This window comes from Miscanthus floridulus, chromosome 13 (genome assembly GCF_019320115.1).
Source record: "Miscanthus floridulus cultivar M001 chromosome 13, ASM1932011v1, whole genome shotgun sequence".
Classification (NCBI taxonomy): domain Eukaryota; kingdom Viridiplantae; phylum Streptophyta; class Magnoliopsida; order Poales; family Poaceae; genus Miscanthus; species Miscanthus floridulus.
Genome location: NC_089592.1, coordinates 25,257,019 through 25,329,107, shown reverse-complemented (window position 1 = coordinate 25,329,107; position 72,089 = coordinate 25,257,019). Strand labels below are relative to the sequence as shown.

General features: G+C 43.4%; 2 protein-coding genes and 2 pseudogenes across 2 annotated transcripts; 1 reads left to right on the top strand and 3 right to left on the bottom strand.

Moving 5' to 3' along the window:
• Window positions 1-29,129: 29,129 nt before the first annotated feature.
• On the bottom strand, window positions 29,130-30,071 carry LOC136501687 (putative germin-like protein 12-4). Its single transcript, XM_066497210.1, has 2 exons — window positions 29,881-30,071; window positions 29,130-29,714 (listed from the first exon to the last, which is right to left on the bottom strand). The coding sequence occupies exons 1-2, from the start codon at window positions 29,996-29,998 to the stop codon at window positions 29,152-29,154; spliced, it is 681 nt and encodes a 226-aa protein (XP_066353307.1). The 5' UTR covers window positions 29,999-30,071; the 3' UTR covers window positions 29,130-29,151.
• A 7,692-nt stretch (window positions 30,072-37,763) lies between these two features.
• LOC136499606 (germin-like protein 12-2) lies at window positions 37,764-38,843 on the top strand (annotated as a pseudogene).
• A 6,864-nt stretch (window positions 38,844-45,707) lies between these two features.
• Window positions 45,708-46,726, bottom strand: LOC136501640 (putative germin-like protein 12-4). The gene is made up of 2 exons (XM_066497154.1): window positions 46,536-46,726; window positions 45,708-46,369 (listed from the first exon to the last, which is right to left on the bottom strand). The coding sequence occupies exons 1-2, from the start codon at window positions 46,651-46,653 to the stop codon at window positions 45,807-45,809; spliced, it is 681 nt and encodes a 226-aa protein (XP_066353251.1). The 5' UTR covers window positions 46,654-46,726; the 3' UTR covers window positions 45,708-45,806.
• Window positions 46,727-67,957: 21,231 nt separating this feature from the next.
• On the bottom strand, window positions 67,958-68,912 carry LOC136501985 (putative germin-like protein 12-4; annotated as a pseudogene).
• Window positions 68,913-72,089: the final 3,177 nt, after the last annotated feature.

The following is a 72,089-nucleotide window of genomic DNA, read 5'->3' as shown; positions in this document are numbered from 1 at the left end:
TTCATCTAAAATTTGATTTCTAAGCTCACGGTCTTTCGGTACCACAAGTTGGTCCTCAAACCATAGTACCCCCTTTTCGTCTAATCTAAAATGCTTGGTTTCTTGCTCTTGCATTTTTCTCTTGATGTGACTTATACCTACATCTGTCTGTTGTAGTTCTATGATTTTGCTCTCAAGTGAACAACTAATAGTGATATTATGCAGTACAACAGGATGTAACAAATTGAATCCATCTTCTAACAATGCTTCCATAGTGTTACAATGAGACTTTCGACTGAGTGCATCAGCTACTACATTGGCTTTCCCCGGATGGTAATGCACTTCCAAATTGTAGTCCTCAATCAATTCTAACCATCTTCACTGCCTCATGTTAAGCTCTGGTTGGGTAAAGATATACTTGAGACTTTTATGGTCAGTATATATATGACATATATTGCCCAACAAATAATGTCTCCATATCTTTAATGCATGAACAACTGCTGTGAGTTCTAAATCATGTGTAGGGTAGTTGACATCATGTTTTCTCAACTGCTGAGAAGCATATGCAATAACTCTTCTTTCTTGCATAAGCACACACCCCAAACCTATACCTAATGCATCACAAAATACATCGAAAGGCTTCTCAATGTCGGGTTGTGCTAAGACAGGCACTGTAGTTAACAGAGTTCTAAGGGTGTGAAAAGCTGCTTCACATTCTGGTGTCCATTTATACTTCTCATCTTTCTGAAGCAGTCTGGTCATGGGCTTAGATGTCTTTGAGAAATCTGGAATGAAACGATGATAATATCCTGCTAACCCTAGAAAACTCCAAACTTCATGAACCGAAGTCGGGGCCTTCCAATCCATGACCTCTTGTACTTTTGATGGGTCTACTGAGATTCCATCTCTTGATAAGATATGACCTAAGAAAGGTACTTTGCTCAACCAAAATTCACACTTGCTAAATTTCTCATATAGCTTATGCTCCCTCAATCTGGATAGAACAATCCTCAGATGCTCTTCATGATCTGCCTCATTTTCTGAATAAATCAATATATCATCGATAAACATGACCACGAACTTGTCAAGCTCGGGCATGAATACCGAATTCATTAGGTACATGAAGTAGGTAGGAGCATTTGTTAGTCCAAAAGACATAACCAAATACTCATATAAGCCATACCTAGTGGAGAAAGCAGTTTTAGGTATGTCCTCTGGCCTGATCTTTATCTGATGATAGCCTGATCTCAAGTCAATCTTGGAGAATACCTTTGCCTTTGCCAACTGATCAAACAAGATGTCGATGCGAGGCAATGGGTATTTGTTCTTGATGGTTACAGCATTGAGTGGTCTATAATCTACAAACATTCTTAGTGACTTGTCCTTCTTTTTCACAAACAATGCTGGACAGCCCTAGGGAGATGAACTAGGTTGAATAAGACCCTTGTCCAACAGATCCTGTAACTGAATCTTAAGTTCTGCTAACTCATTTGGTGGCATTCTATACGGCCTTCTTGAGATAGGTGCCATACCTGGCACTAACTCAATCTTAAATTCCACATCCCTATCAGGTGGTAAACCTGGTAACTCTTCTAGAAATACATTTAGAAACTCACAAACTACAGGGATATCAAAAAGAGTAGTGGTTTGGATAGCACAAGCTAAATGTTGGAGTTCAAAATTTTGGGAGAGTGGTACTAGAAAAGCATTCCCTCCCTTGGGTTCTCTCAACATAATAGTACGAGTGCTAGTGTTAATGAGGACACCATGATCCTTCATCCAATTCATGCCTAAGATTACACTTATTGATAACCCGGGCAATATTATCAAATCCGTTGTATACTCCCTCTCTAATATAGAGATGAGCACGTTTTTGACTATCTTATTTGTAGAAATAGTAGCCCCTGCTGAACTTATATTGTAACCACCCTTGCTTACTTCAATTATTTTCTAATCATGTCTAGATGCAAATGCTTGACTTATAAATGAATGAGAAGCTCCCGAATCAAATAAAACAATAGCGGGATGCTTGTTGACAAGAAACATACCAGCTGTGACAACTTCTCCTGCGGGCACTTCCTCAACAGCTGTATAATGCATGTATCCAGGACGTGCCCTTGTGTTCGCCTGCCTCTGATTGTTCTGATTCTGGTTGCCATTCTTCTTTGGGTGGGGGCATTCCTTGGCCCAATGACCCACTTGATTGCAGTTGAAACAGGGTTGATTACTCCTAGGTCCTATGGAGCTTCCCTGACCGCCATTTCCTTTGGGTAAGGCAATAGTGAATGCCTTACGAAATGCTTTCTAAGGCCTGCCGTTCTGAGCTTTTGGGGGTGGAGGCCTAAACTTGGGTGCAGGTGGATGAAACTGTGGCCTAGCTGTTATAGGAGCTCTAGACTATGAAGATCCGGAGGCACCTACCTCAAATGCCCTCTTGCGACCCTTAGCGGCTGCATGCATGTTATTGTGGTTTTCCTAGGTCAAAGCATCGCTAATAAACTAATTGTAAGTGGTGCACTTGGAATTGGCCATGGTCTTCATCAGTTTGGTGCCCAGACCCCGCTTGAAGCTCTTTATCTTCTTCTCCTTGGTATCCACAAAACCTGGAGCATACCTAGACAGGTTGTTGAATGTGTGCATATATTCTGTGAGGGCCTTTGTCCCCTGTGTGAGCCTCATGAATTCAGCCGCTTTCATGTGCATTAGGCCTGGGGGAATATGATGTCCTTGAAAAGCCAACTTGAACTGCTCCCATGTTACTCGCGCATTAGCAGGTAGATAGGAAAAGAAATGTGTCGACCAGATCCCTGCTGGTCCTTACAACTGGTGGGAAGCATACTCAGCCTTCAGATGCTCGGTGACCCTTAGCAGATGAAACTTTTGCTCAATGGTGTTGAGCCACTCGTCCGCCTGTAGTGGTTCCTCTACCACCTTGAAGATAGGAGGCTTTGTATCCAGAAATTCCTTAAAGGTACTATGCTGATTTGGATCAGGCCCTTGTTGCTGTGGGTGGCTACAAGCGGTGTTCTGCGCGATGAGGCGCAGAGCTTCCTCCATTGTCCTTTGGCTCCCCAAGAATTGGGCAAAGAACTCTTGAGCAGATGGCGGTGGCGGTGGTGGTAAGTCATCGTCGTTGCCATCTTGGCTACTACTTGCTCCTGCACGGGTGCGAGTCATCTGCGAGGTTGCAACAATAAGCGATTATTGGTTGATGTCTAAAGATTGCAGATGAATTTATAATCATGCCAAACTGAAATTACTAGAGACAATCTCAAATTCATAAAATAAAAATAGAGGCATAATAATTCATTCTCGCAATATGACACCACCAATTTGATCACTCATCAGACTCATAGCACGTTAATATTCAAATCATGATCTCAGATAAATCAACTGGAATTTGCATTAGCGTTTAACCAAACATGCAATAGTCATGCAAATAACAATATTACATGATAGTTCAATTCACCAACACCAGATTCAAACTATAGGTCCATTACATAACCAATGATGATACATTAAGCCCTTCTACTAAGTACTAAGCAATCTAATCCTCATCATGATCACTATCGAGGTCAGAGATAGGATCATCTCCTTCCTCAGGATCCACCTCTTCCTCTTCCTCGTCCTCATCTTCATCTTCCTCCATATTTGGACCATCTTCTTCCCATCAAGGATTGGGTTCAGCTGGTTGTTCAAATAGTGCACTTCATGCTGAAGGTTCATCACTTGAAGTTGAGGCTATGCAAGCTGCTGATGTAAGCCCCTTTTGGCATGGTTCTAGGCATTACTCATGTCGCGGTGCCTATCTCGTTCTATCCTTATTGTAGCAACACGGTTTTCTGCTGCATCTCGCTGGCGTCTAGCTGTGGACACCTCAGCACGGGCGGTCTCCAACTGCTCCCATAGTCCTGCAAGCAATGCTGGATCATTAGCTCTTGCTTCTTGGGCTGCTGCTCTCTGTTGATCCACTTGCTCCATTTGGGCATGGAGAGTGCCCAAAGCTGCATAGGCTTGGTCAGATTCCCATCGGTCTTTACTTGCGGCTTTGTTTTGCTTGCGCACACACTTCTTGAGCTTATGTTGTGCGGCTTCAACTCTCATGAGCTTGTCCATGCAAGTAGTGTATGATTCCTGCCAGAAATCCCTAGTGTCCTGGCGTGCACAAAACATCTTCATCACCGCAAACATGGCACTCATAGCGGGACTAGAGCTGTTTGCTCGCTCATCCCGATCTCTGATCAATGCATTTTGGTTGCATTGTTCCCATATTGTTGTGGACGGGTCCACCCAAGGAAACATACTCGTTGCACTGTCGATAAGTGCATCTCCATGCTGCTGGCAGATTTGACTCAAAACCTCAAAGGCCACAACTTGGGCAGCCTCCCAAGGAGTTTTCCCTTCCGATTCTGCCTTCCACTCCTGCCAGAAGGGCGATTATGTGCGGGCTGGTATAGTTAGCCACACCTCGTACCATGGATGTTCTTCCAAGTACTCTTCATTCCAATAATAAAGGGGCGGTTCATGGTACCCCGCAAAGTGCAAAACTCTCCACAGTAGTGTAGGCATTCCAAAAACCATCAGAAAATTCTCACATCCAACTGGTGCTGCCATCTGTACCATCAACATGTACAACTTTGTGTGAGACAAGGCCATAATGGATAAGAGTTACATAACCAAGTAAGAAATTTATAAGGGGAGGAACAATGTAATTTTTTGAATGATAATTATCATGATGCATGCTCGTTCCATACGTCCTCACAAGCTTAGGAAAAATTATCTCTAATGACATATACGGTGGCATACATACGTTCTCTCATATATAGCGTAACTAGTCGAGCTACATGTTTTGTTGTTAGTGTACCTACATAAAAGTTTCATTTCAGCCCATCTCGTAATTAAATATGCAGAATGTAAATCTAAATACTTCCATATATGTATACCCATACATATACTTTTGTATCAAAGCTACCCAATAAAAGGTTATACCCACAATTAAATACGCACCACATACACATGCAAGCATGCATACATAGTCGTACCAAAGCTAACTCTCCTCGACCGCATGCTCACATCTTGCGGTCATGTCACTTATCATCTTACCTTGGCGTAGAGGCATTTGATCCATACATTACCATTCAAATGAATGGCATCCATACAATAGCACGCCATATGGACAACGAAAGTAAAACCCCCATGTTAGTACTTAAATAGCCACCTAATAGTCCTTAATTTGGGCATAAGGAAAGTGATCACCGGCACACTTTAGATTTCAAATACCTATTTAAATAGCTATCAGTTGCTAGAAAGAGTTTTGGAAAACAAAACTTTTGTTTTAAATACACATGTGACAATTAACGTTGAATCTTGCTCTGATGCCAGCTGTCGTAGAACCGACCAATTTATAAGAGTACAAGTACAATGGCAGCCTGCAAGCGGTCGCACTGTCATACTTGAACCCATATAAACCCGGTAGTCCGTCGAGTACCACGACGGGTCTCGATAAACGATTTACAACAACCAAGATCATACATGATTCAACATACATGTCACATATTACATAACGTTTACAGATACATTTTCATCATCAGAGTATGAAATAAAGTTATTACAAACCAAGTTTAATAAACAAAAGCGGAAGCAAATTAAGTTTGAAAGTAGCATTTGCCAACATAGTTTGATACAGTGCCAACATACGATCATAGTCCACAAAAGCATGTAGATGGATTAATAAAGAAGCCTGCCCAAGGCTTACTCCTCATCCACAGCAGGATAGAAGCAACTCTTGCAATAACCATGATAAACAGTGCCATCTACAAACAATGGGAAATAAACCCTGAGTACGAGAAGGTACTCAGCTAGCCTTACCCGTCATAAACCAGAAATAAAATGACTCCAAGGATCATGCAAAGCTGTATAAGTGGATGTAGCTTGACAACATTTTGCATAAAAAGCAATTAACTAAATTATACAATTATAACTCTGTTATCAAGTTAATTATGACTATCCATCTCTAAATTAGCAACTATCCTATGCCAAACATGTGGTATATCATTTTAAGAGCATACACTAGTAACCATAGCAGGTATTGTAATTCCATGTTCATTCGAACCATCATGTTCCATAACATAGTTACTACGATGCCGGAGCTAGCCAAGTTTCTCACTATCCGGGAGAGACGGCGATTCGAATCGATTTCAACCAGTTGGGAATTTATTCCTAACACAAACCCAGGCAGACCCGATCAATGGTCACCTTTGGTACAACTCAGGTCCACATTTCGCAGGTTCATACCGCGCCACACAATCGGGGACACCAAATGTTAGGATGTTCAGGCCTAGCCTACCCTTGGGCTCAGTCTGGCTCCTTGCAAGGAGCGCACAACATAATGGGGCCTGACCTGAGTTGAGCTACTCGGGTTCACGGTCGGAACGAGTTATTCAGCCAGCTAAGTTATAGGCATGAGTTCAATCTTGTTAGAAGTTCCAACAATGGTACGGTCCTTGATCGGCACAGACGGAATCACATGAGTCAACCTACACATAGACTCTGCCTGGCCTCGATTTATATTACCCCATGGTTCTTTTCCATGATAGCAAATATAGCCAACCATGCTTCAGTATCCACCTATATCTCGCAGGTGACAGGAAATCACCCGACTTCTACCGGTCTAAGCATGACTAAGCATATATTTGATCCTAGACCTACATAGGGTTAAAGGTGTATATATTTGGACAAGGAATTTATATGCATCAAGTGGTTCCAATCAACTCTTATAACCTAATGCATCAATCATAAGGACTTGAGTAATATTTTGTAAAATACTAGGAGACTTAGAATGCTTCGGGGCTTGCCTTTCAGAAAGGAAGTGGGGCGGTGATCGGGCACTCCAGAAGCTCTTCTGGGTTCTGCTCCTCGCCTTTGGGAGCTGTGGCTTGAGGAATCTCCTGCTGGTCGCCTTCCTCTCCTTCGTCGAACTCCAGCAACGTTATCTCTTCCGTCGATCCTAGATGCATGAATATGGCATAAGATATTGCGAATGCATACATGCCGACAAGTATAGTATGATGCTACATGAAGAATGCATTCTTGTAAGTATTCTTAACAGCATGTTGTTAAAGTAATAATAAGTGTTTCACATTTTACTGAGTATGTGCATATCTCTTCTTAATTACTAAATCAAACACTTCAACAATTCATTTACTACACTACAAAACAACAGCTACTTGTTTTACTCATAACTGAAGTTCTACTTATCCAAATGTGGTGATCTTGGACTTTCTAGAAAGCTTATAAATTTATCTACAAACTTTCCTTTTAACAAGTTTTACAGTAGAGACCATTATCTATATGAAATCATCCATGCGATCACAACTATATATGCAGTCTTGTATTTGAATGATAAAGCGATAATTAGTCATTTGTATACAATCTATGGCTTCTAAGCCTTACCATTGACATCAACAGTTACTATGCAACATAGGAGCCATAGAAAACATTATGCTTAATCATAATCTAAGTATTTAATTGCCTTTCTTAATTTAATTAAATAATTAGGGTAAATAATAAACATATACTAAAGGTGCATCATAAATTCTAAAAAATTTACAGTGGCTTACTAGTGCTACCAATAGACTACTATAAAAGTTTCATGCCATTTTACCAAGTAAAACATCCTATGCAAAAATGACAAGGCAGAAAGGCTTGAAATAGCATAAATAGAAAACCCTAGTGAAAAGTGTCAAGCAACAGATTTTATATCTTTCATAAATACTGTACTTCCTAAGGAACACTATAAAATTTGGTTCACAATATTTGGATCTCTACAACCCTACTTATCATTTTTTCAAAGTTTGCAACAAAACTGAAAACAGATGAACTAGCATTCTCCATCGAGTCACAGACAGCTGGAGCCCTCGGTTCAGTCAATCCCACACGTCAATACAGAGCTCTGCATGGGACAACCGAAGTTCACCGATGGTGACCCTCTCCGATGACGGCAGAGCAGGACGACGGCGCTACATCAGCGGTGACTGCTACGACTGGATCTAATGAGTCTACGAGCTGCTGCACGCGATGGCGGTTCTAGAGTACCAACCACTATGGCGAAAGGCGGTCAGAGGCGGTGCGGCCATGACGACTTACCGGGCATGGTTAGTAAGCAAATGTGGGCACGGTGAGACTCTGGGATGACGGTGGAGTGGCTGCGGTGCTCGGTGGAGTTGGCGCGGTGCTCGGTAGAGGTGGCATGGTGCTCGGCAGAGGTGGCGCAGTGCTCGGCGGAGGTGGCGCGGTGCTCGACGGAGTTGGCGTGGTGCTCGGCAGAGGTGGCGTGGTGCTGTGGTGGAGTTGCAACGGCACTGCTACGGTGGCGGAGGAGCGACATGACGTGGCGCAAGGCGAGCGGGGTGGCCGGCAATGGTGACGGCGGCGCTGTCCGCTACTGCGGGTGCTGCGGGTGGGCGAAGGAAAAAGGTAGAGAGCAAAATGAGAGCACGGGGATGGAGTGGGCGAGTGCGGGGCGCGATATAGTGCGCTCTGGCCCAACACAACCGCGCTGTGGCTCAACGTGGCCTGGCTGCTCATACTGGTGGTGACGCGCGGCTTCGTTCCCTCCACACGGCGGCCATGCTCTATTACTGGTCAGCTACTGAAGACCGAACGGGTTGGCCATCAGAGCCTCGAACCGAGCCTGACGACACGATTTGAAGGAATTAAATCTCCTAATCCGTAGCTTGTTAGTGCAAACAACCTAAACAGAACTCGTAGCCCTAAGTACCAGCTCCGATTTCTATTTAGAACCCATGCCCTAATTCTCAACCAAACTCGATTTATTTCCTCCCAAAGTCGAGCTTGTCAAACTGTCAGTGCAGTTTACTTAGAAAAATTTGCTAAGTGTTGAAAACAGTGGATTGATGACTTTTGAGGGCCTAATTCAAGCATGTTAGGAGCTAAACCAATCTATGACCCAAACATAAAAGTTGTTGCCCTTATCAAATACTACAACTTTGCTTTAGTGCACACATCCATGCAAAGTCTCTATCATATAGTTCAAACTTGGTCAAACACATTACATTCACAAGATGACTTATACATGAACTATGACTTAGTGACCAATTTAGCACTAACCATGAATACCAAAGTTGTTCATAATGATCTTCTAAACATGTTTAAGCTATTTGTAAGGTCACACACTCATTTCATGCATTGATCACACATAGGGCTATCCAGGTCAACACATATAACGTCACTTAAGTACTTGATCATGAAAGGTGACTTTCATGAACAATGTTCCATTTGTTAACCTAAGTGTAGCTAATATGTTTTAGTGACTCACATAAACCATTTACATGTATTCACTTATGATCATATGCATAGATACAAGGAGACATGAAATAACAAGCATGTTTCATAGTTTCAATCAAATGTTTCAATTGTAAAAGCTTAATATGAATGCTTGATGCTCATGCTCATGCAATGCAAGTCAATTTATGCAAGGCTAACACCTTGGGTGTTACAAAATACATCCAAGACCCGGGGGGGGGCAATAAACGTCGAGTTGACAATCGGGAATAAAACTCTGCTCACCACGTTCTTTGTCATCGATGGAAAAGGCTCATACAGTTTACTCGTCGGTCATGACTGGATTCATGCCAATTGCTGTGTGCCATCAACCATGCATCAATGTTTGATCCAATGGCATGGGGATGATGTCGAGGTGGTTCGCGCTGATGAGTCTGTGAATCTCGCAACAACTGATCCAATGTTTTGGGAGCTAGGAGACTTCGAATGCCTTTCTATCAAAACATGGGAAGGAGGCTTCATCAGGATTAATAATGAAGGCCAACAGTCGGTTCAAGCAATCGGCTCTGAGAGTTTGTTTTGATCAATAGTCATGGCATTGCGTCTGTCATTGAGTTAAGGAAAAATAATCATTGAGTCTTGGAGATGGGTTTAGGCCGACGCACGTGAATGTTGAGTTAAAGTGTAAGTGCGATTCAAAGTTAATGGATTTCTTAAGAGAAGTTCTATTTCACTTAATAAGATGCTTGACTTGGATTGATCGATCATTTGATCTTTTGGAATGAAAAATGCATGAAGAAATGTTATCCTAACATTTGGATCTGATAGCCGATTCGTTCTTGGCTCCAATAGCCGATACCAAGAGTATCGCCTCTAGTTTAAAAAGTGAAAATCTTCAAAGATAGCGAAAGCCAATACGATATGTATTGCCTACAGACCAAAAACAATAGGAAACATTCATAGTCACGCGCGAAGGCACCGCATTGGAACATATTCATGGAAAGAACAGGAGTCTTTTGTGCATCAGATTACCCTAAGTACAAACTAATCAAAGACCTTGTTCACTACATCTTGAGCAGATGTGATATCCATTATGGCCTTCGCTGCCATGACTAACTCTTCCAGCAGATCCTCATGTTCTTTAGGACTATTACCCGATGGGAAACCAGTCTCCATGGCGTGGAGTTCGTACCTAGTCTGAACTTGTGCCACGGTCAGCGCCACCGCCGCACCGTGACGGACACCGTGGAGGGTGATCTCCCAAACGCGGGCTAGAACGTCATGGAGACAAGCATTGGTAAGGGAGCCGTGGGCATTGATGGCATCAACAGCCACGTTCGCCGCCAGTTGGAGAGACTCCAACTACATCGTCAGGGCTGATGATCACAGAAAAGGGGGGATTATCAAGATAAAGGCAGTGAGAAATTAGAATGGAGACATCCCTAGAGATCATCTTACCTGTTACCACAACATTAGACCTGACTAGCTGCGCTCAGATGGTGCTGGCCTCCTCCTCAGCCGCATGAAGACTGGCCTGAGAAGCCCCGAGACAAATCTTGAGCTGGCCATTTTCTTGAGTCACCTTGGAGTAGCGGTTTTGAGCTGCCCTCCACTCTTAGAGGAAACGTCGAGCATCGTCGCTATTGTATGAATCGGAGGAATCTGACGATGAGGTCAGCGCGGAGGACACGGCATCAGAGGATTCACTAGCCCTCGGAGGAGGACGAAGCTTGTCGTTCAAAACAAACCTAGAAACAAGTGTTCACCCCTATGAATAGAAAGTTACAAATCATTGCTATAAGCAGAAGGCACCAATCTCACCTCATGCGTCAGAGGCGCTGGCTCACCGGCATGTTCTCCTCTAGAGTCTCCTCCGCCGCGTGCTTCTCGCGGTTATCCTCCTTGGCCATGAAGCTGCTTTGATCTATTGGAAAGGGAGAAAACTGCTACAAGGTTGCGAAGGTAGAGAAGTACAAAGGAATAGGAGCGGTTGCAAGCATAGATGTGTTTGAGGCTAGAGCCCTTGACTGGTATTTGAAGCCATGGAGTGAAGAGACAGATGCCTCGGGGGAGTACAAAAGGCAACCACAATTAATAGAAGGCAAAGCGACGCCTCACTAAAACCGAGAAAGATGTGGCGTCAGGCAACTGAAGGCAGAAGCTCGAGAGGTTCTCTTAATAAAAGCCACGTTTCCAGATTCAATTAAGATCAAGATCATAAATCTGGAATCGGCTATTTCCAATTGGCTCTTCGGCCAAAGAAGGAAATACAACAATACAAATATAGTTATCGTACACAAAATATATATGTTGACCTACAGATTACATGTTCAGAACATCCTGAATGATTTTCAATATTGCAAGCCAGACAGCATTAGCCTCTGCAACCTTGCGCTCGCGTTCTTCAGCTATTCCAAGGGCGTTCTCAAGGCTGCTTTGGATGGTTCTACTTTCTTTCACTTTGGCCAACAGTTCATGTTTCTTCTATTTGATGGCATAGGGTATTTCAGCCAGAGTAGACTTGCGATGATCAATGGCGGCCTTCATGTTTTCCAACTCCCTCTCAAGCTCTGCATGTTTGGCTTCCAATTGGGACAAATCTAGATCAGTCCCGAGGGAAGAGTTCTTTAGAGCATCAATCGATTGTGTTAGTTCTTTGACCTCTTGCCTGTTGGAGTCCCTTTTAGCCAGCAAGGCTTCACTGTTGGACAAGTTCCTCTGGATTGTTTTCACCTTCAAGGCCTGATCTTCAAAGATAGGCAAATATGATAAGACCTTGGAGAGAGCTAGGGATGGATCACCCTAAATAGCCAAGAAGATTCACTGCATTGATTCAGTATCCTAGACCAGATCGACTATGTTCTTCTCAAATACAGGCAGTATATCTTTTAGCCGATTTCTGGTCTCCTCTGGCAAGGATTCAGCAGAGGAGGTGGCTGACGATCTGATTTCATCGTCATCAAAATACTCCTCAAGATTGAAAGAACAACTTTATGCTGGAGGATCGAGTGCCTATATATAGGGGAAATCTTGATTAAGAGGTTTGAATCAGTTTGTTGCAAAATGGATGGTGAAAAAGATGCAGTACCTTCTCTAGAGTAGCCTCTATCAGAAGAGGGGGAACAGCCGGTGATGCACCAATAGCATCTAGTTGAACCAGCTCTAGATTTTCCGGCGCTGATATCTGCAATGGCAAGAGGAGATTTTTATTCATGTTTATTGTAGAGGAATAGGCCAAGCACATGATTTCCTTACCATCAGGTGTGTGCCGAATTGGGGAATCGGCGGTATGAGTATCAACAATGGGACTGTTCCCAGCGTCAACGGGATCGTTGTCAATAGGTCAACTGCCAGACCCCTGCTCTTGCACGGGTATTTCCTTAGAAGATGTGTAGCGTGACAAATGATTAAACAAAGGTTGGAAAGCCGGGCAAATCAAGAAGTTAAAAGGAAAGTACTCCAACGAATATCAAGGATAAAACTCACATTTTCTGCCATCGTGAAAGCATCAGTTTCCTCTATTGAAATTGGCTTCTCCTGAGATGAAGGTTCGGTTGGTGATGAATCAAGTGCCTGAGATAGCTGTCTTGCGCCCAAAGTAGACTGAGACGCGATGCTCGATAACTGTGAAGAAAATGGGATCAAAAAATTGAACATCAGTTTGAGGAAAGTGTGAATCGTTCACCTGAGCAGCTGATGGTCTCGTCCTACGGAGTCTTTTCTAGCTTTCTGAATTGACCCTGGAACCAATTTGCGCTTAGGAGATTGACATGTCATGATCATGGGAACAACATGGGTTCTCATCAGCTTCTTCAAAGAAGGTGCAGTTGATCCCATCCTTGAAACTGGGCATGACGGCTGGTAATCTATCGGACGCCCTCTCCTATCCTGGCTTGGAGGATTGAATTCAATATCCTAAAAGGGTCAGTTAGGACAATTGGCAAGAATATTTGCCAAGTAATTTTTTTTCTGAAAACGGAATAAAGGGATTACCTCACTATCAGAAGCAAATTCCCCATCCAAAGCTATGCACAGAGGATATACCAGCCCACAGAAGAGATGGGAATGTCATTCTTGCCACCAGGAGTCAAAGAGGTTGGAAGAAAAGATGGCCCTGACCCAGTCATGCAAGGAAAAAGGGGGAAGGTCTAATCCCAATTGAAAGACTCTGGAAGTTTCTAGCATGTCACTGATGTCTTCCCTTGGCTTCAGGGTGTTCTTGAAGAATAGACAAGGGGGGAGTTGACCGAAGCCGAACTGATGGGCCACAAATGAAGGATTGTAAAACTCATAAGTTGGAGGATTGCCTAAGATGGAGGATTCTTTAATCATTTTACCACGACCATGATGAAATTTGGCTAGAAGAACACAAGGCTTAATAAAAGAATTGAAGATCACAACCGTTGTTTCATCCGAACAGCCGGATTCAAATCAGAATCTGAAAGGAAAAGTCAGTTCATCCTCCTCATTATAAGGTAGCCAAGTCAGGATGGCCACATCAAACCCTCTGTAAATTTTTTTGAAGAGGTGGCCAGCATCGAAGTTAATTATTATGACTGATGCAGCCTCGCCATAGTTCGTACACCGTCGGGTTCTTCCTTCTTTGCCTCTATATTCTTCACCAAAATTAGAGGAGGGAAAGCTCAAGTCTCTGAGGTCAGGCTTTATAGTCTTGTGCATGTACAAATTGAGCCACAATTGTATCAGCCACCAAGGACCGCTGATAGTCTATATCGGCTCATTCTTCAGTAATTGGGCAGCCACCTGGTACATCAGATGATAAGCAACTCCTAGCAGATATTTTCTGAGGGGGATATTCTTGCCAAATGCTAGGTGCTCCGCCATGAGTTTGTGATTATAGGTTGGACCACAAGATGACCCGTAGAAAATAAATCTCTCCAGCCACATGTTCAGGAAGGCCATGTATTCCCTTTCACTGATGGCTGATCCATCTTCAATATGATTTAGAATGTAACTTGCCCATCTGGTACAGTCTGCAATCTTGGCCAATCTCTTGGAACCGGCACTCAAATACTCATAAGGTTGCACCGATCTAGTAATCCTAAGGCTGGTCAACATGTATACGTCGACCAGAGTGATGGTCATTGGGCCGTGAAAAAAAATGACAGCGTTCAGGGCATTAGACCAGAAGTAAGAAGCGGAGATCAAAAGTGAATCATTCCTCTCCATTTCGAACAACAAAAGTGTTAAGCATTGGTTCTGATCATAAAGCTCGCAGTCTCCGCCCTTTTTCACAGATACCCTATAGAACAAATCTCTCCATCCCTTAGGTACGTTAGGCCAGTTTCTAAAGAAAGTTTTGTTCCAGGAGGATGAATCCACTACAGACTGTTTAAAGGGGGTCAGGTTGGTTTCTTGGCGAATAAAATCGGATGGATCAGAATCACCCATAGGCCTGAGAAAGTAAGCATTAGGGACGGCAGCTAATGGAATCAAGATCTCGTTCCTCATTTCCTAGAAATTGGATAAAATAAATTCAAGAAGAAAGAAGATATGGGATGGCGTCTAATACTCAAAAAATGGAGACATGGAAATATACCTCAGGGACGTGGTCGATGGTCGCCATCGTGGTCGAAAATTGGTTTGGATTTGGCGAAGATTGCTTGGATGACGGTTCATTGGAATGGATGGTCTGCTAGGGTTTGAGGCCTTGGTGATGACGTCGTCGGCTGTTTGAAGTTGGCTTAAGAAGAAAGGAGAAAGCGAACAGGCCAAGTAAGTTGCAAGATATACTATTGGGATGTTATATGGAACTCGGGCCAGGAAGTTAGGAGTTGCGCGTATGTCTCGGATGGTGCAGTTGCAGCATGGTAAACCAGTGAACCAGAATTTTGGGATAAAATCTTTTAATCTCAAAATTGGGGGGCATGTGTTTACACCAAAATTTGGGAGGAGAGCGTGGGAACTCGTAGGCTTCCAAACTTATGCCAACCAAGGAGTCGATAGAGTAAAGATTGATATCTGCTGGATCGAATGCGACACTGGATCCATTCTCTTCGAATGACATCAGCAGATAACGATGACAGGATATGATTAGCGCCAAGAAAATACATATCGGACTCTACAAATGGGGAAAGATTAGAGTCCAAGTTATCTTAAGATAGGAATATTTCCTTCATACCAAAGAATTGTATTGGGTCGAATTCGAGTAAGGTTCGTTTTTATGCTCTGGGTATAAATACCAAACCCCGGCTATTGTAAAAGCATCAACCAATCAAATACAAAGTCAATTACTTTTTTTGGCTCTAGCCACCCCCTAGGAGTAGGAGTAGAGTAGATCTCGACGAGTTCTTCAGCAAGTATGGCTGCATTGATCCGGTCGACCTCCACTGCTTGTCTGTAAGTACCGTCATGGTTTATACCTCTATTCGTATGGCTGCATCGATCCGGTCGACCCCCACTATGACTCTGGTATAGACTAGTTATCGACTCTTGTCTAATTCAAGTATGGCCTATGTGATTCTGCCTCACACCCCACTGCTTGAATTAGATTAAGGTCAAGTTATGGGCTCTACCTTAGCATGGCAGTCTTTGGTAGATTCATTAAGTTACTGATATTTCTTATTGCTTTTATTGTTTATCTAATTACAGCAATATCATTATGCCTGATTGAGATTGATCTGGATCGGCCTTACATCTTGTTTAACTTATCGTTTGCTAATTGAAAACTAATCTAATCTACATCTTAAGCGATGAGTTATGTTTTTATTGGTTGTTTTGCGTCAATCTTAATCGTGCATAGCGTGCGGTTAAGTCATGTCTGATCTTGAGTAGATCTATTAGCTAATGAAAACTGTTCCACGGCCCATCATCATGGCCTATGGGATTCTGTCTCTCACCCCACTGTTGACACCGTGGAGCGGGGATCGTTAGTTAGTAGACCCGTTTCTGAGAAGGCATGACCTTAACTGTGCGCTATGCCTGAATCGGCTGTTTAGCCGATATCGAATGCTTTTATGAATAGTTTGCATTACGAGATCGTTGAAGTAGAGATAAGTTGAAATATATGTTAGCCCCATGATCTTGTTATTGTATTATGGCCTGCATGATTCTGCCTCATGCCCCACTGATATTAGTAATGAGTTAGAGTTATCGAGTCTATTGTTGTTTCTACGGCCTGCATAATTCTGCCTCATGCCCCACTGGTCATGACGATAGATGAGATCTAACATGTTCATTAGATTTATCTTTATTAAATTATTAAGTGATGTTGAATTGTTTCTTTATATAAAAAGGAGTTCGGTTACTTATAATCATTGGCTCAGTACAAAACCGATCACCGCTGATACCTTATTGCTATTGATTAATATTTGCTTAAATAACATTTATCTTGAATAATAACCGATTCTTCTTATATAACCCCATGAGCTTTAACCGATTCATTCTTGTAAATATGCTGGGATCGACTATTTAGTCGATCTCCTCTCATATCGGCTCTCAAAGCCGGATATTCGGGACTGTCTGACAACACAGGCACGTTCCGCCCTTAACTACTGATGAGCTTTCTCACCTTGTCAATTGTAGGGTCAAATTGACTGGCATGTCTCGGGAGGATTGCGTAGGATCGACCACCCTTGCGCTGAAGCTAGGCGGATCTGCTCCATCGAGCGGACCCTTCCCGATTACTGCGTGTGTCCTCAGCACAGAGACGAAAATTTTGTGTCGACAGACACAAAGGATGTCAAGGTAGACGACTTCTTCCTAGCAGCAAACCTCGACAAGCTAAGGGACACGACAGTTACACTACCCCAGATCTAGACATCACTACCGGTTAAAAAACCCACTTCACTACCGGATTTTGAATCAATAGTGGCATACCAACAGTGATGGGGGTTGACATCGTTGCTGGTCCTTAAAAAGTGACACTGATCTACAGGAAATAGTGTCAGTTCCTAGCTCCACCCGGCAGTGTCCAGTTGAACAACACTATCGGTTTGTAGTGCCAACCGATAGTGACGGTTGCTTTAAGACTGTCGGTTCTTGGCTCAAGCTAGGAGTGTTGAGCAGGCCTACACTATCGGTTCATGGATCAAACCGGTAGTGTTGTAGTAAATATCAGTGTCGGTTCATGGATCAAAGCAGCAGTGTTCTTGTAACTATCAGTGTCGGTTCATGGTTCAAGCCGGCAGTGTTGAGCAAGACAACACTGTCGGATTGCTTCTAACCGGCAGTGATGGTTACGACAACACTGCTGGTTTGTTGCTAACCGGCGGTGATGGCCCATTTGTATTTTATTGTTTTATAATTTATTTTAATTTATATTTTTCATGGAATTGGGTTTCGCTTTATATACGCTACGTAGACGACAGGTCCATCAATATTAAACATTACAAATGTTACGATTACAATTCAAATGTTCTTATCCACATCTCATTCCCTCAAAATAAAAAAGAAATGTTCTTGGACTTCACACATGCTTCTCGGACTTCTTACAATAATCTGGCGAGCCTCTCTGGGCCATACTGGTCCTTGTACTTCACGTATTGTGCAATGAAAAATACTCCACCTTTTTCTAATACCTCGGCTAAGATGAATTTTGCCATCTCCGATTGTAGTGCGACGATCTCTATGTCTAGCAGCCTTTCGTGCTTATATTTCTTGTGCTGTCGTTCAAAAAAGATGATATCCAAAGAGGAACAGTAAATCATTTTGTTGAATTATTAACAGACATAAATGAAATGGGGATTATACACACCAACTTATCGGCTTCTTCCGATTTCCCACCGATGTAGCGAACCATTGCCCACATTATATAAAACCCACATTCATTGTTTCCCGCTGGCTATGATAGGTATTTCCCCTCCATTTTGACAACCTTGAATGGGACCGGCGTCCCACCGATATGTCTTCTTCAGACACTAAGCAACATTAAAAGGAGAAACATTAGAAAGCGGTATGTGTGATTAGAAAATAATAGCTATTAGGATCGCTTACTAATTCTGCACTACCACCAATGCATCGAGATGATGAAATAGTTTTTTCTTCGAGTCCCACACCTTGAGCAGATTTTTGGCAAGATTAACACAAATGAAGACAAAATGGTTGCTACAATCACATAATCCTAATTATTGAATAATCTTAATGGAAAAAGAAGCATAAAATTAAAAGTCGAGAACACATACTCGCAGTTGTAGGCTAGAAGTATGTAGGTTTTCTTCTTCATCGTGAATTCATCGAAAACAACAATCAATCTCTATTTCAGGTCTTCCATGTCACATCCATGGAGGCCTAGAAATGTCCTCTCATTGACTCGCATGTGGTCCAAGAAGCCTATGTGATCCCATTTGCTTTTTAGAATGCAAAATTTTGCTATACACCTACATAAAATCATGGGGAGTGCTCAAAAGTAAACAATTTGTCTCGAGAGAGTAGTTAATTGTAATATCATGCGTGTAGGGTACTTACATAGTCCACAGTGTGAACATTTGAACATCGAGAGAGCGTTTCTGGTATAGCTGGAACAAGCACTCCCACTCGACATTGAACTTCTCTTCTTCAGGATATTGGAAAACATGTGGCGAACGAATAATAACCTCAAAACCAAAGTCATCCGTCTCTGTTGCTTGAGCCATGTAATATTCATGTAACTGGCGCATATATGTTGTTAGATTTTTATACTCATGATCGGGAACCAAAAGATTGCCCCTTTCATACTTCATTGCCGGTGTTCCCGTCCCTTGTACATCATAATAGATGTTCGCAGCCTCTTCCATGGTTAAATCAGGGTTGTCTTCGACTAACTTCATAATGTTCCTTAAATCTTTATTGTGTATTTCTTCGTCTCTTGTTGTAGCGTATTTATTCTGTGTTTGCCTTTCGAATTCAGACTTCAACAAAACGGAGGCAATGAGGCACATAGATTGAAGAAACTAACACAATCTTTGAGATGTGTGCTGTAAATTTTTCTTTCATCAAGGTGGTAATGCTGCCACTAAATGGCCTTTTTTCTTTTATGTTGGTCCACTTTGGGAGCATTAACGACCGAATCCAAGGGCTGAGGTGGAGGAGGATGACGATGAGAATTCTATTTTCCTAGCACTAATGAAGAGGGAGGAGGAGTCTCTTTTCTCGGGGCTGATGAAGATGGAGTCGGACGAGGAGGAATAGAAGGAGACCTCTGTCTTCTCAGGGGTGATGGCTCTGGATGAGGAGGGGAGTGATCTCTGTTGGGAGATGGTGAGTGATCATCATGGGTGGGCAAAGACTCGCAGTCGTCCTCATCATCAGAGGACAATTAATGGTCAAGCTTAATGAAGCGCTTGTGCCAGGCCACTTGAGAGCCCTTGTTTTGACCAAGTTTCAGCCTGTCTTCCGCTACGGGGTACTCAACGGGTATCTTGTTATACTTCTTATCAAGTATTCTGTCAATGGTGATGCGAGCGTACCCTAGTGGAATTGGGCAGTCATTAATTGTCTTGTCTCCGACAGGCCAGGCCTAGCCGAGCGCCACCTTGTCCTTTGTCCATTCCTGACGGATGTACAACCTGACATTGACAGGTTCAGTGATGTCATCCACCGGATGAGGCACATTTGCCTCTTCTTCATCGAGCGGGGTCGATCCGCAGCTGCTGCGACCCCTAAACTATGGGCTAAAGGCACTAGGAGTAGGGTTTTATGGTACTATTGACCCCTTGGACAGCAAAATTTGCTCGACTCATGCTTCAACGGTCACCTCAATCCGTGCTTCCATTCTATCTTCCATCTCTTTTAGTCTCCTCAAATACTCTACATCATGTTCTGCTCTACCCCTCGAGCGGCTCCGGTAAGTGTTAGATTCTTAGGGAAATGCTAGTTTCCAAGGAACAACACCGATTCCTCTAGTGTGACCAGGGTGCTCCTTGGTTTTGAGTGCTTGGGTGAGCATGTCTTTCTCCCTATTAGAAGTGCGAGTCCCTTGCCTCACCTCCTTAGTTACCTGGGAGATCCTCTGGATGAGTTCGCTCATGGGTTTATTTGAGGAGCTAAAGCTCCCGTCCTCGACGTGCCGTACATTTCTCCCCATACAGTATAATACCCATCTAGGCTCCCAATCGGTGGTCTCAACCAGAACGCCTTCCTCAGCAAGGCGATCCATCTTTTGAAGTTCTGCTTCAAATTCTAGCATCTTTTTGGCGTAGCCACGAGAGCCAAGATGATGAGGATTCGTCGCTTTTTTTGAATTCTCCTTATTTTTCCTGCTCAATTCTAAGTAATCCTCGGATAACCTGTATTCCTTGAAAGCCTGCCAGAAGTCCTTCTTCTTGCTAAACTGTCCACCATCGAAATTTAGCTCTTTATTTTGGAGGACAAAATTCTTGTACAATGTCCCCTTGAAATTCTTGAAGCATGTCCCCATGATTTCTTTTGCTTTTTTTTGACTAACTCCCTATCATACTCGGCTGGGAAAGTGAAATACTCTGGGATCTTGACATCCCATATGTAATCCTTCTCGCTTTCGGAAACCCTCCACCGGTCATCATCTTTCTCAATCCACTTCCTGTACTTAATCGGGATGAAGTCCCTAACAAGTAACCTGAGGATAGTCTTGTATTTGGTCAAAGCTATAGGCGGTGAGAGTGGATCCCCGAATTCATCGAACTTAGTAATGTGCTAGTGTGCATTCCTACCAACAGGAATCTTTGACACGCCTCGCTTAGATCTAACCTTCCTGCTACCCGAACCCTCTAGCTCCTCGGCCGGCGGAGGCTCCTGCTAGAGACACCAAATAAGCTATGACCCTCTCAATTGATTAGCATGTGTGGCTACATAGTGACATGATACCAAAGTTACCTGGCCATCTTGGTCATTTTGACCCAGATCGAGCAGGCCGGATAGGGTCCATGGCTGCTCGTTCTCACCGACCTGATTGACACCGTCGCCGTTTGTCGGATCATGCGACTCTCCCGTCCCAGCGATATCAGCCACTTCTTGTTGCCGATCAGTTCTTCGGCGACGGGGTAACAGGCGACGATGAGTCATGGCTGTGACACGATCGTGGTTAGTTTTGGCCGCGGATAACTACTAATAGCATATGTTCATATATATAATATGTTTAATACAAAGTCTAATAATAAGTCCACATACAACAAAGTCAAATAATAGCATATGTTCACCTAGAACAAATTCATTGTTTGATTGACCACATACAACAAAGTCCACCTATTGTTCTACGAAACTAAGCCTACATCAACTTCCAAATAAGATAAGCGATGACTATAGCCATAAATAAAAGCATGACATCTTTCCAAGACCAAGGACCAATTCTCCTAATCTTCACATCTCCGGCGGGTGGGTTCTCTTCGATCTCTAGTGCCAGTGGATGGCCATGGTTTACATTCATTGGACCATAGTTGGTCGGTTGCCCATGGTTTACAAGGTAGGCCGAATGACTATAGTAGGCCCTCAAAGCTTCAGCTTCTGTGTTGTATTTTTTGTGCAAATTACCAGGGTAGCGATTGACTTGAGCATAGCAATCTTCCTAGGTTCAATAAATCCCAGGCATGTGACCAACATGCACCACATACCATGCCATGGTTGCCTATACATTTAAGTAAATTAGGCATGTGGTAAGTGATAATGGTAACTCACTGAACAAGAGTTATTATTCAAGATATATGGCCAAACTAAATCTATTTAATGCTCTTTATCCTTGACATGATAAAAAATAACCTCAATAATTGGATTGTCTATTATTCAGAAATCAATGTGGTTTAGTAATCATACTTGCTACTGCTGTCGAGTCAATTTTAAAAGTTATTTTTAACTTTTTTTTTTGGAACAAACATCTATAGATGCATTTTTTTAAGCATGCTATACATTACATCAAAATCAAAATCAATTGACACTCTACCTATAGCGATTATACATGTACACATTTGACAAGAATCCATCAATTGACACTCTACCTATAGCTAAACCAAGGAGTAACAGCATATAACTCAATCGAATAGGAATCAGCTGCTATTGGGAAGACAACAACCATGGGGTATTTCATTGAACACTTAGCGGGCAGTGAGCCACGCACTCACCATAGGGGTGGGAAAGCAACTGTCCACGCGCACTCATGAAGGCCTTGGCGGTGCTCCGGTGTCTAGCGGTGGACGGCGTGGGGAGTGCTCTGGCGTGGGGTGGTGCACGGGCGTCGGTGTCGAAGAAGAGGAGTGCAGGGCTAGGAACGATGGCGCGGGGGGCGGTGGATGGTTGCTCCAGTGTGGGGCGGTGCATGGCCGTCAGCGTCAAAGAAGAGGAGCGCGGGGCTAGGAACGGTTGGCGCGGGGTTGAAATTTTTTAACCCGCGGTGGGCTTTTATACCAGACCTCATCACTGCCGGTTCTAATTAGAAACCGACAGTGATGGGGGTACATCACTACCGGTTGTAAGTAGAAACCAACAGTGATGGGGGTACATCACTTCTAGGCCATTCTTTAAACCGATAGTGATTGCCGTGTAGCGGTTATAGCATAAGTAACTTATCTTTTCCATACTTTTCGAATACCTCCTACTGGCTCAATGGTTAAGACCCCGCAACTCAGCCCACGATACCCATGTTTGAATCCTAGGCGGCCAAATTTTTTTGGTTTAATTTTATAATTTATTAAGCATATATATTTCTATGTCGAAATGGCGTGAATTTTTTTTTGGTTAAGTGTCTGAACTCTGTAGCCCGAGACCTGAGCTCAAACCCGAGGGCTGGCACAATTTTTTTTAATTTTTTATATATCACTGTCAGTTTTCAAAATAAACCGACAGTGATAACAAGCATCACTGTTGGTTTCTTCTTATCACGGTCGGTTTTTTAAAACCGACAGTGATGTTTATATATATTAAAAAATTTCTTTTATATACTGAATAAATAGAAGCATATGTATTCCTATGTTGAAATGGCTTAAAATTTTTTTGGCAAGCTTGTACACCCAAATTAAGATCCAACACAGGATCTTAGATCTTTCTAATCATTTTTTTTATTAATTATATTTTTTTGTGTGCTGAGTGAGACAAAAGAGGGTGAATTTCATCTTAGACCCAATAGATTTTTTCATCCACCTCCACAAAATTCTTATCTCTAGGGCACAATAGAGCCTATGTAAAAGTTTGGCACCATTCTGGATCTTTTCGTGGATAGACTCAGTTCAACCTATAATTAAACTGTCTCGTCGCGCGGAAATTCAATTAAACCAAAGAAAGTAGCAAACCATCTCTGGAAAATCCAGAACTTGGTGTTTCCTTCACATGTGGCATGTGCAAGCCTAAGAAAAAGTTTGAGACCAATACAATGTATAGTCATGGTTCGATGAAAGCGTACATGTACCTCTGTGAAGCATGTATACTCCGCCTATGTCAAAATGGCTTGAAATTTTTTTGGCAAGCTTGTACATGTAAATTAAGACCCCACATAGGATCTTAGGTTTTTCTGAGTAGTTTTTTTATTTATTATATTTTTCTTTGTACCGAATGAGATAAAAGAGGGTGAATTTCTTCTTGGACCCAATAGATTTTGTCATCCACCTCCACAAAATTCTTATCCCTAGGGCACATTAGAGATTGTGTAAAAGTTTGGCACCATTCTGGATCTTTTCGTGGGTAGACTCAGTTTTTCCTATAATTAAACTGTCTCATCGCACGAAAATTCAATTAAACCTCAGAAAGTAGCAAACCATCTCTAGAAAATCTCAAACTTGGTGTTTCGTTCACACATGGCACGTGCAATCCTAAGAAAAAGTTTTAGACCAATACAACACCACAATGCCTATGAACCACAGAAACCTTGATAACATATGTGTATAGTCATGGTTCGATGAAAGGGCATATGTACCTCTGCGAAGCATGTATACTCCGCCTATGTAGAAATGGCTTGAAATTTTTTTAGCAAGCATATACACCCAAATTAAGACCCCATACAGGATCTTAGGTTTTTCTGATCATTTTTTTATTTATTATATTTTTCTCTGTGCCAAATGAGACAAAAGAGGGTGAATTTCATCTTGGACCCAATAGATTTTTTCAACCACCTCCACAAAATTCTTATCTTTAGGGCACGTTAGAGCCTGTGTAAAAGTTTAGCACCATTCCGGATCTTTTCATGGGTAGACTCAGTTCAACCTATAATTAAACGGTCTCGTCGCGTGAAAATTCAATTAAACCTTAGAAAGTAGCAAACCATCTTTTAAAAATCCCAAACTTTGTGTTTCCTTCACACGTGGCATGTGGAAGCCTGAGAATAATTTTGAGACCAATACAACACCAGAATGTATATTTCTAATTGCCCAACAAATGTTACACGAATTACATGCATGACAATAATTAAACACACAAAGCCGTACATATTAAAATTAGAACTCAATTAAACTATGACCTTGAAAACCTAGCTAAATAAACATTAATTACTATCAAAATCACTATCGGGATCGATCGGGCCACGCACACTAACATGCCTCTATAGCCATATATGGTAGTTGATGTCACGGATTATGTATCCGCTTGTATCGATGAAGTCCAATGCTAGTATGAGTGCAGTCTCTTGTGCCTCACAATACCGAAAGAATGGTCAGCCATAGATGTAACCTACTGAACGACCACTGCCCCTGTTAGTAATCCTTATGTAGTACTGGCGTCCTTCTATAGTGAGCTGACCGAGGTTTCCATTGCAGAAGTCCCAATCGTACCCGAGTTGCTCCGTAGCTTGGTCTAGAACGGCCCACAAGCCACATGCAGCATAGGTAAGGTCCTATAGCACAATCTGCATACGGAGAAAAAGAAAAAAATTAGAGAATGTTATTACAATAATAAACAACAAATAACTACGACTCAGGTATAAGTAACCATTTTACCACATCCGCATGGTTGTAGCTTGCAAACCATTCGTTTGCTTGCGGGACAAGGATATCACCATCATTCAAAGCAAGTGCCTTGAAGTGCGAGAAATCAAGGACATCATAGCAAATACGTCGAAGTGCCTCTAAACAGATGTACACGGCACTTAATTGAGCGCTTATCATGTCCGGGCTCTGTATTCTCGTCCCGTGGATATGGTGTCGATGATTTGAACCCCTCACAGGGATGAAAAAACTGAGTCTACACGTCCATAGCCGACCACTTGCATTAGATGTCATGTTCTCGACGATGTCCGAGATAAAGAACCAGCTAAGTGCTATTTGCAGCCAATCTATTTGGGATATAGTCTGCGACATATATGCATGCAACAATGATATTAAACTAATTACACTTATTTGTTAGCATAAAAAAACAAAAGATGTTGAAAAATATTTCATACAATAGCTGGAATAGGGAACCATGGAATGGCCACATTAGGAGCGAATGGCTCATCGCCAGGGTGAAAACCTAGTTCTTGTGATGGGGGAGGTCCGTTGTTCATACCACCTGATCGATAAAATGCAAAAAAATATGAACATAAAATATATGCACAAAAAAATTCTTCTAAGTAAAATGTGGCAACATAATTAAATATAGATCGAATGCAAGGAATAAGAATATATAAAAATGTAGAATGGAAAGAAACATGAATATAAATATAGATCAAATGAATATAGATACAATATTGGAGAAGACAACATATCAATACCATTGAAAAATGCAGGAGCCATGACCAAATCACATAGAGAGAGAGTGGATGTCTTGAGAAGTGAGAGTAAAACGTGAGAAATGAGACTGAGAGAGTTCGTGGGTGGGTGGGATCGATGTATTTGGCCGACAACTTGTTTTATATAGGGGGCATGGACATCACTGCCGGTTTTTAAATAGAACCAACAGTGAATGTGGCTATCACTGTTGGTTTCTAAATAGAACCGACAGTGAAGGTGCATATATGTAAAGGATATATTTATTTAGATACTACAGTGGGAAAGTTTTAACAAGAACGATATATTTATTTAGATAGTAATGAAATACATCAAAAAATTAGAAATAAGTTACATATACGATAACAAAGACCTTACACTAAAATTCCATATACGATAACAAAGACCTATTTGCATGCAGGTCAATGTTACCATCAATGTGTATCAACACATTATAATTTAACCACCTCATGTGTACCTCAGTAGCATTCTTCTAGTACCTTATGTGTGCACCATTTTGGTGGACTACGATGCATACCGATATATGTGGTTTGTTGTGAGAGAAAAATATTGTATCATGACTGATAAGGCCTGGCTGAAACCAACATGCATGGAGAGGCTAGCTCCTGGCCGAGGGCCATTTTATAGGGCCTAGTAGTCGTGGTACATTTTTATTTCTGAACTAAAGTTGTCGGGGTAGGTGGGAGCAGTGTTTCAACTGTTGTGGTCATGAGAGCACTGTTGGCATGTGAGGAGCATCTACACATCACTGTCGGTATTAGTTTAAAACCCGACAGTGAATTGGGCCTTCTATGTCGGTTTGAGCAACCGACTGTGATAGAAGCTATCACTGTTGGTTTTAAAACCAAAACCGGCAGTGAAGTGCCCTGCCGCCATCTTTTAGTAAAAAAATATAAAAAAAACACTGTCGGTTTGGAGCCTGCCATCGCAGCCTTTTTGTAAAAAATATAAAAAAAAGTTTGGCCCGCCTAAGATTTGAGCGCGGGTCACGGGGCCGAGAGTGCGCGGCCTTAACCGCTGAGTTAGGATAAGGAGTTCGTTTAGAATGGTTTTATTTTTTTCTTTTATCCCATCATAATGCACTACTAAATAATAAATGCAAAATCCAAAAAGTTTGGCCCATCTGGGATTCGAGCACGGGTCTCAGAGTACAGAGTGCGCGGCCTTAACCGCTGAGCTTGGATATGGAGTTCGGTTAGTTTGCTTTTCTTTATATATTTATTAATAGCAATAATGCAGTTAGTTTATATTCTAAAATAACACAAAAATTTGTGTCTTGATTATTTAATTCTATGATAATTAATTAATGGTCTATAATTATCAAATAATAGTGTTTGTAAACATCATCTTAATATTTGATTACCTAGTCAATAATTAAACTGTAGAGATGCACACAAAATATAAATTAAATATTCAATATGAATTACTGATACAACGTCTACATAATGATTACATAGTTAACAATAATCTAACTATCTTTAGGTGCATCAACAATGAGGGTCTCATTGTGATCAATTCGTACGTAAGCAGGTTCGTCACCCTCTTGAAGGATAGGTAGGGGTACATTCGTCCCGAATGGATGCATTTCCTGATAGCCCCTGTAGTCTTCTTTGTCCGTCACTCCATCGACACCGACAATCTTCCTTTTCCCTTCTAGGACTACTTTTAGCCTTCCTTTTGTCTTGTTGTCCCTTGCATAGAAGACTTGCATAACATCTCTTGCAAGGACGAAGGGGTCGTCTCTGTATGCAGTCTAAGTGAGATCAACGGTAGTGAACCCTTCGCTGTCAGTGTTGATTTCCTCGAGCCGAACCCACTGGCAACGAAAAAGAGCTGCCCTCAATGGACCGTAGGATAGCTCCCATATCTCCTCTATGAAACCATAGTATGTCGCCTGCACATTGTCGTTCTCATCGTGAGCATCAAACACAAACACCACAATTTTGGTATGTGCTCTTTCCATCTTGCTTTTTTGTGTAAAATGTGAATCCATTGATCTCAAATCCTTGGTACTTAAGATATGTACTCGAAGGCCCCTTGACTAAGGCATCCAGTTGATTACCCAACTTTATTTCAAGCAACCGACGTCGCAACAAGTTGACAAATTCCTCCTTATGTTTTTTATCTAGCCAAGCCTGTGACCTGCTCGGATACAGAGTTTGCAGCAATTGCCTGTGCTCATCAATGTTTGGCATCACACCCTCAGCTTGCTGGAGAACAGCGAACTGTGCCTGTCTGAAAGAAACAGGGTCGTCTACTGTAACAGATTTCTCCCTGATCCGTTTTACGAGACAGGCAATCCTCACCGCCTCCATAAATAAAATGCCCATCTCCGTAAATGCATTTTGTGAGACAGTCAACGCCTCTGTAAATAAAACATCCGCCTCCCAAAATCCTCTTGTATTTTACGAGATGGTTGGATTTTATGATCGCCTCCGTTAATGTTTGGCAGTGTCTCGCAAAATTATTTTTGTAGCAGTGTCGGGCACCCACACATGTTTCACACGCTCCAGGCGTCAGACACACTTGGGCACCACCGCACATGCTTGAGATCCGCCATTGCCGCGGGCTATGAGGGAGAGGCAGGGGTCAGAGAGAGAGGTGAGGGCAGAGATGGAGGGGCACTGCCCATTTGTGAGACAGAGGGGGCGAGTGAGAGACAGAGTGCGGCGGCATCTACAGGCCTGCAAATGCACAGGTGCACTCCGCACTCGCGTCACTCAGATCTACCAGCCGTGGCTGCCGCCCGCCCTAGGCCCCTGGCCAAGACCAAAAGCTACTGGTATGCAAAGGCTAGAGCAAGGCAGGAGATGGTCTAGCACCTGGGTGCCTGGCGGAGGCAGAGGCGCTCCTTTGACTCTTGACGATGACGCGACCGAATCGAGGCTCGGTGACTGTGGATGTCAGATGCTTGATGGGAGTCAGGATGGTGTGAGGAGTTGGATGGTGATAGAGGAGTTGGATCGTCCGTGGACACAGGCATGGATGCCATATTTTTGTGCCAGTTTATTTTAACGCGAGGTATCGTGATCATGATATGATTTAATCATGGTGCCTTGATGAAATATTAGTTGAAAGGCATTGTTTCTCAATGAAACAAAGAACTGCAATCAATATATGATTTAAAGTTCATGACTGAGGTCATCTAGAATTTTTCAGAATCCATATGGCAATAGGTATACAATAGTTTTCTACATCATACAAACAAATCAAACCAATGTCGCTGTTACTTGTTTCATTGGTACGCAAAAACCATAACAATAGAATCCTTCACTTAGTTGTGGTTGTCCTCCCAAAACTGAGCTTGTAGCCAATCCACAACCTTCTCGTCCACCTGAAACGCCTTGGCAAGAACGTCATCCGCGATCGGTGGTTTTGATCCAAATACTGCATTAGAAATGGTAATGGCACCAGGGTTCTGGCTGCTGAGAGCGGCGATGGCAACCGCTGGCTTGTCATGACTTGGATTGAACTGAAAGTGGATTAGGCCTTGTGGGAACACAAAAACGTCACCCTTGTTGAGCAGCTTACTAAAAAATTTGTTGTCCGGGTTAGAAGTGACAAAACCAACATAGAGTGAACCTTCAAGAACTGTTAAGATCTCAGTGGCACGGGGATGAGTATGTGGTGGGTTCTGTCCTTGAGGAGCATAGTCAATCCTAGCCATGGAGATGCCCAAGGTGTTTAGACCGGCCAGCTTCATCACATTGATCAACGTGACATTTGACTTGACCTTGCTCATCGTCGTATCCCTTGGCTTGTCAAGGTCGGCTGCCAGGAAGAAGTCGTCAACCTTCACATCCTTAACATCCTTGCAGGGCAACCCATTCACACGTACTGCAGCATCAATGAAGTGACATACATGTGTTAGAAAGCTAATCAAACTCGTTTCATGTGCCTTCAGTACCACTTAAAAACCTCTGCAATTTTCATTTTGCCTTTGTTGTAATACAGCACAATGTGTGATACATGTCATTAGCCTGATGAACTCATGAGTACATACCAGGCGAGTCTTTGTCTGCAACGCAGAAGTCCTGGAGGGGACTCGGATCCGTAGCCCGAGCGCCAGAAGCGATCATGATGAGAAGAACGCTGAGAAGATAGAAGTTGGAGGACGCCATTTCTATCTACCTAGAAAGGATTTTGATCTCTTCTACAGAGCTGATGCTTTGTCTTGTGTATGAATCTACTATAGCGAGCTGGTGGGTTGTCCATGCATGCAGGGGGTACATGCATATATACAGAGCAGTTGAGATTCTGAAGTGGTCAGACAGCTGGACCGGCTTGCTCTACTGAAATTGTCTCAGGGTGTAGTGCCTCCCGTGAAAGCAACAATTTTGATTTGGTCAACACGGTTTTGAGTAGATCAATATCTACTACCATGGCACCCGTCATGGATGACAATAAGACATTGTTGCTGACTGGTTCTGTGACTGTTAATTTTGTTGGATAAGGTCGTCTTTGGCAGGTAACTAAGGTCAACAATAGTAAGTTATTAAAGCTAGACGGATTCGATAATGACTCATTTGATTGGTTTCATACCATTCATACTGCTGGCTTTCCAGAATCTGATGTTGTCTTTCCCCGAAAAAGGAAGAAGAAGCTGATGTTGTCTAGCAGAAAATATCATGAAAAAATACCCAAAAAATAACAGTTTCTTAGTCCCTGGCATGACCTTGTCTCAGATTAGTTACCCCAACATATATGTGTATATTGCTTCAAATTAAATAGACAACTGCTGATGGTCAGAGCATGCTAAACCTGATAGCTACCGTGTCAATTCAGCCATGTTGCTCTACTCCTTGAATTGTTCCCATCCTCACCAGACATTTCTTCTTCTGCTGCTGCTACTACACACACACACACACACACAGTTATATATATATATATATATATATATATATACACATACGGTAAGGCTATTCTGCGGCTGGTCATAAAATAACTTATTCTATAGCCACCTTGTTTTACGATAATGTTTGTATCAATTTACGATACATGGGTTACTATAATTCAATATGATACTTATCATAATGTTGTAGTAAATCACTTATGAGAGAGTTACCATAATCTCGTAAATTAGTATAGTAATTATCGTAACTCAAAGTGGTCACAGAATAACTTATTCTGCGGCCCAGCTACAGTACAGTACGTCTATACATACACACACTATATATATATATATATATATATATATATATATATATATATATATATATATATATATATCATGTAGCTGGCTACAAAATAACTTATTCTGTAGCCACTTTGAGTTACGATAATTACTATGTTAATTTACGAGATTATAGTAACTCCTTACTAAGTGGTTTACTATAACGTTATGGTAAATATCCCCATGTGTTACATTAACAGAGCTATCGTAAATATGTATTGGCATTATCGTAAATAGAGATGGCTGCAGAATAACTTATTTTTGTAGCTGGCTACTAAATATACTATCCATCACATTCAACTGCTAGCACCAGGGCTAAACCAAATGGCCTCTTCCACGACCTTCCTTGTTCTCACCACTCTTCTTGCCAGGGGTATGCCTGGGTATTTGAGTGCAAAAAATAAATACATAATATAGTATACATGTATATTCTATTTTCTAATTGGAACAAGAGCCCACAAATGAACTGATAGTAGCGAGCATGGCAACCTGGCCAAGGCCCAAGCGGCTAGAATTGCTCCTGTCGGCATCTCCCATTCACATGTCCGACTCCCGTTCTTCTAAAAAAAAAGTCAGTTTCATAAAAAAAAAAAGAGTAGTCGCAACTCCCATCCAGCCCATCTCGATCTGCAGCTGCCGGCTGCGGTGGCCGGCGGCACATCTTGATCTGCTACTACTGCGCTGGCGGGCGGACGGTAACCAGCAGGCAGCAGCCCATGGTTGTCACAACTGCTGCTTATGATCAAGGCAAGTTGGTTACACTTGCTACAAAGTTTTATGATAAGGATTTGACAAGTGATGAATTATCAAAACTTCCATGACAGCTTATTGTGTACATTTCTCATATGCCTAGAGATAAAATATTTAAAAATTGGAAGAGCCTATTTGAGCTTTCAGTGAAGCTTGGGGAGAAAAAAAACAAACAATATTATGTTGTTTACAAGCTTCTTAAGTTGGTACTAATTCTTTCCGTAGCCACTGGTAGTTTTGGAAAGAGTGTTTTCTACGATGAATTATGTCAAGAACAAGCACGGGAACAAAATGGGTGATGAATATATCTGAACAATCGCTTGGTTACATTTATTGAGAGGGAATTGTTCAGTCAAGTGAAATATGAGGATATCATCAATCTCTTCCAAAAAGAGGATCGTAGAGTTATATTGTAGTAGCCTTTAGTATTTTGTGATATTCCTTAATTTTGAGACAACGGCACTATGTTTAGAACTTGTACTTTGGTTATTATTATGAATTTGTTATGGCCATTATATTATATTGCATATTTGCTTTGAATTTTTTTTATATTTGGCATACCCCGCTGCAAATTCCTAGCTCCGCCACTGCTTGTTCTCACCACTCTTCTTGCACTGCTCTCATGGCAAGTCATTGCTTCTGATCCAAGCCCTCTGCAGGATTTCTGTGTAGCTGACAAGGATTCTCATGGTACGCACATTCAAATAACTAAAAATAGGATGATCAGTTATATATGGTTTATTTGTATTTCCACAAATCATTGTTACAGGTACTCGAATATATGCCGAACATCTTATTATTACGTCTCTCACATATCTTCTATAATTTTTCCTCCACAATGCAGTGCGTGTCAATGGCTTTGTTTGCAAAGACACAAAGGATGTCAAGGTAGACAACTTCTTCCTAGCAGCAAACCACGACAAGCCAAGGGACACGACAGTTAGCAAGGTTGGGTCTAACGTCACATTGACCAATGTCATGCGGATTGCTGGCCTCAACACCCTTGGGATCTTATACCGCGACGCATGGCATACCGGGCATGCATCCAATTTCTCGTACTCTTTGCCACGGTACAAGATGCAGTCATTAGGACATGCATGTATCTTCTCTATTTCTAGCCCCATAGGACAGACAACTTGTTTTGCTTCGTAGGTAGTGGCGGGCAATTCATTGTCCTTCGGAAACATCTTCTTTTGGATTTTTAGTAACTCTCCAAATCCCTTATTAGATACACCATTCTTTGCCTTCCATTGCAGCAATTCTAGTGTGGTTCCCAACTTTTTCTGCCCTGCATCACAAGTTGGGTACAATAATTTCTTGTGATCTTCTAGCATCCGCTCAAACTTGATCTTCTCCTTTTCACTTTCACATTCTCTTTGTGCGTCACGAATGACCTAAGAAAGATCATCAGCCGGCTCATCTTCTGCGGCTACCTCTTCTTCAGCTTCTTCCATTGCAGTATCATTGAAGCACGCACCATCGGGAATAATATCATTGTCGTCCCATTGTTCATCTTCACCTTCTTCCATTACAACACTGGTTTCTCTGTGCTTTGTCCAACAAATATAGTTTGGCATGAAACCCGACTTGAACAAGTGTGAATGAAGAGTCCTTGAGCAAGGATATTCCACCGTATTCTTACATATGGCACATGGGCAGCACATGAAACCGTCGTGTTTGTTTGCCTCGGCCGCACGTAACAAAGAATGCACGCCGTCAATGAACTCTAGGGAGCGGCGATCAGCATTATACATCCAATGACGGCTCATCTGCATTACATGACATAAATACCATATTAAAACCTAGATCATAATTAATTATTTATACAACATGCGTGCCACCACAAAAGATACAAATTTATGAAAGCATCGCTACAATGTAGACAATCCCAACTACCACTAAAAGAACTAAAGTTAAAATACATTTCAGGAGCACAAGGATTTCGCGACCAATCTCAACTAAAACAGACAGATCCCCCGATTGTGCAACATCTTTGGGCTTCTTCGGCTGGATCACTGCCTCATTAGCCGCCGTATCTGCCTGTTGTGCAAGATATTTTTGCACGAGTTCAACATACTCTTCCTCCCAGTAGAAGCCTGAACATTGTCCACTGCCATCCCACTAAAATTAAAACAAAAAATTAGAACTTTAATCACAACCATCATGAAAATAGGTATAAACTAACCATAATCATTAAATACGATAAAATAACTCACATTGCGATCCGGACACTTGTAGAAGATACGATCCTTGTTGGGACCCTCCTTCTTCACTCGGTACTCCATCACAATCTTCGTCTCATCATGACACTTGCCGCATGGAATGAGAGGGAGGCCCGGCCTAAGTCGCTTTGGAAACCCATGAGAGGCCGAGGACCCGGAAGCAGTTGCCATCTACTCTCTATACTCATTTTTTAATACACTATAAATTTCTCCTTTTATAAACAAATAAAATTAAGAAACTATAAAATTATCTAGATCTCTATACTCATTTTTTAATACATTATAGCTCAAAAACATGTTTTAATAAATAACCATCCGTACTAGTTGACCTTGCTTACGTGATCATCTCGGCGAGCATTTCTCCACCGGACGGCACCGTACTTGGTCAAGGAAGAGCTCCGATTCTACGAGGAAGGAAACACGGTCTTCCACGACCGTTGTCGCTCTCCCTCGTAGAATCAAAGCTCCTCCTTGATATCCGTTACCGCTCGGCAGAGAACATGCTCGCCGAGATGAACACGGTCCGCAAGTTCAACTAGTACGGATTTTCTATAATTTTCTAACTATTTTCTAAGTTTATATTTATATATACTACATTTAGGTACGGTGATTGACAGACTACTGCGACGATATCGGGACATGTGAATAAATAACCATCCGTACTAGTTGACCTTGCTTACGTGATCATCTCGGCGAGCATTTCTCCACCGGACAGCACCGTACTTGGCCACGGAAGAGCTCCGATTCTACGAGGAAGGGAACACGGTCTTCCACGACCGTTGCCGCTCTCCCTCGTAGAATCAAAGCTCCTCCTTGACGTCCGTTACCGCTCGGCAGCGAACATGCTCGCCGAGCTGAACACGGTCCGCAAGTTCAACTAGTACGGATTTGCTATAATTTTCTAAGTTTATATTTATATATACTTTAACCTTCTTTCATGTAAATATGCAAGCTTGAAGTGATTTTGAGCTCAAATTGCTTACAAATGAAAAAAAACCACAATAAAGAACCATATATATATAGTGAACAAAATGGCATAAGACAATGGTGAAAAATGAGAGTATGAGATTGGTAACCTTTACAACTGAAGAATCGACGGAGGAATCGAAGAAATCGACGGAGGAATCAAAGAATGGATGGAGGAACAATGGAGGGAGGGAGGAAGCAAGAACACTAGTGCAGTGAGCTTCAAAATGTGCTGAGCTCGGGCTCGGGGAGGAAGAAGGAGACGGCCGATATATAAAGGGAGAACATTTAGTCCCGGTTGGTGGCTCCAACCGGGACTAAAGGTAACTTTCCAACCCCGGGCGCAGCCACGGCCCGGGAGTAGACCTTTACTCCCAGTTGGATCCACCAACCGGGAGTAAAAGTATACCTTTAGTTCCGGTTGGTGGCTCCAACCGGGACTAAAGGTCCCTGCCACCTCTGTCTGGCGCAGTAGCCGTTGGGCAGGGACCTTTAGTCCCGGTTGGAGCCACCAACCGGGACTAAAGGTATTTCTAGTCCCGGGGGCAAAAAATTTCGGGACTAGAGCCCATTTTGACCGAGGATCAAAGGTCTATTCTCTACTATAATGACTCATTTGATTCGTTTCATACCATTCATACTGCTGGCTTTCCAGAATCTGATGTTGTCTTTCCCCGAAAAAGGAAGAAGAAGCTGATCTGATGTTGTCTAGCAGAAAATATCATGAAAAAATACCCAAAAAATAACAGTTTCTTAGTCCCTGGCATGACCTTGTCTCAGATTAGTTACCCCAACATATGTGTGTATATTGCTTCAAATTAAATAGACAACTGCTGATGGTCAGAGCATGCTAAACCTGATAGCTACCGCGTCAATCCAGCCATGTTGCTCTACTCCTTGACTTGTTCCCATCCTCACCAGACATTTCTTCTTCTGCTGCTGCTACACACACACACACACACACACACACACACACACACACACACATATATATATATATATATATATATATATATATATATATATATAAACACACACACACACACACATATATGGTAAGGATATTCCGCAGCTGGTCACAAAATAACTTATTCTATAGCCACCTTATTTTACGATAATGTTTGTACCAATTTACGATAATGACAATATACATTTACGATACATGGGTTACTATAATTCAATATGATACTTATCATAATGTTATAGTAAATCACTTATGAGAGAGTTACCATAATCTCGTAAATTAGTATAGTAATTATCGTAACTCAAAGTGGCCACAGAATAACTTATTCTACGGTCAGCTACAGAACAGTACGTCCATATATATATATATATATATATAGATATATATATATATACAGTACGTCCATATATATATATATATATATATATATATATATATATATATATATATATATAGGGAGAGGCTATTCAGTAGCCGGCTACAAAATAAGTTATTCTGCAGCCACCTCCATTTACTATAATTTTATATACTAATTTACCATAATATAAATACATGTTTACGATAGTTGGGTTACTATAATACATGGGGATATTTACCATAACGTTATATTAAACCACTTAGTAAGGAGTTACTATAATCTCGTAAAATAACATAGTAATTATCGTAACTCAAAGTGGCTACAGAATAAGTTATTCTGTAGCCAGCTACAGAATAGTAGTTCTATATATATATATATATATATATATATATATATATATATATATATATATATAGAGAGAGAGAGAGAGAGAGAGAGAGAGAGAGACACACACACACACACACGCCCACACCCTCTCTCCACCAAAGCATCAACTGCATAAACACATTCAACAGCTAGCACCATGGCTAAACCAAATGGCCTCTTCCACGACCTTCCTAGCTTGTTCTCACCACTCTTCTTGCCAGGGGTATGCCTGGGTATTTGAGTGCAAAAAATAAATACATAATATAGTATACATGTATATTCTATTTTCTAATTGGAACAAAAGCCCACAAATGAACTGATAGTAGCGAGCATGGCAACCTGGCCAAGGCCCAAGCGGCTAGAATTGCTCCTGTCGGTATCTCCCATTCACATGTCCGACTCCCGTTCTTCTAAAAAAAAGTAGTCGCAACTCCCATCCAGCCCATCTCGATCTGCTGCTGCCGGCTGCCGGCTGCGGCGGCCGGCGGCACATCTTGATCTGCTTCTACTGCGGTGGCGGGCGGACGGTAACCAGCAGGCAGCAGCCCATGGTTGTCACAACTGCTGCTTATGATCAAGGCAAGTTGGTTACACTTGCTACAAAGTTTTATGATAAGGATTTCACAAGTGATGAATTATTAAAACTTCCGTGACAGCTTATTGTGTACATTTCTCATATGCCTAGAGATAAAATATTTAAAATTGGAAGAGCCTATTTGAGCTTTCAGTTAAGCTTGTGGAGAAAAAAAAACAAACAATATTATGTTGTTTACAAGCTTCTTAAGTTGGTACTAATTCTTTCCGTAGCCACTGCTAGTTTTGGAAAGAGTGTTTTCTACGATGAATTATGTCAAGAACAAGCACGGGAACAAAATGGGTGATGAATATATCTGAACAAACGCTTGGTTACATTTATTGAGAGGGAATTTTTCAGTCAAGTGAAATATGAGGATATCATCAATCTCTTCCAAAAAGAGGATCGTAGAGTTATATTGTAGTAGCCTTTAGTATTTTGTGATATTCCTTAATTTTGAGACAATGGCACTATGTTTAGAACTTGTACTTTGGTTATTATTATTGATTTGTTATGGCCATTATAACTTATGGTCCATTATATTGCATATTTGCTTTGAATTTTTTTTTTATATTTGGCATACCCCGCTGCAAATTCCCGGCTCCGCCACTGCTTGTTCTGACCACTCTTCTTGCACTGCTCTCATGGCAAGTCATTGCTTCTGATCCAAGCCCTCTGCAGGATTTCTGTGTAGCTGACAAGGATTCTCATGGTACGCACATTCAAATAACTAAAAATAGGATGATCAGTTATATATGGTTTATTTGTATTTCCACAAATCATTGTTACAGGTACTCAAATATATGCGGAACATCTTATTATTACGTCTCTCACATATCTTCTATAATTTTTCCTCCACAATGCAGTGCGTGTCAATGGCTTTGTTTGCAAAGACACAAAGGATGTCAAGGTAGACGACTTCTTCCTAGCAGCAAACCTCGACAAGCCAAGGGACACGACAGTTAGCAAGGTTGGGTCTAACGTCACATTGACCAATGTCATGCGGATTCCTGGCCTCAACACCCTTGGGATCTCCTTGGCAAGGATTGACTATGCTCCACTAGGAGAGAACCCTGCCCACAAGCATCCCCGTGCTACTGGGATCCTAACTGTGTTGGAGGGCACACTCTATGTCGGATTCGTGACATCGAACTAAAACAACTTTAACAAGTTATTCACCAAGACTCTCAATAAGGGCGATGTGTTCGTATTCCCAGTGGGACTCATCCACTTCCTGTTCAACCCTTGCCCTGACAAGCCTGCAGTTGCACTTGCTGCACTTAGCGGCCAGAACCCTGGTGCTATTACAATTTCCAATGCTGAAGCCACCGATATCTAATAATGTCCTAGCCAAGGCATTTCAAGTGGAGAAGAAGACTGTGGACTGGCTCCAGGCTCAGTTCTGGGCTGACAATCACAACTAATTAATATAAGCTGATGATGCAAATTATTCACATAAATACTCTCTTGCGTTCATTTTTTATGATTTTATTTGGTTTGTGTTCAGCATTGGAATTCATATCTGGTCACATGATCACATGCTACTATATATGTAAAATAGATCATTTACAGTTTCAGTAAGACAGTCTTAGAAAGGGGTCATGCAGAAGTGGCTAAAGTACCAAGACTTTTGTGCTATATCCCTGCTCGATATTTCTGTGTATGCCATTTTCAATTTTGTGCGAGAGCCACGAGACTCTGGCCTGACATTGAGTTTGTCCTACAGGCTAATGACATTGTTCAAGTGGTGTACATCCATAAGAACATAGTTCTTGTATATATTGAAAGCACACAGTTTTCTAGGGTTGTACTTTTTTCCCGTAGAATATTTCATGGTTAATTTATATCAAAACAAAAACTTGACATGGATATCTAGTCTAACCAAAGCATCATCCAAACAAGTCTATGATAACACCTTCTAATCTACAGCAATTATTAACTTCACTGGAACTAGAATAAAAAAGGATAAGCCCGTTTGCTTCTGCTCGTCGAGGCGGCCCTCCACCGGACCTGCCTCGCCCTGGCCACCGCCCGCACCATCCACCGGATCCGCCTCGCCTGCGCCCTCCACCAGGTCTACCTCGCCCACGCCATCGCAGGCCCGTGAGCTGGCATCGCACACGCCACCCGCCAATGTGGAGGGGGCGCCCCGCATGCTCCGAGCGAGCGCCACCACTGCCTGAGGAGTCAGCACGAGCACGCGCCGGCCGTCGCCGGCCCCTTGCTCCAAGACTGAGGGAGAGAGAGGGCGTCGCGTGGGAGTGAGAGGGCGCCGCATGGGAGTGAGGGAGAGGGAAAGGGCCCCGCACGGGAGAGAGAGGGGTGAGAATGAGAGGAAAACCCTAAGTGTGCCTATATATACTCCAAGTACAATACCGGGCCAATATGGGCCAAGCAAATAGCAAACGGGCTCAGCCTTATTAACGGAGGCCTCCGGAAATGACCTCTATTTTTTGAGGCAGATGATATCTTAAAAGGCCTGCCTCCGTAAATCGATTTTAGAATTCTTTGACCGCCTCCGTAAATCCGTTTTACGAGACAGGCAATCCTGACCGCCTCCATAAATAAAATGCCCATCTTCGTAAATGCATTTTGTGAGACAGTCAATTTTGACCGCCTCTATAAATAAAACATCCGCCTCCCAAAATCCTCTTGTATTTTACGAGACGGTTGGATTTTATGACTACCTCCGTTAATGTTTGGTAGTGTCTCGCAATATTATTTTTGTAGTAGTGTCGGGCACCAACACATGGTTCACACGCTCCAGGTGTCAGACACACTTGGGCACCACCGCACATGCTTGAGATCCGCCATTTCCGCGGGCTATGAGGGAGAGGCAGGGGTGAGAGAGAGAGGTGAGGGCAGAGATGGAGGGGCACTGCCCATTTGTGAGACAGAGGGGGCGAGTGAGAGACAGAGTGCGGCGGCATCTACAGGCCGGCAAATGCACAGGTGCACTCCGCACGCGCGTCACTCAGATCTACCAGCCGTGGCTGCCGCCCGCCCTAGGCCCCTGGCCAAAACCGCAAGCCTACAGCCAGCAGGCCAAAGCTACTGGTATGCAAAGGCTAGAGCTAGGCAGGAGATGGTCTGGCACCTAGGTGCCTGGCGGAGGCAGAGGCGCTCCTTTGACTCTTGACGATGACGCGACCGAATCGAGGCTCGGTGACTGTGGATGTCAGATGCTTGATGGGAGTCAGGATGGTGTGAGGAGTTGGATGGTGATAGAGGAGTTGGATGGTCCTATAAGAAAATGGGGGAACCAGATGACCTTTGTGGTCTCTGGACTGCATGTTATATATTCAGGGAAACGCCCCCTGAGTGGCTTGGATTACATCACGGTAGATACACAACAACCTCATGTGTCTATCCTAACAACCTCTAACAATCTCTCCCTATACATATGCTGTACACCGCATGACTCGGTTGTCTAGGATAACTATGATGCATATCATCTAACACTCCCCCTCAATCTTAGCCACTAAGAAGGTTAAGATTGTTTCTGAACTGTTGAATCTTGGCAGCAGGAATAGCCTTGGTGAAACCGTCAGCAAGTTGATCACCTGAGTTGATGAATCTGATCTCCAACAGTTTTGCAGCCACTCGCTCCCTAACAAAATGGAAGTCGATCTCGATATGCTTAGTCTGGGCATGGAAGACGGGGTTTGCAGAGAGGTACTTAGCTCCCAAATTGTCACACCAAAGGCGTGCAACTGAAGGACACCGAATCTGCAGTTCTTTCAGCAATTTCTGAACCCACATAATTTCGGCAGTTGCATTAGCCAGCGCTTTGTACTCCACCTCAGTACTTGATCTGGAAACAGTAGCTTGTTTCCGAGCCATCCATGAGATCAAGTTGCTGCCCAGAAACACTGCAAAGCCGCCAGTGGAACGGCGGTCATCAACACACCCCGCCCAGTCAGCATCTGAGAAAGCACTAACAAGCATAGAACTCGACTTCTTGATTTTGAGCCCCAAACTAACTGTGCCACGCACATAGCCTAATATTTGCTTGACTGCACTCCAATGAACAGTTGTAGGAGCATGAAGATACTGACACACTTTGTTGACAGAGAAGGATAGATCAGGCCGTGTTAGCGTTAGGTATTGAAGAGCTCCAACAACGCTTCTGTAGCGAGTGGCATCTTCAGGGCTAAGTGGATCTCCAGCAGTAAGACTGAGCTTCTCCGAGACACATAATGGCGTGTCAACTGGCTTTGCACGGTCCATACCAGACCTGGATAGAACATCAGTGGCATAGCGCTCTTGAGACAACAGCAAGCCATCACCAACTCTTTTAACTTCGATGCCGAGGAAGAAGTGAAGATCGCCCAAGTCTTTCAGAGCAAACTCAGCTTGGAGATCTTTAAGTAGAGCTGCGGTAGCCGATGAAGAGGAACTTGCCACAATGATGTCATCAACATATACCAAGACAAACATGGTGTATGAGCCCATGTTATAATAGAACAAAGAGGTATCTGCTCATGAGGGAACAAAGCCAAGTGCTTGCAGCTTATTGCAGAGTCGAGCGTACCAAGCCCGTGGAGCTTGTTTCAAGCCATAAAGTGCTTTATCCAACTTGCATACATAGCTAGGATGGGCCTTGTCAGCATACCCGGGAGGTTGGTGCATGTAGACCTCTTCTTCAAGAAAGCCATGAAGAAATGCATTTTGAACATCAAGCTGACGTAATGACCATCCCTTTGTCACAGCCACGGACAGAATCAGACAGATAGTGGCTGCTTTGACAACTAGGCTAAAAGTTTCTTCATAGTCAATGCCATAACGCTGTTTGAAGCCCTTAGCAACAAGTCGTGCCTTGTAGCGGTCAATTGTGCCATCAGCCTTGCGTTTGAGCTTGTAAACCCACTTACAGCCAACAATATTCTTGCCCTTCGGACGAGGCACAAGATGCCAGGTTTGATTCTTGATCAAGGCTTGATACTCATTGTCCATTGCCGCACTCCAATTGCGATCATTAAGAGCTGCATCAAGGGTGGAAGGTTCCTCTGCAGTGTGACTAGCAAGCATGCCCCAACGCACCGTGCCATCAGTGAACTGCTTGGGCTGGCGAATACCACGTTGAAGTCGAGTGGCAGGGCGATCAGGCATCAGTGCAGTAGAAGGAGCAGCTGTCGAGGACGAAGGAGGCACAGGTGCAGCAGCCGTAGAAGATCTCGCGGGGAGGATCTGTACAGTAGCCTCAGGAGTAGGCGCTGTCGAGGTGTCGGCGACGGTCCCCGCGCCAGCAGGATCTGGCTGTGGAGCATCGAGCCCGGCGGGTGAGGGCTGTGGCGTGGGATTTGGCGTAGAAGATCCCATGCCCGCCGAGGGAATCACAGCGGCCCCATGTGACGCCTCCACGTGGTCGGGACGGACCACCGTACTGCCACCAGAATCCGCGGCGGATCCCGAGTGTGATGCGCCGATGCCAGCAGTGCCATCAGGCGGATCGACCTCGGATCGCGCGCTGTGCCTCGACGGGGAACACATGAAATAGCGCGTGCCAAGCTCCGTTTGCACCGCATTTTCACCGCCAATTGTACCTGTGTCAACACTAGAGACAGGAGAACTTGCCGAGGCATTAGCAGTGTTAGGAGATGCACCCTGCAGATCAAGTAATTGTGAATCCCCGAGGCTAGTAGAGTTGGTTAAAAGGACATCGGGTAGTAGCTCAAGTTCCTTTCTAAGACGAGCACCAGCGTTGGGGTGGAGGGACGCAAAGGGGAAAACTTGTTCATCAAAGATGACATCTGGAGATACATATACACGCCCTTGTTTTGGATCTAGACACTTGTATCCCTTGTGAAGTGTGCTATACCCAAGAAATACGCACTGTTTAGAACGAAACTCAAGTTTTCGAGTATTATAAGGGCGAAGATTAGGCCATACTGCACAACCAAAAACGCGAAGATGGCTATAATCTGGAGTCTCACCAAACAAGCGCTCAAACGGAGTATCATTATTGAGAACCTTAGAAGGTAACCTATTAATGAGGTAGACAGCGGTCAAGAAGGCTTCATCCCAAAATTTGAGAGGAAGAGAGCCATGGGCAAGCAGGGAAAGACCGACTTCTACAATATGGCGGTGTTTTCGCTCAGCAGAGCCATTTTGCTGGTGTGCATGAGGACAAGAGACGTGATGGGCGATGCCAATTTTATTAAAGAAGGAATTAAGCGCTTGGTACTCGCCACCCCAATCAGATTGAACCGCAAGAATTTTGCGTCCAAACTGGCGCTCTACAAGGGTTTGGAACGTATGAAAGCATTTGAATACCTCAGATTTATGACGAATTAAGTAAATCCAAGTGAACTTGCTATAATCATCAATGAAGGAAACATAATATTCAAAACGTCCAACAGATGTGGGAGCACGACCCCAAACATCAGAGAAAATAAGATCCAGAGGACCCTTGGACCCACTAACAAACTTGGGATAAGGCAATTGATGACTTTTGCCTTGTTGACATGCATCACAAATTCGCTGGTTATTGGAATCAAGAACAAAAGGGAGTCTATGCCGATCTAAGACGTGCTTGACGACCCAAGATGAGGCATGGCCGAGGCGGTGATGCCACAGGGAGGTGGAAGGCTTGACGGCAGTGTAGACTTGTTTATTGGAAGATGAAAATGACGGCAAGGTGGATGATGCATGCAACGGATAGAGCCCTCCTTCACATCGGCCTTTGTGGAGAGTTTTCATCGTCCCCTGTTCCTTGATCAAAAAATGATCGGGGTGAAACTCAAGATAAACATGATTATCTCTAGCAAGTTGATTTACTGAACATAGGCTCTTATTTGCTTGTGGAACGTGGAGAACATTATTTAGATGAAAAACTCTACTAGGGGAAGACATAGTACTATGACCGACATGTGTAATCTCCATACCTGCGCCGTCCACGGCGTGAACATTGTCGCCGCCGTGGTACTTGTTGCGGGTGGTGAGGCGCTCCAGTTCGCCGGTGATGTGGTCGGTGGCACCACTGTCCACATAACAGTTCGTATCTACGCCGTACGAACTGGACGTGGCCGAGGAGACGCTCTTCTGAGGTGGCCCGCTGTAGTTGTTGTCGAAGCGCTTGCGGTAGCGATACGCCGGGTGCCCTTCCTTGCCACAGATTTGGTAGAAGACCCCGGGCTGGAAGTTGCGGCCATGGCCGTTCCCGCCGCCGCCATTGTTGTTGCCACGGCCACGGCCTCCCCCGCCCCGCCACGACCGAAGCCACCGCGATTGCCGCCGTCGCGGCTGCGCGGATTGTTGGAGGAGCCCCCACCACGCGGTTGCCCTTGGTGGCGGCGTTGGCAGAAAACTGGGTGCCGCTGCCAGAGTTCGGTTCCTTGCGCTGCTCGTGCGCGATCAGCTGAGCATAAAGCTCTGGAACGGTGATGGGCTCGACCCTGTTGGCAAAAGCAGTAATGATAGATTCAAATTCCTCACCAAGGCCCGTGAGGATGTAGGTGACGAGATCCTCGTCTTCCAGCTTCTTGCTCGCCGACGCCATGTCGTCGGCGAGGCCCTTCATCTTGGTGTAGTAGTCGGCGACGGACGATGTGCCCTTGGACGCTGTGGCCAACGCCATCCGGGAGGAGATGATGCGGGCACGAGACTGGGAGGCATGCTGGGCATGGATCACAGCCCACAGCTCGGCCGCGGTGGTTGCAGACGACACTTGCGCGAAGATTTCCTTCGACAAGGACGAGAAGAGGTAGCTAAGGACCTGTTGGTCCTGAGTCATCCACGTCTGGTAGGCGGGGTTGGGCACCGGGTCGCCCTTCTTGCCGGTTGCATCGACGGCGCCATCGATGAGCGCCGCGGGTGGAGCAGCGCCGGTCTTGATGTAGTCCCCCATCTGCGCGCCCTTGATGGTGGAGGAGACTTGCGCGTGCCACATATTGTAGTTGGCACGAGTCAACTTCTCGGAGACGGGCGGCAGGAAGCCAAAAGCGAAGGCCGGCATGGCAGCGGAGGAGGAAGAGCCGGCGGCCATGAGGATCAGTTCAGGGAGGAACGAAAAAAGCTCGATACCATATAAGAAAATGGGGGAACCAGATGACCTTTGTGGTCTCTAGACTGCATGTTATATATTCAGGGAAACGCCCCCTGAGTGGCTTGGATTACATCATGGTAGATACACAACAACCTCATGTGTCTATCCTAACAACCTCTAACAATCTCTCCCTATACATATGCTGTACACCGCATGACTCGGTTGTCTAGGATAACTATGATGCATATCATCTAACAGGTCCATGGACACAGGCATGGATGCCATATTTTCGTGCCAGTTTATTTTAACGCTAGGTATCTTGATCATGATATGATTTAATCATGGTGCCTTGATGAAATATTAGTTGAAAGGCATTGCTTCTCAATGAAACGAAGAACTGCAATCAATATATATGATTTAAAGTTCATGACTGAGGTCATCTAGAATTTTACAGAATCCATATGGCAATAGGTATACTATAGTTTTCTGCATCATACAAACAAATCAAACCAATGTCGCTGTTACTTGTTTCATCGGTACGCAAAAACCATAACAATAGAATCCTTCACTTAGTTGTGGTTGTCCTCCCAAAACTGAGCTTGTAGCCAATCCACAACCTTCTTGTCCACCTGAAACGCCTTGGCAAGAACGTCATCCGCGATAGGTGGTTTTGATCCAAATACTGCATTAGAAATGGTAATGGCACCAGGGTTCTGGCTGCTGAGAGCGGCGATGGCAACCGCTGGCTTGTCATGACTTGGATTGAACTGATAGTGGATTAGGCCTTGTGGGAACACAAAAACGTCACCCTTGTTGAGCAGCTTACTAAAAAATTTGTTGTCCGGGTTAGAAGTGACAAAACCAACATAGAGTGAACCTTCAAGAACTGTTAAGATCTCAGTGGCACGGGGATGAGTATGTGGTGGGTTCTGTCCTTGAGGAGCATAGTCAATCCTAGCCATGGAGATGCCCAAGGTGTTTAGACCGGCCAGCTTCATCACATTGATCAACGTGACATTTGACTTGACCTTGCTCATCGTCGTATCCCTTGGCTTGTCAAGGTCGGCTGCCAGGAAGAAGTCGTCAACCTTCACATCCTTAACATCCTTGCAGGGCAACCCATTCACACGTACTGCAGCATCAATGAAGTGACATACATGTGTTAGAAAGCTAATCAAACTCGTTTCATGTGCCTTCAGTACCACTTAAAAACCTCTGCAATTTTCATTTTGCCTTTGTTGTAATACAGCACAATGTGTGATACATGTCATTAGCCTGATGAACTCATGAGTACATACCAGGCGAGTCTTTGTCTGCAACGCAGAAGTCCTGGAGGGGACTCGGATCCGTAGCCCGAGCGCCAGAAGCGATCATGATGAGAAGAACGCTGAGAAGATAGAAGTTGGAGGACGCCATTTCTATCTACCTAGAAAGGATTTTGATCTCTTCTACAGAGCTGATGCTTTGTCTTGTGTATGAATCTACTATAGCGAGCTGGTGGGTTGTCCATGCATGCAGGGGGTACTTGCATATATATAGAGCAGTTGAGATTCTGAAGTGGTCAGACAGCTGGGCCGGCTTGCTCTACTGAAATTGTCTCAGGGTGTAGTGCCTCCCGTGAAAGCAACAATTTTGATTTGGTCAACACGGTTTTGAGTAGATCAATATCTACTACCATGGCACCCGTCATGCATGACAATAAGACATTGTTGCTGACTGGTTCTGTGACTGTTAATTTTGTTGGATAAGGTCTTTGGCAGGTAACTAAGGTCAACAATAGTAAGTTATTAAAGCTAGACGGATTCGATAATGACTCATTTGATTGGTTTCATACCATTCATACTGCTGGCTTTCCAGAATCTGATGTTGTCTTTCCCCGAAAAAGGAAGAAGAAGCTGATGCTGTCTAGCAGAAAATATCATGAAAAAATACCCAAAAAATAACAGTTTCTTAGTCCCTGGCATGACCTTGTCTCAGATTAGTTACCCCAACATATATGTGTATATTGCTTCAAATTAAATAGACAACTGCTGATGGTCAGAGCATGCTAAACCTGATAGCTACCGTGTCAATCCAGCCATGTTGCTCTACTCCTTGACTTGTTCCCATCCTCACCAGACATTTCTTCTGCTGCTGCTGCTACTATTACACACACAGATACTTAGTATGGAGTTACTATAATCTCGTAAATTAACATAGTAATTATCGTAACTCAAAGTGGCTACAGAATAAGTTATTTTGTAGCCGGCTACAGGGTAGTATATATATATATATATATATATATAGGGAGAGGCTATTCAGTAGCCAGCTACAGAATAAGTTATTCTGTAGCCACCTCCATTTACCATAATTTTATATACTAATTTACAATAATGTCAATATATATTTACTATAGTTGGGTTACTATAACACACGGGGATATTTACCATAACGTTATAGTAAACCACTTAGTAAGAAGTTACTATAATCTCATAAATTAACATAGTAATTATCGTAACTCAAGATGACTACAGAATAAGTTATTTTGTAGCCAGCTACAGAGTAGTAGTTCTATATATATATATATATATATATATATATATATATATATATATATATATATATATATATATATATATATATATATATACGGTAAGGTTATTCTGCAGTCACAAAATAACTTATTCTATAGCCACCTTGTTTGTATTTTATTGTTTTATAATTTATTTTAATTTATATTTTTTCGTGGAATCGGGTTTCGCTTTATATACGCTACGTAGACGACATGTCCATCAATATTAAACATTACAAATGTCTCGGTCACTACGTAAAAAACGATTTTTAGCAACGAGTCGAATTTTTTGTAGGGACGACTGGTGATGGAGCCGCCCCTACAGTGACGTGCTCGGGTGCCCAGACACCAGTCGCCCCTACAAATGGAACAGCAGGGGCGGCTGGTGATACGAGCCGCCCCTACAAATGGGGTCTGATTTGTAGGGGCAGCTCAATCACCAGCCGCCCCTGGAATTTATATTTGTAGGGGCCGCTGGGGCGGCTGGTGATTGAGCCGCCCCTATAAATGCCCACGTATATATAGCTCGAATTTGTAGAGGCGGCTCAATTACCAGCCGCCCCTACAACTGACTTACATATAAAAATCCTGCAGAACCTTCTTCCTCCTCGGGTCACTCACTCCAACCCGTGAAAGAAAGGTGGGGAGGCCTTGGGCTCCTCCCAAAAATTACTCTACTAAGGGGGGAAGGTTTTGGTCTCAAATCCTTTGGTGGAGAGGTTGTAGAAGGTAAGAAAATGCTATTCCACACTTTTTTTAAAGTTTTAATGGTTGGTTAGTGAGTAATTAGAGTTTTATTTTTCTCTCTCTTCTATGGTGCTTGAGCTACTTATGAAGCAAATTAGACCCAAGTTTTAAATGTACTAAGGTAAATTAAGGAGGGGAACAAGATCATACCCTTATTTGGTCCACGTTTCTTGATTTTAGTGAACAATTAGTTAGTTTTATGGATGTTTCATGTGCATGTGGTTCTAGATCTAGGGTTTAGTTTTTTTATTAATTTTGTTTTTGTAAATTTATGTTTGATGAAATTGGACTAGGGTTTATATGAAAGATATTGGATAAAGTATAATTGTTGCTAATTGTTGTCTTTGAAATTGTTTATTGTAATCAATAAATTTGTATTTTAATTATTTATAGATAAATGGGCCATTAATTAATTTTCCTCTACCATGGTGTGTTTGCATGCTTCATGTAATTATATTAGATTTATATTCATATATATCTGAAGTATATACAATTATTCTCAAGTAATTATTACTTTGATTCATTTTTATATATATCTGAATAAGTAGTCCTTTAATGTTTGTTTTGTTGTTGTTGTAAAAGATGGAGTACAGGAACTCTTGGATGTATGGTTCGTTAAGGTTCAAGGCAGGTTTCCGTGAAGAGGTGGATAAATTTATTGAAGCCGCAAAGAAGCATGCAACGATATTGAAAGAGAATAAGGATACAATTATTTGCCCCTATAAAGATTGCAAGAACCGTATGGCATGGACAGATGTGACTATCATCAGATCACATTTGATTATGCGAGGATTTGTTGAGGACTACATAGTATGGATTCATCATGGTGAAACGGTTATTGTTAACGACGAGGATGAGGAGGACGACAACGACGAAACCATAGAATCTATGTCCCAATATTCAGTAGAGCTTGATGAACGAATGAATTTCGAGTTTGGTAATGAACAAGGTGGTGATGCTGGTGGTTGGGATGGTAACTACGAAGGTGGTGCCAATAATGATGGTGGAGCACGTGTCGGGGATGAAGATGATTTGGAGGACATGATTCGAGCCCTTGACCAGAGATTTTACTAAATAGCCCGAAAGGTCTAGAAAATTTAGAAAGGGTGACAAAAGCATCGAAGGAGACTGTGTATGATGTTGAAAAGGGCTGTTCGACACATTGGACATTGCTACGTTTCGTGCTTGAGCTACTCATCCTGAAGGCTAAGTACGGCTGGTCAGACTGTAGTTTCAATGATCTATTGCATCTCCTATCATGGGTGCTGCCACAACCAAACTCAGTTCCCACCAACACATACCAAGCGAAGAAGGTCATAAGTCCATTGACAATGGGGTTGAAAAAATCCATGCATGCCCCAACCACTGTATATTTTTTTGTGGCGAAACGTTCAAGTCACTAGATAAATGTCCCCGGTGTGGAGCCAGCCGGTACAAGAACAATGACCTTTACGATGGGGATGAACCCTCCACGGGAAAAAGAGGAATAAGAAGGGTACAAAAAAGGTGGTACAAGAATGTCAGCCCCTAGAGGACACTCCATTAGGCAACGATGCAAAGCAGAGAAGAATTCCTGCCCTGGTAATGTGGTACCTTCCAGTGACTGACCGCTTGAGATGTATCTTCCTAAACCCTAAAGAAGCCGCACTCATGACATGGTGGGATGATGAGCGCAAGGTGGATGATGATAAGATTGCACAATCGGCTGATTGTAGTCAGTGGCAAAGGTTTGATGAGAAGCACAAAGAATTCAGCGATGACCCAAGGAATGTACGGTTTGGCTTGAGCACCGATGGAATGAATCCCTTCAATGAGAGGATGAGCGACCACAGCACATGGCCAATGATCTTGACCATGTACAACATGCCAACATGGTTGTGTCAGAAGAGAAAGTACCTTCTCCTCACTATTCTTATTTCTGGCCCTAAACAACCAAGCATTGATATAGACGTGTTCCTCGAGCCCTTGATGCAAGAAATGGAGAGGCTATGGAGGCATGGGAAGCAGATGTACGATGCGTTCCGAAAGGAGGACTTCATATGTAGAGCAATAATATTTGTTACTACCAATGATTACCCCACGCTGTTTGCTTTGTCTGGACAGATCAAAGGGAAGATGGGATGCTTGGTTTGCTTGGATGGTACTACATGGGTGTACCTAGATGCATCCAAGAAGATAGTTTACCTAAGAAACCGACGATTCTTAAAGACAAGTCATAAGTACCGCAACAAATTGTTCTTTAGATTTTATGACAATGCCCCAGAGATTGAACCCCCTCCGGAGAGACGTCATAACAGAGAACATGTGTACAGAATGGTGAAAAAAATACACGTCATCTATGGAAAGAAGAATCTGGATGGGACGAACAGAGATAGAAGCACACCTCCTGTCGAAGGCGTACCTTTCAAGAAATAATCGATCTTCTTTTAGTATCTGCCTTATTAGGCAGACTTGGAGGTCCCCCATGCCATTGATGCTATGCACATGTAGAAGAATGTCTTTGAGAGTCTCATTGCTACCTTGATGGACACAGGAAAGTCAAAGGATGGTCTGAAAGCATAGAAATACATGGTGCAGCTAAACATGATGCCACAGCTTCACCCGGTACCTGAGGCTAATGGAAAATACACTCTGTCCACGGCGTGCTTCAACCTAACACTAGACGAGAAGAGAGCTATATGCACTTTCCTGAGGGGGATCAAAGTCCCAACTGGGTTTTCAGCAAATATGAAGAAGCTAGTGTCGATGAAGGACTTGTCAATAACACACTGCAAGGCTCACGATTGCCATGTGATGCTGACACTGTTTCTACATATTTGGTCACATGAAAATATGATCAAAATAAAAGTTGTACAAATTGATGAGTTCTACAACTTTGGTATTCATGAGTTTTTCATCTGAAATCATTAACTCTTTCAAAATATTGTTTCAAGTCAAAATTGTTTGAATTTCAAAATTTAAAACGTTCAAACAAAGTCACAAGACAAGATGACCAAAATAAAAGTTGTACATGCCGATGAGTTATACAACTTTTATGTTTACAACATTTTCATTTTATTTCATTTAATGTCATAAAATTGTAGTTGAAGTTTTAAAATTCAAATTTTTAATTTTTGTTTTTTTTTGTTTTCTATATTGTTTTGACTACAATTGTTTATATATATATTTCTTCATATATATAATAATACAAAATATTATATTTGTGCATATACACAATTTTTTATATATTACTTTGTGTTTTTATGATATAAAAAATATAGAATTTATAATTTAAAAAATAGAAACTATTTGTAGGGGCGGTTGGATCAGGAACCGCCCCTACAAATGCATTTGTAGGGGCGGCTGTATCAGAAACCGCCCCTACAAATGCATTTGTAGGGGCGGCTGGATCAAAAACCGCCCCTACAAATAGTCCCAAGCATGAATAGGAGGGCACACGGGAGTCAGACTATCTGGGCGCTGTCTTCTTCCTCCGACACCGTCAGGCTGCCCCGCGCGCCTAGGGTTTTCGCCGCCGGCCACCCCGTTGGGCCAGCGCCCACGCTCGCCCACACCCAGCCCACGGCGTCCCACACCCAGCCCCTAGCGCCCGCCCCCGCCCCCACGCGCCTAGGGTTTCCGCCACCGGCCACACCGCCGGTCCCACACCCGCACGGGTTTCCGCCACCAACCACTCCACCGGTCTCGCGCCCGCGCCCGCCCACACCCGGCCCCCGGCGTCCCGCACCCGGCCCCCGGCGCCCGCCCCCGCGCGCCTAGGGTTTCCGCCGCCGGTCCCGCGCCCGCACCCGGCCCCTAGCGTCCCGCCGCCGCACGCCGACGACCAGGCTCTCGGCGCCCCACGCCCGGCCCTGGCGTCCCGCCCCCGCACACCGACGACCAGGCTCCCTGCACAGTAGCCAAGTCAGTGATCTCCTGCTCTCTCTCCCTGTGCCTCTCCCTCTCTTATTTATGTGATACTGTTATTTAGTTTTGTTGGTTATCATGAGATTGATTGCCTAACTAGCTACATTGACTAAATGAACAACCTACTTTTTGCCGAAATAAAAGATACCGACAAGGCATGTTTCTGTTATGAATGGTAGATTATGGGTTCACATCTACTACTGAAAGGAAGCAGTTTAAATGTACCGACTATATTGACTGAACGAACAACCTTCTTTTTGCCAAAAAGCTAAGCACGATTTTGTTTCATTTTTCATGGTAGCTTGGGTCAACTGTTCATATGTTCAATATTTTATTTTATCCCTGTGAATGTACGTCATCATTTTTGGGCCGGTTGCAAGTTAGATTGCCACGCCGCCATCATTTCCGGCTTGTTGAGAACAGTTCTATCTGTATGTGCTAGAAAGATAGACTTCATGTATATGTTTTTATTTCTATTCCTTAATATTGAAGACTCGCCGAGAAATATATGATGCCCAAACAATTAATTTTGCCCGCTCCTACATGGGCTGTTTGTATGCCTCTTGATCTTTCTTGCTAAGTTTAGCAATTGTTTAGATAATTTTTCTTTCCTTGTGAAAATATCTTCTTTGCTAGCTTGTCATGCAATACACAGGCCGGCTCCTGCCTCATTCCTTGATTACCATGCTATGTCCTACCTTGAAATTTGTGTTGTCAGCCTTAGAGCATGCACCGATCTGATGACAATTATGTTTGTATGCCTCCTGATCTTTCTTGCTAAGTTTAGCAATTGTTTAGATAATTTTTCTTTCCTTGTGAAATTATCTTCTCTGCTAGCTTGTCATGCAATACTGGGGCGTAGGCATGCATTACAAAACATGTTGTGCAAAGTATGATGCCACCTACTACCACTGTTAGGGGGCAACAAGAAATCCTTGTTTGATAAGACTAAATCAAATTTGGGAACCCTTACATCATTCCGGTTCTCATTGCTTACTAGGAGTACAGAATCATCCGGCAGTAATCTTAAGTTTGATAAGCCGGAGACCCAAGAGGCGGTATCAAAGATACTGAAATATGCTGAAGACAAGGAGAAGGGCTCATTCAATCCTTCCAGAGAGAGGGACGAGCTTAGCCTTGGCTTGGGAAACAAGGAGCACACATGCCGCACCAGGGGGCTAGGGAAAAGGACGACCTGGAAGCAAGGATTCGAAGAGGACAGGCACATGTACAAGAAACATGGCCGAGACCGGGAGACTAGCCTTGAGCTCCAAGTGAAGGCTCTAGTTGCGAAGGCGCTGGAGGAGCAAGGACTATCTATGGAGCCATGGATATTAGTGATGCCGCTAGGAGAACTGGCATTAGTTGGCAACCCTCCGAAAGTTCCTAGCAGCCAAGGTTTCACTGTAGCCACAACCCTAGTCGATCGCATACGGAAACCAACTAGTTGCACCTTGGTGTTTCTCAGCGGTCAGTAGATCATTGTGATGGAGGTGGCAACGGGTGTGGCACATCCTCCCGGTGGCTTACACCACAATAATAAGATATTGTTGGACTACACTAGGGTCGAGGTGCATACAGTGAAGCCCGAGTTCATGCAGTAGAGGATAGACTACGCAACTCCCGAGGGGCTGGTGTTACTCGGAGACATTATAGGGTAGTTCATCCTCTAGCACAAACGGGACATTATATTGACTGCTTCTTCACCGCCTCCCCCTCTCCCAAATTTGGAGCGAGTTGCTGAGGTCGGGGAGATATTTTCACCGTCTCATGACACCCATATTCCTGAGATGCCACATTCTTCCCCGCCTCCTAGAGAGTATGTGCTTGATGAGATGCCACAACCTTCTCTAGCTCATACCGAGCAAGTGCATCATGAGATACCACAGTCTTCTCAACAAGCACAGCCGATACAAGAACAACGAGTGCCTCCTGAAGAAGCTACAGCACAAGAAGATGAGGACGTGCCTGAATGGGAACTTCGAAAGAAGCATCCAATCATCATAAGGCCAGTTTATGTTCCAATCAAAGACGTCTCGTTGGTGTCCAAGTGGTATTCCCATGACCTGTTCAAGCCTGAGAACGAAGTTAAAAAAGTCCCATCACGGGGTTCTGAGGAGGCCATCACTAGCAAACTCCACCAAATTGCAAAGCAGTATCCAAATGTTGATGCCATCAAATGGTCAAAGGATTGCCCAAAAACATATGAAAGAGGCAAGCCCTTCCTACCAAACCGGGACATCCAGCGCATACCACTTGGAATGAGAAGGTTCCATGATTGGTACTTGCGTGTTCTCCCAATGAGCATAAATATCATACAAGCATGCTTTCCCACCGGCACATTTGGAAGCCTAGCTGGGAAAATTGTCTTTGACTTCAATGACATGCAAACATGCTTTCACCTAGGAGAAATGGAGATGAATCTAATTCGCACGTGGTGCCTGTAAGTCCTTGTCCTCTCGATATGATATGAATGTAATCTTTGAATTTTGTTGTAACTAACCCACGCCGTGATTTGTAGAATGCAAGTGCACATTGTCAAACAAATGCCAAGTGTAAAAGTCGGGTATGTGGACCCTCAAGCTATAGCCCAAACAAATTTCAATTATCCTAAACGGTGGACACTTGATGCCAAAGAGCACATCCATACGGCGAAACTAAGGGAAGAGTCCCTTAAGGTTACGGCATACATTGCCCTGGCTTTCAAAAATCTCCAACAACACTCTACTATATGGCTACCATACAACTTTGAGTAAGCTCAACTCTATACTTAAAGGTTTGTTCAATATATTTTATTCGATGCAAAAGAGCTTATCTAGTTCTATGATTAAATCCATGCAGCAACCACTGGATTTGTATAGCCGTCGATGTCGGGAGGAGCATGGCATGGGTCTTTGATTCATTAGATAAGGACACGGTGACATACAAAGACTTCATATCGATTCTTAAGACGTATACATATCGACAATCCTCATTAGCTTATGTGTTTGTATACATACTTGTAACGTTCACTTTTGGATACTAACAAGTTGTATTTGCTAAAATAATTCGAACAGGGCATTTAGGTTCTATGTCATTAATCATCATGGAAGGCATGATCCAGCAAGGAAGGAAAAGCTGACTATAAAAACACTATGTGTGGTAAGTGTAACTTACTTCTTCAGTACTCCATTACATGGCTGTCAAAAGCATTACTTAACATTTTCATATGCAAAACACACAATGCCCCAAGCAGAAGCCTGGGAGTGTACATTGAGGATACTATATATGTTCTATAATGAGTAACATCGGTGCCTACAGGAGACACTCCTTAAGGGTAAGTTTGAACCTCTTCACCCGTAGTATAAAAACTTCGTAAATGGTATGAAATACTAAACCGAAACTTGTTCTCTTGTAGTGGAGAGAAGAGAAAGGAATGAAAAGAGACCCATACAAGGATGACCAACTCTTAGAGCTCATCGGCGACCTTTGCAACTTCATATTGGACCAGATTGTACACGTCAGAGGCGCCTACCATGACCGAGAGTCTGAGTTAGGTATAAATCCTCAGTACCAACACCTTCATGAGACTGAAAGGCTAGCTCTAGGACGTTGATAACAATGTGTATGGAATTTATATATTTAATGATGGATTGTATATATTCTTGTGAATTGGACTTATAATTGTAGTTTATAGAATACTCTTGTGCTTGTAGTTGCGGTCGCGGGGCGTTCGGCAACGCGAACGCTGGTCGCGGGGCGTTCGGCAACGCGAACGCGGTGTGGAACGCTGGTCGCGGGGCGTTCGACAACGCAAATGCGGTTCGGAATGTTGGTCGCGGGGCGTTTGGCAATGCGAACGCGGTTTGAAACGTTGGTCGTGGGACGTTCGGCAACGCGATTTTGAATTGTAAATTTGATTTTTTTTACAGGAAAACATACTGTAGGGGCGGTTCTAGATTGAACCGCCCCTACAAATACCTGTTTGTAGGGGCGGCTGGTAATACAAGCCACCCGTACAAATCGATTTGTAGGGGCGGCTGGTAATACGAGCCGCCCCTACAAATCGATTTGTAGGGGCGGCTGGAAACACCAGTCGCCCCTACAAATTGATTTGTAGGGGTGGCCTGGGAACCGCCCCTACAAATGCATGATTTGTAGAGACCCTTGCGTAGGGGTGGCTGGGCAAACCGCCCCTACAAAGGGTTACCAGCTGCCCATAGAAATTTTTTTTGTAGTAGTGGCTTACAGTTTAAATGTTCTTATCAAGATCTCGATAACTCAAAACAAAAAGAAATGTTCTCGGATTTTACAAATTGTGCAATGCTTCTCGGACTTCTTACAATAATCTGGTGAGTCGCTCTGGGCCATACTGGTCCTTGTACTTCATAGATTGTGCAATAGAAAATACTCCATCTTTTTCCAATACCTTGGCTAAGATGAATTTTGCCAGCTCCGATTGTAGTGCGACGATCTCCATGTCTAGCAACCTTTCATGCTTATATTTCTTGCGTTGTCGTTCAAAAAAGATGATATCCAAAGAGGAACAGTAAATCATTTTGTTGAATTATTAACAGACATAAATAAAATGGGGATTATACACAACAACTTATCGGCTTCTTCCGATTTCCCACCGATGTAGCGAAGCATTGCCCACGTTATGTAAAACCCGCATTCATTGTTTCCCGCCGGCTATGATAGATACTTACCCTCCATTTCGACAACCTTGAATGGGACCGGCGTCCCACTGATATGTCTTCTTCAGACATTGAGCAACATTAAAAGGAGAAACATTAAAAAATGGTATGTGTGATTAGAAAATAATATGTTATTAGGATCGCTTACTAATTCAGCACTGCCACCAGTGCATCCAGATGATGAAATGGTTTTTTCTTTGAGTCCCACATCTCGAGCAGATTTTTGACAAGATTAACACAAATGAAGACGAAATGGTTGTTGCAATCACAGAATCCTAATTATCGAATAATCTTAATGAAAAAAGAAGCATAAAATTAAAAGCCGAGAACACATACTCATAGTTGTAGGCTAGAAGTATATGGGTTTTCTTCTTCATCGTGAATTCATCGAAAACAGCAATCAATCTCTATTTTAGGTCTTCCACATCACATCCATAGAGGCCCAGACATGTCCTCTCGTTGACTCGTATGGGGTCCAAGAAGGCTATGTAATCCCATTTGCTTTTTAGAATGCAAAATTTTGCTATACACCTACATAAAATCATGGGAAGTGCTCAAAAATTAACAATTTGTGTGTCGAGAGAGTAGTTAATTGTAAAATCGTGCGTGTAGGGTACTTACATAGTCCATAGCGTCAACATTTGAACATCGAGAGAGCATTTCTGGTATAGCTGGAACAAGCACTCCCACTCGACATCGAACTTCTCTTCTTCAGGATAATGGAAAATATGTGGCGAACGGACAATAACCTCAAAACCAAAGTTGTGCGTCTCTGTTGCTTGAGCCATGTAATATTTATGTAACTGGCGCATATATGTTGTCAAATTTTATACTCATGATCGGGAACCAAAAGATTGCCCCTTTCATACTTCATTGCCGGTGTTGCCGTCCCTTGTACATCATAATAGATGGTCGCGGCCTCTTCCATGATTAATCCTGGGTTGTCTTCGACGTACTTCTGTATGTTCCTTAAATCTTTATTGTGTATTTCTTCATCTCTGGTTGTAGTGTATTTATTCTATGTTTGCCTTTCGAATTCGGACTTCAACAAAAACGAAGGCAGTGAGGCACAGAGATTGAAGAAACTAACACAATCTTCCATCGAGATGTGTGCTGTAAATTTTTCTTTCATCAAGGTGGTAACGCTGCCACTGAACAACCTTTTTGTTTTCTATTGGTCCACTTTGGGTGCATTAGCGACCGAATCCAAGGACCTTTTCTACGACTGCGAGGATGTTGAAAGCATCTAGGCCCCTAGTTGAGTTTCGATGATTAATGACAATACGTGATTACTGTGACTAATGTGTGTTTTGCAAAAACAATTAAGTTTGGTCACGGTAATGGAGATCGATTGGGTAATTATGGTTGTCATGCCCCTATGATGGAAATCATTTCGGTTTTCAAACGATGGACGACAAGGTTAAGGATGGACTAGTTCAAAGTGTCGATTGGAGTTGAAGAGACACTTAGAGTAGTTTAGGACTTTGTTTTTCCTTTGGTTGTACTATTAAGGGGGTATGAACGGGTAGCTTGACCTAGGTGAGTCTAGTGAGTTAGGTGTGATGCACACTTGTTAAAACTAGCACTAGGTAGCTCCATAATAGCCCTTTGATCCAATGGAGCAAACTTCATTCACATATGATCAAGAGTTGGAAGTGAATGGAGGGTCAAATACTGACCGGACGTTGGCTCCGGTGTGACCGGATGCTGGCTCAGGGTTCGGTCAGTTCATTTGACCAAGGTGAAAGCATCTAGAAGTGACTGGACGCTGCGACGTCAAGTCACCGGATGCTGAGGGCCAGCATCCGGTCGACTCCAGTAAGGTACCACAGAGGGAGAATCCTGATCGAACGCGTCCGGTCAATGCTGACCGAACGCTGATCAGGTTCCAGCTACTGACCGGACGCTGCTCAGCAAGTGATCGGACTCTAGGGGTCCAGCGTCCGGTCGACATCAGTAAGGTTCCAGTGAGGGGAAAACGTGACCAGACGTGTCTGGTCAGTGCTGACCAGACGCTGGCCAGCGTCCAGTCAACACTTAACCACTGGAGTTCAGGGTTACTGACCGGTGTGTCCGGTCAACATGACCGGAGCGTCTGGTCACCCCACAGAGGCACATAACGGTTCGTTTTTCAGCCGATGTTATAAATACAACCTCTACTTATGTGTGGGGTACTTTTGCTCATTCCAATAGCTAAGAAACACCTTAGAGAGTGCCAAGAAGAGCAAGGTCATAGTGTGGTGATTGAGATTTGAGAATCCCAAAGAGAGCCCTTATTAGTGAAGATCAAGAGTAGCAAAGTGTGCATCCACCTTCTCATTAGGCTTGTCGTGGTCAAGTGAGAGTTCGTGCTTGTTACTCTTGGTGATCGCCATCACCTAGATGGCTTGGTGGTGATTGGGAGTTTGGTGATCATCCGGCAGAGCTTGTGGGTGACCCAACTCAAGTTGTGAGCGGTTGTGGGTGATTCACCGCGACAGAGTGTCGAAGAATCAACCCATCGAGAGCACTTGATCCTTGCATGGATCAAGGGGGAGCTACACCCTTGCATGGGTGCTCCAACGAGGACTAGTGGGGAGTGGCGACTCTCCGATACCTCAGCAAAACATCGCCGCGTTCCTCCTTCTCTATTTACTTTGAGCATTTACTTTGAGCAATTCAATTCGTGTCTTTACATTCATAGGATTGCCATGCTAGAGTAGGATTGGAACTTAGGTTGCAAGTCCTTTGTGCGGTAGAACAATTAGAAACACTTTCTAGGCACAAGGGGTTAATTGGGCTAACCAAAGGATTTAATTATTGCAAAGAAATTTAGAATTAGCCCAATTCACCCCCCCTCTTGGGCATCTTTATCCTTTCAATTGGTATCGGAGCCTCGTGCTCACGTATTTAGGCTTAACTGCCTAGAGCAAGATGTCTCACGGGGATGGACCTCCTATCTTTGAGGGAGATGATTTTCCTTATTGGAAAATTCGCATGGAGGCGTATCTAGATGCTCTAGATGTTGGTATTCTTAGAGCTGCCTCACAAGGCTTCCCAAAACCTCAGGATGCTACTCACCTACAAGGCGATGAGGTGAATTACGAGAAGTGGAATGCAAAGGCTAGAAACACCATCTTTAGAGGCCTTTGCAGAGATGTGTTCAATCGAGTGAGGAACCACAAAGACGCCCATGCACTATGGTCGAACGTTTGTGTGCTCCATAAGGGAACTAAGAGTGAGCATGAGGAATGCTATCATCTTGTCATGAAAAAGCTCAATTCCTTTGAAATGCTTCCTAAAGAATGTGCTAATGAAATGTATTCACGTTTGAATGTTCTTGTAGAGGAAGTCAATGGGCTTCGACTCACTCAAATGCAACCATCCGATGTTGTAAGAAAGATCTTGAGTGTCCTCCCCATTGACAAATATGTGCATATTGTGACTGTGCATCAAGGTGATCTTTCCACCGCTACACCAACACAAATCTTGGGGAAGATCAATGCTCATGAGATGTACATGCACATCACACCTCAAGATGGCTCATCCTCTACAAAGAAGAAAGATAAGGACTTAGCATTCAAAGCTAGTCAAGAGAAGGGTAAAGCAAGACTTGAGTATGAGAGATCAAGTGATGATGAAGTGGATGATGAAAGTCTTGCTCTAATGGTGAAGAAGACCGCCAACATGCTAAAGAAGCTCAACAAGAGTGGCATCAAGTTTGATGGCAAGAAGAAGTTCTTCACTAGCTCTAGAAGGAAGCCAATCTCTGAGATGGATTGCTTCAATTGTGGAGAACTTGGTCATCTGGCACACCAATGCACTAAGCCCAAGAAAGACAAGTTCAAGAACAAATACAAGGGCAAGAAAGATGACTCAAGTAATGAAGAAGAAGAAGAGAAGAAGAAGAACAAGCCATACAAGAAGAGAGATGGCAAGAAGAGGGACTTCCACAAGAAGAAGAAGAAGAGTGGAAAGGCATACATTGTCGGTGATTGGCTCACGGACATTGATTCATCTAGTGCCTCATCCGATGATGATAGTGACAACAAGAAGGTGGCCCAATTGTTATCAACTCTTCATCATCTTCATCGCCACCACCGCCATCATCCTCTACACACCTATGCCTTATGGCTAAGGGTGACCGCGAGGTATCGAACAATGATGATAGTGGTGATGATGAGCATGCTAGTGATGATGATAGCGATAGTGATGATGATGAATATGAATCAACTTCTTATGATGATCTTGCTAGATTACTAAAACAATATACTAAGATCATTATAAAAACTAGAGCTAAAAATGAAAAGCTAGAGGCTAAAAATGATGCACTTTTAGCAAAATGTGATATAGCCAAAAAGGCTAGTGTTGAGCTTAGAAAAGCTAATGATGCTATATCATCCAAACTCAAGGAGCTCAAATCTTCTAAGAAAGAGCTTAAAGATAAACATGATAAACTTGAGAGGACACATAATGAGCTCATCACTAGCCACAACAAGCTAAGAGAAGAATATACTACTCTTAAGGTTAACCATGATAATCTTGTTATTGCTCAAGAATTCTTATCCAATGAGCCACATGATGCTACTAACGATGTTGTTAACATTGATATAGATACATCATGTGATGACTTGATTATTGAGAGCATTGAGCAAAGTTCTAGTAGCATGGGCAAGCAAGTGGTTGAGGCTGATGATTATGATGAGTTTGTCAAGCTCAAGAATGACAATGCAAAGCTCAATAAAGATCTTGAAGAGATCAAAAGCCACAACACCATTGTGCTAGAAACCCTTGATCATGATGGTGAGTTGATGCTTGAAAATGAGAAGCCCAAAGAAGAAAACAAGAAGCTCAAGGAAGAGAAGAACAATGATGCTCTTAAGGAAGAAAACAAGAAGCTTAAGTTGGAGAAAGAGCATCTTAAGATTGGATTGAGCAAGTTCAGTAGAGGCAAGCATCTTTAAAGTGAGCTACTTATGAACACCATCATGAAGATGAATAGAAGTGACATTGGGTACTTGGCAAATCAAGAGAAGAAGGCTCAAGCTCAACAACAACTTAAGTCCAAGCCAAAGCCAAAGAGATGTTTTGAGTGTGGACAAGAAGGCCACTTTGCTCATGAGTGCCAAACTCCACCACCACAACCCTTGCCCAAGCATGCTAGACCTTTTGCCTTCAATACTCACTACATGCTTAGAAAGGATTCTAGTGGAAAGATGAAAGTGATGTTCTTAGGTCCTCCCAATAAGAACAGGCCTAAGAAAATTTGGGTTGCAAAGTCACTTGTTGAGAAGGTGAAGGGCCCTCAACAAGTTTGGGTTCCTAAAGCTTGATCTCTTGTGTGTAGGTGAACTACAAGACCGATGGAAGTCATTGGGTTACTGATAGTGGTTGCACACAACATATGACCGGTGATCCTCGTATGTTCACCTCACTAGATGAAGAAGTAGATGGATAAGAAAGAATTACATTTGGAGATAACTCAAAGGGCAAGGTCAAAGGATTGGGCAAAGTGGCTATATCAAATGATCATTCCATCTCCAATGTGCTATATGTTGCTTCATTAAGTTTCAACTTGCTATCTGTTGGACAATTGTGTGATATTGGCTTCCAATGCTTGTTTACCGAGAAGGAGATTGTAGTATCCAAGAAGGATGATGATCATGTGATATTCAAAGGATTTAGATACAACAACCTATATCTAGTGGACTTCACCTCCGAAGATGCAAACTTGAAGACATGCCTATTCACTAAAACAATACTTGGGTGGCTATGGCTTAGAAGACTTGCTCATGTTGGGATGAGCTCACTCAAGAAGCTAATGAAGAATGATTTGGTGAGAGGGTTGAAGGATGTGAAGTTTGAGAAGGACAAGCTTTGTAGTGCATGTCAAGCCGGCAAGCAAGTTGCAAATACCCATCCAACAAAATCTTTCATGTCAACCGCAAGAGTGCTAGAACTCCTTCACATGGACTTATTTGGACCAACAATATACAAGAGTTTGGGAGGAAATCTTTATTGTCTTATGATTGTTGATGATTATTCAAGGTATACATGGGTATTCTTCCTTCATGACAAATCTGAAGTTGCATCTTGCTTCAAGAAGTTTGCCAAGAGAGCACAAAATGAATTTAAAGTGAAGCTCAAGAAGATAAGAAGTGACAATGCGAAGGAGTTTGACAACACAAACATAGAAGCCTATTGTGATGAAGTTGGGATCAAGCATGAGGTCTCCACAACATATACTCCTCAACAAAATGGTGTAGTTGAGAGGAAGAACCAGACATTGATCACTCTTGCAAGAACAATGCTTGATGAGTACAACACCCCTGAAGCTCTATGGGCAGAAGCAATCAACACCGCATGCTATGCATCCAACCGCCTATTCCTTCAAAAGTTCCTTGGCAAGACACCTTATGAGTTGCTCAATGGGAAGAAGCTAGACGTCTCCTTCTTTAGGGTGTTTGGTTGCAAATGCTACATCTACAAGAAGCAGCAACACCTAGGGAATTTTCAAAGACATTGTGATATTGGTTTTCTTGTTGGTTACTCATCAAAGTCCAAAGCATATAGAGTATTTAATCATGCCACCGGCTTGGTTGAAGAAACATATGATGTGGAATTTGATGAATCTAATGGCTCCCAAGGAGCACATGAGAATCTTGATGATGTAGGTGATGAACCATTGAGGGAGGCTATGAAGAACATTTCGGTTGGAGACATCAAGCCTAAAGATGGTGTACAAGTGATTGATCCACCTTCTTCATCAAGTGTGCCACAAGATGGTGAAAAAGATGGGAGAGTAGAAAATGAAGACACTCATGTCTCCCATGAACAAATGGTGGTACAAGCACAAGATGTTGATGCTCCACAACCTCCCCCTCAAGTGGTCAATAGAAGAAATACACCTCTACTTCAAGATCATCCACAAGATCTCATCATAGGGAGTCCATCAAAGGGTGTAATGACTCGATCACAAAAACTTACTTCATTTATTGCTCATCACTCTTTTGTCTCTTGCTTTGAACCTACTAAGGTAGAAGAAGCTCTTCAACATCCAGATTGGATAAATGCCATGCATGAAGAGTTGAACAACTTCACCCGCAATGAAGTTTGGACTCTTGAAGAGCGGCCAAAAGGTACAAGAGTCATTGGAACAAAGTGGGTGTTCCGAAACAAGCAAGATGATCAAGGTGTTGTTGTGAGGAACAAGGCAAGACTAGTGGCAAAGGGGTTCTCTTAAGTTGAAGGTTTGGATTTTAGAGAGACCTTTGCACCTTCGTTAATATGGCAAGACCCTAGCTTCGTTGTCGACCTGGTGGTTCCCCACGCGTCGTTTTCTTTTCTTCTCGAATCACCGGTTCGTCAGGTAGCAAGCCTCCGTTTCAATTTTGTACCTAAATTGCTTACTTCCTAGGGTTTCGTATCTATTAGATATAGTGTATTTATTTGTATATCCTATCTATTCCATCGTGCAGTGAGTTGGTGCCATTGAGGTGTTAGTGACAGTTGTCAGTTAACTCGGGGCAAGCTTGCGAGTACGGAATGAGGCCAAGCCTCGAAAGCGATAGTTGATCTTTGTCAGCAGCAGTTGATTCATCTCAGATCCTTCAAATGGCTCATATGATGAATGTCAGAGGTGGTCCCGGTGACGAGGATCCGAGGCCCCCGCCTCGCCAGCCTACAGAACCAAAAGGCAAGGCGACCAAGAAGTTGGTAGTAAGGAAGCGCAAGTATCCAGATGCAGATACAGCGAGAGCCGCTGCATTTGCTGAGGCCACAGAGTGTGCTAAGAGAGGAGGCGCTCGCAGTGGAGTCCGGATTGCTGATCAGCTTTCACCAGAGGCGAGGGCTTCACTTGAGCGAGTTGAGCGCCTTCATGGTGGTCCAGCTGGGACTCTCATGATTGGAGGATGGTGTGTTGCCATTGATGAGGTTTAGCCTCAGGGGGAGCCACAGCAGCAGCCTCAGGTAGTAGAGCAGACATAGGAGGCACTGCCGACACAGTAGTCTCAGGAGGGTGAGTAGGCCAAGGAGACAGAGCTAGCACCATAGCCACAGTTACACCGCTCTGGTCGCACTCGTGTTCTAGCCACGCCAAGGGCCGACACTCAGCGTAGGGGTTCTCGTCCACCGCCTTGACCACAGGGTCCGCCTCCAGTGACCCATCTTGACCTGAGGGCCACCATAGCCAAGCAGGTGCAGCAGCTGAGGTTCGTTGACTTTGAGGTGTGGTTTCCACCCAGGAGGGATGAGAGAGCGTCAGAGGGATTCTATACACCCCTACAGGAGGACTTCTATAATGCCTATCTGAACAGTGGAGCAGTCGTCAGATCACAGAGAGTGTGCAACATAGAGTCTATAGTAGCAACAGTTGGAGAGCACATTCACCCGTATCTATCCTATTTATCAGGGCTAACAGATCTAATTGGACGGACAGGACTGTATGTTCCATCTTGGGTTTGATGGTTTTATGCTACACTCTGGATTGACCCACATCATAGGTTTATACACTTTGCATTCAGAGGCAGAGACTACCGGTTGATGAGCACCAGGGTTAGGGAGATACTGAGGCTTCTGGAGCAGCCAGTCAGGCTCCATGAGGTGTGCTATAGACAGACCGCACCCCCAGATGCCCTCATGGTGGTATGGTACCTCCTACAAACTTGGTTCATCACTGTTTCACAGAGCCCTTTGGCGAGGGGTCACGGAGGAACCCCAGTGATCTCACTCCCACTACTCGTGTGATTGAGGCTATCATGAGGAGGACTTTACTTTCGAGGGTGGGATATAGAGAGGGGCTGACTCGGATATAGCTATAGCTTCTCAACTCTATGATGCAGTAGACAGTCTTTGATATTTGGGATCTTCTTCTATCAGAGATGGAGGACACTATAGCTAAGGGCTTCAGAGGTCACAGGCAGCTACCCTATGCTCACTGGATCACATTCCTTATCCACAGAGCAGTTACAGTTAGGTCGCCTAAGATGATTGCTGAGTATAGTGGTGCCACTATAGAGTTTCCTACTTATAACCTGACTCAGATGATCCACCACAGTACACCACAGGCACCTAGCCAGCCACACCGTCGTCTAGAGGTACTAGAGACTGCATCCCAACAGGATGATATTATCAGGGGTATTGCAGCCATAGAGGAGGAGGAGCTTGCTCAGTAGGAGGGGTTGGTCACTAGCGAGCCCAGTGACAGTTCTGATGATGACTACTAGCCCATTCCACAGATGCCTCCACAATGACATGATGCTGAGCCCGGTAGCTCCAGTTCAGCGCCACCTACCCCACAGACAGACCCCGCTCTTCTTGCTATACTTGAGCGGATGAGGCAGGACTAGGCACGATAGGCTCAGGAGACAGCTGCTACATTTGCTCAGTTTCAGACTCGGCAGGACGAGTTCTAGCGCCAGTAGCTAGTTATTCAGCAGCAGACACAGGCTCTACAGCAGCAGCAGGCCACCGGCCGACGTGGAGGGGGTGCCCTGCATGCTCCGAGCGAGCGCCACCACTGCCCGAGGAGTCAGCACGAGCACGCGCCGGCCATCGCCAGCCCCTTGCTCCAAGACTGAGGGAGAGAGAGGGCGTCGCGTGGGAGTGAGAGAGGGCGCCGCACGGGAGTGAGGGAGAGGGAAAGGGCCCCGCACGGGATAGAGGGGTGAGAATGAGAGGAAAACCCTAAGTGTGCGTATATATACTCCAAGTACAATACCGGGCCAATATGGGCCAAGCAAATAGCAAACGGGCTCAGCCTTATTAACGGAGGCCTCCAGAAATGACCTCTATTTTTGGAGGCAGATGACCTCTTAAAAGGCCTGCATCCATAAATCGATTTTAGAATTCTTTGACCGCCTCCGTAAATCTGCTTTACGAGACAGGCAATCCTGACCGCCTCCATAAATAAAATGCCCATCTCCGTAAATGCATTTTGTGAGACAGTCAATTGTGACCTCCTCTGTAAATAAAACATCCGCCTCCCAAAATCCTCTTGTATTTTATGAGACGTTTGGATTTTATGACCGCCTCCGTTAATGTTTGGAAGTGTCTCGCAAAATTATTTTTGTAGTAGTGTCGGGCACCAACACATGTTTCACACGCTCCAGGTGTCAGACACACTTGGGCACCACCGCACATGCTTGAGATCCGCCATTGCCGCGGGCTATGAGGGAGAGGCGGGGGTGAGAGAGAGAGGTGAGGGCAGAGATGGAGGGGCACTGCCCATTTGTGAGACAGAGGGGGCGAGTGAGAGACAGAGTGCGGTGGCATCTATAGGCCGGCAAATGCACAGGTGCACTCCGCACCCGCGTCACTCAGGTCTACCAGCCGTGGCTGCCGCCCGCCCTAGGCCCCTGGCCAAGACCGGAAGCCTATAGCCAGCAGGCAAAAGCTACTGGTATGCAAAGGCTAGAGCAAGGCAGGAGATGGTCTGGAACCTGGGTGCCTGGCGGAGGCAGAGGCGCTCCTTTGACTCTTGACGATGACGTGACCGAATCGAGGCTCGGTGACTGTGGATGTCAGATGCTTGATGGGAATCAGGATGGTGTGAGGAGTTGGATGGTGATAGAGGAGTTGGATGGTCCATGGACACAGGCATGGATGCCATATTTTCGTGCCAGTTTATTTTAACGCTAGGTATCTTGATCATGATATGATTTAATCATGGTGCCTTGATGAAATATTAGTTGAAAGGCATAGCTTCTCAATGAAACGAAGAACTGCAATCAATATATATGATTTAAAGTTCATGACTGAGGTCATCTAGAATTTTACAGAATCCATATGGCAATAGGTATACAATAGTTTTCTGCATCATACAAACAAATCAAACCAATGTCGCTGTTACTTGTTTCATCGGTACGCAAAAACCATAACAATAGAATCCTTCACTTAGTTGTGGTTGTCCTCCCAAAACTGAGCTTGTAGCCAATCCACAACCTTCTTGTCCACCTGAAACGCCTTGGCAAGAACGTCATCCGCGATAGGTGGTTTTGATCCAAATACTGCATTAGAAATGGTAATGGCACCAGGGTTCTGGCTGCTGAGAGCGGCGATGGCAACCGCTGGCTTGTCATGACTTGGATTGAACTGAAAGTGGATTAGGCCTTGTGGGAACACAAAAACGTCACCCTTGTTGAGCAGCTTACTAAAAAATTTGTTGTCCGGGTTAGAAGTGACAAAACCAACATAGAGTGAACCTTCAAGAACTGTTAAGATCTCAGTGGCACGGGGATGAGTATGTGGTGGGTTCTGTCCTTGAGGAGCATAGTCAATCCTAGCCATGGAGATGCCCAAGGTGTTTAGACCGGCCAGCTTCAACACATATTGATCAACGTGACATTTGACTTGACCTTGCTCATCGTCGTATCCCTTGGCTTGTCAAGGTCGGCTGCCAGGAAGAAGTCGTCAACCTTCACATCCTTAACATCCTTGCAGGGCAACCCATTCACACGTACTGCAGCATCAATGAAGTGACATACATGTGTTAGAAAGCTAATCAAACTCGTTTCATGTGCCTTCAGTACCACTTAAAAACCTCTGCAATTTTCATTTTGCCTTTGTTGTAATACAGCACAATGTGTGATACATGTCATTAGCCTGATGAACTCATGAGTACATACCAGGCGAGTCTTTGTCTGCAACGCAGAAGTCCTGGAGGGGACTCGGATCCGTAGCCCGAGCGCCAGAAGCGATCATGATGAGAAGAACGCTGAGAAGATAGAAGTTGGAGGACGCCATTTCTATCTACCTAGAAAGGATTTTGATCTCTTCTACAGAGCTGATGCTTTGTCTTGTGTATGAATCTACTATAGCGAGCTGGTGGGTTGTCCATGCATGCAGGGGGTACATGCATATATATAGAGCAGTTGAGATTCTGAAGTGGTCAGACAGCTGGGCCGGCTTGCTCTACTGAAATTGTCTCAGGGTGTAGTGCCTCCCGTGAAAGCAACAATTTTGATTTGGTCAACACGGTTTTGAGTAGATCAATATCTACTACCATGGCACCCGTCATGCATGACAATAAGACATTGTTGCTGACTGGTTCTGTGACTGTTAATTTTGTTGGATAAGGTCTTTGGCAGGTAACTAAGGTCAACAATAGTAAGTTATTAAAGCTAGACGGATTCGATAATGACTCATTTGATTCGTTTCATACCATTCATACTGCTGGCTTTCCAGAATCTGATGTTGTCTTTCCCCGAAAAAGGAAGAAGAAGCTGATGTTGTCTAGCAGAAAATATCATGAAAAAAATACCCAAAAAATAACAGTTTCTTAGTCCCTGGCATGACCTTGTCTCAGATTAGTTACCCCAACATATATGTGTATATTGCTTCAAATTAAATAGACAACTGCTGATGGTCAGAGCATGCTAAACCTGATAGCTACCGCGTCAATCCAGCCATGTTGCTCTACTCCTTGACTTGTTCCCATCCTCACCAGACATTTCTGCTACTACTACTACACACACACAGAGAGATAGATATATATATATACACACGCCCACACCCTCTCTCCACCAAAGCATCAACTGCACAAACACATATTCAACAGCTAGCACCAGGGCTAAACCAAATGGCCTCTTCCACGACCTTCCTTGTTCTCACCACTCTTCTTGCCAGGGGTATGCCTGGGTATTTGAGTGCAAAAAATAAATACATAATATAGTATACATGTATATTCTATTTTCTAACTGGAACAAAAGCCCACAAATGAACTGATAGTAGCGAGCATGGGAACCTGGCCAAGGCCCAAGCGGCTAGAATTGCTCCTGTCGGCATCTCCCATTCACATGTCCGACTCCCGTTCTTCTAAAAAAAGTCAGTTTTATAAAAATAAAAAAGTAGTCGCAACTCCCAGCCCATCTCGATCTGCTGCTGCGGGCTGCCGGCTGCGGCGGCTGGCTGCCGGCGGCACATCTTGATCTGCTTCTACTACGGTGGCGGGCGGACGGTAACCAGCAGGCAGCAGCCCATGGTTGTCACAACTGCTGCTTATGATCAAGGCAAGTTGGTTTCACTTGCTACAAAGTTTTATGATAAGGATTTCACAAGTGATGAATTATCAAAACTTCCATGACAGCTTATTGTGTACATTTCTCATATGCCTAGAGATAAAATATTTAAAAATTGGAAGAGCCTATTTGAGCTTTCAGTTAAGCTTGTGGAGACAAAAAGAACAAACAATATTATGTTGTTTACAAGCTTTCTTAAGTTGGTACTAATTCTTTCTGTAGCCACCGCTAGTTTTGGAAAGAGTGTTTTCTACGATGAATTATGTCAAGAACTAGCACGGGAACAAAATGGGTGATGAATATATCTGAACAATCGCTTGGTTACATTTATTGAGAGGGAATTCTTCAGTCAAGTGAAATATAAGGATATCATCAATCTCTTCGAAAAAGAGGATCGTAGAGTTATATTGTAGTAGCCTTTAGTATTTTGTGATATTCCTTAATTTTGAGACAACGGCACTATGTGTTTAGTACTTGTACTTTGGTTATTGCACTACTACAGAATGGACTTGTTGTCCCGGGCGGTAACAGCCTTTAGTCCCGGTTACCGCGCCGGGACAACGATCCCAGGACTAAAGGTGGAACCTTCAGTCCCGGGTCATCGAGCCGGGACTAAAGAGGGACCTTTAGTCCCGGTTGGTAACACCAACCGGGACTAAAGGCCCTCCAGCCGAGCGAACCTGGCGCATCCTTTAGTCCCGGTTGGTAACACCAACCGGGACTAACGGTTCACCCTTTAGTCCCGGTTGGTAACCCCAACCAGGACTAAAGGTTCCTTTTCTTTTTCTTTTTTTTTGTTTAATTTGTTTTCAGTTCAGTTACACGTATTTGTTTAATATATAATATGTTTTTATGTACGTATTCTACGCTGCTAATATAAATACACGCATGCGTATAATTACATCTAATTCTCATCTTGAGCATTATTATATTCGAATAAAGTATGAAACTATATATATTATAGATATATATATATATATATATGTATATATACAACACTTTCATAATCTTGTTCTCGAAAATAACGATATCAATAAACATTTAATTTACATCATTTATTCCTTAAGATCAAAGTAGAACTCGCCGTTGGGATTTAGCACTTTTTCTAGAAGATATCCTGTTATTGACTCTTGAACTGCTTTCAGATGGTCTTTTTGCATGACCCTTCGTTTCAACCATTCAGTCTTGCATTTGAAATAAAAGGAAAAGTATTAATACACATATATGTATATATATTCATTTAAAAATAAATAAAAATTGATATATACGTACTCTGAGGACATCTTTAGGAGTTCTTCTTATGTGCGCAGTGATAAATTCACAAACGTAGTATCCACACAAGTTATTACCTGGTTCCTGCCGCAAACACCACTGTACGAGAAGAAGATTATTCTCATCATCTCACACGTAAATTGAAGTACGATATAGTAATTAAACACGTGGGGAAGTGTATATAGTACAACTTACTGGTATTTCAACTACATTAAGTGGTGCCTTGCAATCCTTACGATGTTGCCGAATAAACTCTTTCCAAACCCTGTGCGACCAATAATATACGATCGTTAATAAATTATGGCAAAGTCTATTCAATAATAGTTGTGCGCGAGAGATCGAAATTACCCCTGGATAATATCTATCATATCTTGGTATAGTGCCCGTTCTTTTCTCAACGAGTCAAAGATTAGTAACCGACTTGAGTTTAACTCAATGACAATGAGTATCCAGTGAAAACTGCATTGGTTTATACACACACGTACATGCATATAAGTTGTATTGATATTACATAAAATGTGTAGACTACATTATTATTAACACTTACTCAAAGTTGTACGGGAAAAGTATTGTTGTCTTGTCGTGCTGCTTCACGAAGAACATCATGATATTCTCCTGTGCTTCAGATACCCATCGCTCCTTGACAATAATACCGGTTTTGAATACGATATAAGGATCAATGAAGCCAACACTGGTGTCTTG

Coding starts and splice junctions, on each gene's coding strand:
- LOC136501687 (XM_066497210.1), bottom strand. CDS start 29,998: ATGGCGTCCTCCAACTTCTATCTTCTCAGCGTTCTTCTCATCATGATC. Junction 29,715..29,880: donor TGCAGACAAAGACTCGCCTG/GTATGTACTCAT, acceptor TTGATGCTGCAG/TACGTGTGAATGGGTTGCCC.
- LOC136501640 (XM_066497154.1), bottom strand. CDS start 46,653: ATGGCGTCCTCCAACTTCTATCTTCTCAGCGTTCTTCTCATCATGATC. Junction 46,370..46,535: donor TGCAGACAAAGACTCGCCTG/GTATGTACTCAT, acceptor TTGATGCTGCAG/TACGTGTGAATGGGTTGCCC.